The sequence below is a fragment of the Musa acuminata genome, chromosome BXJ3-7 (assembly GCF_036884655.1).
Source record: "Musa acuminata AAA Group cultivar baxijiao chromosome BXJ3-7, Cavendish_Baxijiao_AAA, whole genome shotgun sequence".
NCBI lineage: Eukaryota > Viridiplantae > Streptophyta > Magnoliopsida > Zingiberales > Musaceae > Musa > Musa acuminata.
The window spans coordinates 29,912,565-29,984,653 of record NC_088355.1 but is presented as its reverse complement, the minus strand read 5'-3'; positions in this window follow the sequence as shown (position 1 = coordinate 29,984,653).

The window sequence follows — 72,089 nt, the reverse complement described above, 5'->3', positions numbered from 1 at the left end:
GACATGTGATGCATAAGTTTATGCATAAGTTCATGTTGACGTGTTGCAAGTATTCATGATGAATATTGCAATGACTTGAATTCAGTTTGAATTCAAGGTTCTATCAATATGGCATATTGATAAGGGGAGTTTGTTTAAACTCCGGGAGTTAAGGTTAACTCCGTCATCAAGTAGTTGTCATCATCAAAAAGGGGGAGATTGTTGAATCTCGTATTTTGATGATGAAACTACTTGATATATGTTTATGATTTAATCTGCGTTTTGAGTGACGCAGGATGCTTCGATCAGGATGAGACAATTAAAGCAGGAAAATCATGTTGTGCCGAAGGAACATGTCAGAAGATTGGACGTCGGGCCAGTGGATCGGTCGACGTATCGACAGAAGGCTTCGGGCCGTGGACTCGGGCATCGGGCCAAGAAGAGCGGGTATTGTGCCAAGGATATCGGAGTTGCGGAGTCAACTGGCCGATTGGGCAATAGGCTGCACGAGAGGACGATGCGCCGAAGAATCGGATGAAGCGTCGAGGGACCAATGACATGTCGGACAACTTGGTTAATTGCTTAGGATTAATTGTCTCGATTGAAGTTTTATTTTGTTGTGCAGGATTAACTACGATGAGAGTAAGACAAGCAGCAGGAGTTGCGCCGGAGTCAAGATCATGATCACGTTGGGAGTTCGAGAGTTCGACGGAAGTTCGGACGGTCGTCGGAGGTTCAGAGAGAACAGATCCGAGAAGTCCAGAAGCTTGCCAAGCGAAGCTCGTCGGAACTCACCAAGTGGATCGTCGCAAAGTCCAGGAGTATGCCGGATGTCCGCAGAAGGATCACCGAAGGTTATCGGTTGATCGACGGAAGTTGGCCGGAAACTCGCCGGAAGAAGCGATTGACGCATCGGAGCAAAGCTGCAGAAGTTGTCTTAGAGATATTCGTAGTTAGCACGATGATTAAGCATGAAAATGGGAGGTGATCCCATTAGCTTAATCTTGGGGCAATTGGGCCCCTGAAAAGATTCAAAGTGGGTCGAATGGAGTGAACCATTCGGACCCTGATTGCACCAGGAGGTGCAACCGCCCCAACCAGGAGGTGCAACCGCCTGGGCTGTGGGGTTGAGAGGTGCAACCGCCCCAGCCAGGAGGTGCAACCGCCAGGGTTGCAAGGCTGGGAGGTGCAACCGCTCCAGCCAAGAGGTTGCACCGCCAGAGCTCAAGTTCCGAGCTCTGCCAGGCGATGCAACCACCGAGCTCAGTCTTCGAGCTCTGGCAGAGTGGTGCATCAGCCTGAGCTCAGTCTCGAGCTTTGCCAGGTGATGCATTCACCAAGCTCAGTCTTCGAGCTCTGGCAGAATGGTGCATCAGCTTGAGCTCAGTTTGGAGCTCTGCCAAGTGATGCAACCACCAAGCTCAGATTTCGAGCTCTGCCAGGTGATGCAACCACCAAGCTCAGTCTTCGAGCTCTGCCAGGTGATGCAACCATCGAGCTCAGTCTTCGAGCTCTGGCAGAGAGAAGCAATCGGCAGAGCTCAGTCTTCGAGCTCTGCCAGGCGGTGCCACCTCTCCAGTCGAGAGGTACAACCGCCTGATCCCAGAATTCTGGGATTTGAACGATTTGATCGTTTTGAGCTCGAATTTTGAATTGGGTTGGGGCCTATAAATACCCCACCCATTCAGCACTGAAAAGATAACAGATCCACACCGAATTCTTGATCTTTTCAGTGATTCTAAGAGCTCAAATTTGTGTAAAGTCCTAAAGTTCTTCTCCTTATGTTCTTCAAGTTTTGAGTTGTAAAGAGAGGAGAGAAAGGATCTGTAAAGGTTGTCTCCTAAGCCTGTCAAAAGGAGAGAAATTGTAAGAGGGAAGTTTGGCCTTCGCCCATTGAAGGAAGGCACCTAGTTGTCGTCGGCAACCTCATCGGTGGAGGAAGCCAAAAGTGGAGTAGGTCAAGGCTGACCGAACCACTCTAAATCTCTGGTTTGCGTTTATTTTCGAGCACTTTATCATTACTGCAAACCTCCCTCATCACTACTGCTCTCTGCGCTTTCACGAACAAGTTCTAAGTACTGTTCTTCCAAATCTGCATTCAGACATAAATTCGTATTTTCATACATTACAGTTTACGTTTACGTTTGATTCTGCAGAACTGTTTTCCGCGCTTTTACGAACGAGCTTCCTTGCAGTTTACGCTTACATTTTAATCCTATTAATAACTGCAATCTGTCCTCTACGATTTTACGAACGAGTTTCAACATTTAGACGTAAAACTGCATTCAGACGTAAATCGGCTTTCCTCGCTCAATCATCAGATTTCAGTTCACGTTTACGTCTTGATTTCAACTGCATACTGCCTTCTGCGAGTATACAAACGAGTTTCAAAGTTTAGACGTAAATCTGCGTCTAGACGTAAAACTGCGTTTAGACGTAAATCTGCGTTTAGACGTAAAACTACGTTTAGACGTAAAACTGCGTTTAGACGTAAATCTGCGTTTAGACGTAAATCTGCATTTAGACGTAAATCTGAGTTTAGACGCAAAACTGCGCTTAGACGCAAAACTGCGCTTAGACGCAAAACTGCGCTTAAACGCAATCTGCGCTTAGACGCAAACTGCACTTAGATACAAACTGAGAATTTGCTTTTGCATCATAATAGTTTTTGAACGAACGCAACTTTTGGTTTTTAAATTATTATAAGATTTCCGCTGCACTAATTCACCCCCCCCCCTCTTAGTGCTCTTGATCCTAACAATTGGTATCAGAGCGGGGTATTTCTCATTTCGGATTTACACCCGAGAGAAATGACTTTTCAAGAGGGCTGTTCGGTCTTTCGTCCACCGTTCTTTAACGGATTGGACTACACTTATTGGAAAACTCGAATGAGAGTTTTCTTAATTTCTCTAAATCTGGATTTATGGAATATCATTGAAAACGGTTTTCAACTTCCCTCCAAACCGATGAACGAATGGTCGGTTTTGGAGAAGAAGAATTTTTCTTTAAACGCAAAGGCTATGAATGCCTTATTTTGCGCATTGGACAAAAATGAGTTCAATCGGATTTCTACGTGTGAAACGGCTTTCGATATTTGGCGCACTCTTGAAATCACGCACGAGGGAACTAGTAGAGTCAAAGACTCGAAAGTTAATATTCTACTGCTTGATTTCGAGCTTTTTCATATGAAACCAAGCGAAACCGTTATTGACATGTACACCCGTTTTACGGATGTCGTCAATGGTTTAAAATCACTTGGTAAAAGCTTTTCGGATTTTGAACTCGTTAACAAAGTTTTGCGCTCACTTTCTAAAACTTGGGATTCAAAAGTAACTGCTATTCAAGAATCGAAAAACTTGAACCATTTTCCACTTGAAGAACTAATTGGTTCATTGATCACATATGAAATGACGTGCAATGCACGTGAAGAACTTGAGAACCACCTTCCAAAGAACAGGAAGGATTTGGAACTCTGGACAAATGAATGCCACTTGAGCGATGACTCAAGTGATGAGGACAATGATGAACAAACCAACCTTCCAAAGAACAGGAAGGATTTGGGACATAGAACATTTGAAGACCACTCGAGCATAAGCTCAAGTGATGGTGAACTTAAAATGAAACGAAAATTAAAAAGCAAAAAGAATGGAACTACTTGCTTTAAACGCAAGAAGAAGAACAAAAATTGGGATGAATCGAGCTCCTCCGAAGAAGAGAAAGTCAACAAAAGCAAGGCGGCAAACTACGCCTTAACAGCCTACAATGATGAGGTAATCGAAATCCCCCTAATTTACTTCGAAATTACATGATGCTTTTCATGATGCACTTTTCTTTTTCTTTAAATTTTGTTGAAAATTATATTTTTAATAATTTAACAATGAAAATGCAAAAATATGATCATGCTTGTAATCTTGAAAATGATAATGAAAATTGCATGTCTTATGTTAATGCAAGATAGAAATCTAATGATTTTACACCTAGTGAGATTAATCTTATAGAAGCAAGAATGTATATTTTGATGATTTTCATATTGCTTTTCAATGACTATACATGGCTTTTGTCTGGAAGGCTTGATATTTTTCATTGTCTTTGTTTATTAAATATAATGTATGGTTTTGACATAAAAATAAAGATTTGAGCATGCTATTATAAAGTCAATCATAAATTAAAACTAAAGAAGTTTTAGGCATTTATAAGAATCATTCAAAATTATGTTCAATGAAACCTTGCTTAATGTTGCAATGAAAATATTAAAGTTATACTTGATGATTTCAGATTTGACAAATGCTACACTTTAAATATGAATCATTCTTCAATCAGATTAAATGCTTCAATCATTTTCTATCTCTAAGAGTTCTCGATTTTGGTGAAATACAAGTGATAAATTCATTTATAATATCTTGTAAATCACTTGAATTATGAATGAGTTTTTTCTTTTTTATGATGTGTTAAAAGAATCACTTAAAAAGAAAATGTTTTTCCCATTTTATCGAGATTAATGATTTCATGATATTATGTGAATCTCGAAACTGATTTTGATGAAATAGTAATAACGTTATTCATGTTATGAATCTTAAAAATGATAATATGCTTCATGTGATAATATGAATACATGAAACACTTATGATATTCTGTGTATTCATAAAATATTTATCTCATCATCCAATAACTCTTCTTGATATTCCTTATGAGATGAAATGAAATAATGCATGAAATACAAATGAGGAGTTCATGATCATGCATAATAGGATGTAATGAATTCTAGATACCATCGTTTGAATATCTATGATTATGCTGCCAAAATGATATATCACGAATGCTTGAATATCATGTTTGATATGCTCATGATGATGATTGATTTTTCGGTATCATGCATAAATTTTTTGAAATGTAATGTTAATGAATTTGTGCATTGAAACTATAATGATGCACAAATAAGAATGATTACTTACCTTTGTCATGATTTAGAAATTGATGTAAAGGGTTTTTCCCTTGTTGACAATGACAAAGGGGGAGATAGCTAGCTTGTACAAGTCAAGAAGATGAAAAAACTTGATTGCTAGCTTGCCTATCTCAAGAAGCAAAAATGCTAACTTGCACATCTAGCAAAACTTAAAAATTTGCTTATATCGTTCTCCGTTTTGTTGATGACAAAGGGGGAGAAATATATGAATTGATGCTATGAACACTGATGCTAGGCTTGCATCATCAAGAGATATATGAATTAATATGATTGCCATATTTGCAATGCTTGCATCATTAAGAGATATATGAATTGATGCTATGATTGCCAAACTTGTATTATGCCATGTTTTCATCATGCGTTAAGATATCAAGAACTTGTATCGTAATTTTACGCGTTGATATCCTACCATGTGATGAAATGCTATAATTGATAAACACTTGAAATGTTTGCATTATGATATCAAAAGCTTACATCGTAATTTTTCATGTTGGTATTTGATATTAGCAAACTTGCATGATGATAAAACTTGATATTATGATTTTCATGCAATGAGTTGAACCAATATCACACACACTTGATTGTAGTACTTCTCCTTTTTGTTGATGACAAAGGGGGAGAAGTATGTTGATGACATGACATGTGATGCATAAGTTTATGCATAAGTTCATGTTGACGTGTTGCAAGTATTCATGATGAATATTGCAATGACTTGAATTCAGTTTGAATTCAAGGTTCTATCAATATGGCATATTGATAAGGGGAGTTTGTTTAAACTCCGGGAGTTAAGGTTAACTCCGTCATCAAGTAGTTGTCATCATCAAAAAGGGGGAGATTGTTGAATCTCGTATTTTGATGATGAAACTACTTGATATATGTTTATGATTTAATCTGCGTTTTGAGTGACGCAGGATGCTTCGATCAGGATGAGACAATTAAAGCAGGAAAATCATGTTGTGCCGAAGGAACATGTCAGAAGATTGGACGTCGGGCCAGTGGATCGGTCGACGTATCGACAGAAGGCTTCGGGCCGTGGACTCGGGCATCGGGCCAAGAAGAGCGGGTATTGTGCCAAGGATATCGGAGTTGCGGAGTCAACTGGCCGATTGGGCAATAGGCTGCACGAGAGGACGATGCGCCGAAGAATCGGATGAAGCGTCGAGGGACCAATGACATGTCGGACAACTTGGTTAATTGCTTAGGATTAATTGTCTCGATTGAAGTTTTGTTTTGTTGTGCAGGATTAACTACGATGAGAGTAAGACAAGCAGCAGGAGTTGCGCCGGAGTCAAGATCATGATCACGTTGGGAGTTCGAGAGTTCGACGGAAGTTCGGACGGTCGTCGGAGGTTCAGAGAGAACAGATCCGAGAAGTCCAGAAGCTTGCCAAGCGAAGCTCGTCGGAACTCGCCAAGTGGATCGTCGCAAAGTCCAGGAGTATGCCGGATGTCCGCAGAAGGATCACCGAAGGTTATCGGTTGATCGACGGAAGTTGGCCGGAAACTCGCCGGAAGAAGCGATTGACGCATCGGAGCAAAGCTGCAGAAGTTGTCTTAGAGATATTCGTAGTTAGCACGATGATTAAGCATGAAAATGGGAGGTGATCCCATTAGCTTAATCTTGGGGCAATTGGGCCCCTGAAAAGATTCAAAGTGGGTCGAATGGAGTGAACCATTCGGACCCTGATTGCACCAGGAGGTGCAACCGCCCCAGCCAGGAGGTGCAACCGCCTGGGCTGTGGGGTTGAGAGGTGCAACCGCCCCAGCCAGGAGGTGCAACCGCCAGGGTTGCAAGGCTGGGAGGTGCAACCGCTCCAGCCAAGAGGTTGCACCGCCAGAGCTCAAGTTCCGAGCTCTGCCAGGCGATGCAACCACCGAGCTCAGTCTTCGAGCTCTGGCAGAGTGGTGCATCAGCCTGAGCTCAGTCTCGAGCTTTGCCAGGTGATGCATTCACCAAGCTCAGTCTTCGAGCTCTGGCAGAATGGTGCATCAGCTTGAGCTCAGTTTGGAGCTCTGCCAAGTGATGCAACCACCAAGCTCAGATTTCGAGCTCTGCCAGGTGATGCAACCACCAAGCTCAGTCTTCGAGCTCTGCCAGGTGATGCAACCATCGAGCTCAGTCTTCGAGCTCTGGCAGAGAGAAGCAATCGGCAGAGCTCAGTCTTCGAGCTCTGCCAGGCGGTGCCACCTCTCCAGTCGAGAGGTACAACCGCCTGATCCCAGAATTCTGGGATTTGAACGATTTGATCGTTTTGAGCTCGAATTTTGAATTGGGTTGGGGCCTATAAATACCCCACCCATTCAGCACTGAAAAGATAACAGATCCACACCGAATTCTTGATCTTTTCAGTGATTCTAAGAGCTCAAATTTGTGTAAAGTCCTAAAGTTCTTCTCCTTCTGTTCTTCAAGTTTTGAGTTGTAAAGAGAGGAGAGAAAGGATCTGTAAAGGTTGTCTCCTAAGCCTGTCAAAAGGAGAGAAATTGTAAGAGGGAAGTTTGGCCTTCGCCCATTGAAGGAAGGCACCTAGTTGTCGTCGGCAACCTCATCGGTGGAGGAAGCCAAAAGTGGAGTAGGTCAAGGCTGACCGAACCACTCTAAATCTCTGGTTTGCGTTTATTTTCGAGCACTTTATCATTACTGCAAACCTCCCTCATCACTACTGCTCTCTGCGCTTTCACGAACAAGTTCTAAGTACTGTTCTTCCAAATCTGCATTCAGACGTAAATTCGTATTTTCATACATTACAGTTTACGTTTACGTTTGATTCTGCAGAACTGTTTTCCGCGCTTTTACGAACGAGCTTCCTTGCAGTTTACGCTTACATTTTAATCCTATTAATAACTGCAATCTGTCCTCTACGATTTTACGAACGAGTTTCAACATTTAGACGTAAAACTGCATTCAGACGTAAATCGGCTTTCCTCGCTCAATCATCAGATTTCAGTTCACGTTTACGTCTTAATTTCAACTGCATACTGCCTTCTGCGAGTATACAAACGAGTTTCAAAGTTTAGACGTAAATCTGCGTCTAGACGTAAAACTGCGTTTAGACGTAAATCTGCGTTTAGACGTAAAACTGCGTTTAGACGTAAATCTGCGTTTAGACGTAAAACTACGCTTAGACGTAAAACTGCGTTTAGACGTAAATCTGCGTTTAGACGTAAATCTGCATTTAGACGTAAATCTGAGTTTAGACGCAAAACTGCGCTTAGACGCAAAACTGCGCTTAGACGCAAAACTGCGCTTAAACGCAATCTGCGCTTAGACGCAAACTGCACTTAGATACAAACTGAGAATTTGCTTTTGCATCATAATAGTTTTTGAACGAACGCAACTTTTGGTTTTTAAATTATTATAAGATTTCCGCTGCACTAATTCACCCCCCCCCCCCTCTTAGTGCTCTTGATCCTAACAAAAACATGGTTTCAAAATGTTTAATATTTTCATTACATCATTATGCAATGATTTCATTGAACATAATTTTGAATGATTCTTATAGATAACTAAAACTTGTTTAGTTTTAATTTATGTGATTGACTTTATATTAGCATGCTCAAGTTTTGTTCTTATGTCAAAAACATACATCATGTTTGAAAACCAAAGACAAGGTTTAAAAAAATCATCAAGCCTTCCATATAAAAACCATGCATCATCATTGAAGGTTAATATGGAAATCATCAAAATACACATTCTTGCTTCTCAAGCATGTTGAATCTCGTATTTTGATGATGAAACCAATTGATAATTATGTTTATGTTTAACTGCATTTTGAGTGATGCAGGTCTACTCGATCAGGATTAGACAATCAAGGCAGGAGGAATTGACGTTGCGCCGGAGGAGATCACGTTAGGATATTGGATGGCAGAAGGCTTCGGACGTCGGGCATCGGGCCAAGAGCGGAATTGCGCCAAGGATATCGGCGTTGCAGAGGTCAATCGCCGATTGGGCAACAAGCCGCAAGAGAGGACGATGCGCCGAAGAATCGGACGAAGCGCCAACCAATGACGTGCCGGGCAACAAAATGTCAATTCGCTTTATAATAATTGTCTAGATCGGAGTAGAGTTTTTGCTTGTGTGTGCAGGATTAACTACGATAACGACGAAGACATAAAGCAAAACAAAGTGTCGGAGTCAAGCACGAAGGATTCATTGCGAGTTCGAGAGTTCGACGAAAGTCCAAAGGTTCATCAGGAATGCTGCCGGAACTGGCCAAGAATGAGTAGGGAGCTTGCCGAAGGGTTTTTCGGAAGCTCGCCGGAAGGTTCGTTGGAAGTTCGCGGAGCTCACTGAGAAAGATCGGAGCTTACTGAAGAAGCTCGTTGGAACTCGCCAAGATTAAATCGTGAAGTCTAGGAGCTTGCCGGGAGTCCGCAGAATGGTTTCCGAGAGTTTATCGGAAGACCGTCGGAAGTTCGTCGGAAGCTCGCTGGAAGAAGTCTTGACTTACGGACTTTATAATAGCTTAGAAAATGTCTTTAAATTGGTAGTTAGCATGTTAATTAGGGTTAGGATTAGGTGTTAATCCTATAACCCAAGTAGGGGCCAATTGGGCCCGAGTTCGGACTGATTTAGGCCAAGTTTGGAGCCCAACCAGTGAGCTGAATTGGCTTAGGCGGTGGCACCGCTTGGGCTGGGCGGTGACACCTCCTGGGCAGGGCGGTTGCAATACCCAGCACCCGAGCGCTGGGCGGTGGCACCGCCAGCATCGGGAACATAAGAGAATTCAAATTTTTGGAGCCCAAATTTGAATCCTCTTGAGGCCTATAAATACCCCTCAAGTCTCAGCTGAGAATACAACTTTTTTAGCAGCAATTGATTGAGAGAAAGGTCTTAGAAAAGTCTTAGAAAGTCTTGTTTTCAATTTGCTAGTGTTCACCTCCTTCCTTCTCGAAAATCTATAAGAGAGTAAACCGCTTGTAAACAGTTGTAAGAGGGGTATTTACCCTTCCCTTGTTAGGATCGAGAGCACTAAGAGGGGGGGTGAATTAGTGCAGCGGAAATCTTTCAGCGATTAAAAACGAAAGCTGCGTTTGTTCGATAAAAACTATTTTGATGCAAAAGCCGATTCTAAGATTACTTATGATTATGTGCACTTTACGTTTAAACGCAGTTAGCGTCTAAACGCAGTTTACGCCTAAATGCAGATTGCATCTAAACTCATATTGCATCTAAGCGCAGTTTGAGCAGAAGTATAAAGACAATGTGCTGCTATTGTACAGCTCAAAAAGTAATCTGCAAAAAGCAGATTTACGTCTAAACGCAGATTTATGTCTAAACGCAGATTTACGTCTTAAACGCAGATTTACGTCTGAACTTTGAAACTCGTTTGTATACTCGCAGAAGGTAGTATGCAGTTGAAATCAAGACGTAAAGGTAAACTGAAATCTGATGATTGTGCGAGGAAAGCCGATTTACGTCTAAATGCAGTTTTACGTCTAAATGTTGAAACTCGTTCGTAAAATTGCAGAAGACAGTTTGCAGTTATAAATAGAATCAAAATGTAAATGTAAACTACAAAGAAACTCGTTCGTAAAAGTGCATAAGACAGTTCGCAGTTATAAACAGATTCAAGACGTAAATGTAAGCTGCAATGTAAAGATCGTACAAAAACACCTTTTGACGTCTGAATGCAGATTCGGAAAGATTAGAACTTAGAAACTTGTTCATAAAAGCGCAGAGAGCAGTAGCTATGTAGGAGGTTTGCAGTAATGATAAAGTGCTCAAAATAAACGCAAACCAGAGATTTAGAGTGGTTCGGTCAGTCTTGACCTACTCCACTTTTGGCTTCCTCCACCGGCGAGGTCACCGACGTCAACTAGGGGCCTTCCTTCAATAGGCGAAGGCCAACTGCCCTTTTACAGTTTCTCTCCTTTTGACGGGCTCAGGAGACAACCCTTACAGATCCTTTCTCTCCTCTCTTTACAACTCAAGACTTGAAGAACAGAAAAGAGGAGAACTTTTAGACTTTACACAAATTTGAGCTCTTAGAATCACTGAAAAGATCAAGAATTCGGTGTGGATCTGTATCCCTTCAGTGCTGAATGGGTGGGGTATTTATAGGCCCCAACCCAATTCAAATTTGGAGCTCAAAACGATCAAATCCCGGAATTTCGGGATCAGGCGGTTGCACCTCTTGACTGGAGAGGTTGCACCGTTTGGTAGAGCTCGAAGACCGAGCTCAGGCGGTGCCACCTCTCTGTCAGGGAGGTTACACCGCCTAGTATTGCTCGAAGACTGAGCTCAGGCGGTGCCACCTCTCTGTCAGGGAGGTTGCACCGCCCAGTCTAGCTCGAAGACTGAGCTCAGGCGGTGCCACCTCTCTGTCAGGGATGTTGCACCGCCCAGTCTAGCTCGAAGACTGAGCTCAAGCGGTGCCACCTCCTGGCTGGGGAGGTTGCACCGCCCAATCTCGCTGGGAGGCTTAGCCCAGGCGGTGCCACCTCTTGGCCTAGGCGGTTGCACCTCCTGGTGCAATCAGGGTCCGAATGGTTAGCTCCATTCGGCCCAATTTCAATCTTTTCAGGGGCCCAATTGCCCCAAGATTAAGCTAATGGGATCATCTCCCATTTTCCAACTTAATCAACGTGCTAACTACGATTAAATCTAAGACAATTTCTGCAGCTTTGCTCCGATGCGTCAATCGCTTCTTCCGGCGAACTTCCGTCGCTCATCCGATGATCCCTCGGTGATTCTTCTGCGGACTTCCGGCAAACTCCTGGACTTTGCGACGATCCACTTGGCGAGTTCCGACGAGCTTCGCTTGGCAAGCTTCTGGACTTCTCGGATCTGTTCTCGCAGAACCTCCGACGACCGTCCGAACTTCCGTCGAACTCTCGAACTCCCAACGTGATCATGAACTTGACTCCAGCGCAACTCCTGCTGCTTGTCTAACTTTCATCGTAGTTAATCCTGCACACTTATCTCAACACATAGATTAGACAACAAATGACAATTGACTTCATCATCAAAATCCGAGATTCAACAATCTCCCTCTTTTTGATGATGACAATCAATTGATAATGGAGTTATCCTTAACTCCCCCTGTCTATATGCCATAGTTGAGATAAGTCAACCTTGAATTCAAGACCTAAGAATTCAAGTGACGTATTGATAAGATAGATCAGTTAAACTTATCAATACTCCCATCATGATACTCATCATGATGTATCTCTTCAAAGATGATGTCAAGGCTTGACATACATCATCAAGTTTGTATGATTGTGTTTGTAACTATTCATTATGTAGTTTGAACATTATCATATAAAGCTGTGAAGCGCTATTACATGATACACATATTTGAAATATTCTAGCAAGTTTTGCATTTTCTTCACATGATAAGATATCAACTCAGGGCATAATGCAAACTATAGCACACGTTCATATATCTCTTGGTGATGCAAGGATGGCATAATCATAACATTGTTTATAGCATCACTCAAGTATTTTGCAAGTATGACATGATCATGGCAGTTTTTATCAATTTATATGTTTCTCCCCCTTTGTCATCAACAAAAAGCATGGTACAGATTTTCAAAAATAATCATGGAAACATGGTAATCAAGTGATTTGATCATTCAATATAGTCCGAAAAATAATTTTAACAAGTTTATCTATTCGGACACATCAACATTCCTAATTCGCTTCTTATTGAAATCAAATTGTTCTTCACTTAGAGGTTTTGTAAAGATGTCAGCTAGTTGATGTTTCGTATCAATGAATTCTATGATTACATCATGATTCGTAACATGATCTCGTATAAAGTGATGTCTGATATCAATATGTTTTGTTCTCGAGTGTTGTATAGGGTTTTTTGTTAGGCATATTGCACTTGTGTTATCACATTTAATGGGAATGTTTTTGAGATGAACTTTATAATCTTCTAAGGTATTTTTCATCCAAACAACTTGTGCACAGCATGCACTTGCTACAATATATTCAGCTTCGGTTGTTGATAGTGCAACCGAGTTTTGTTTCTTAGATGTCCAGGAAACAAGGGCATGTCCTAAGAATTGACATGTTCCTGATATGCTTTTTCTATCTTAGGGTTTGATTGAAATCTAGCACAAAGTCCTACACTAAACATTATGTCTGGTCTAGTTGCAGTGAGGTAAAGTAAACTTCCTATCATACCCCTATAGGTTTTTTGATCGAAGCTTTCTCCACTTTCATCAATTTCTAACTTAGTGGAGGTGCTCATAGGAGTGTTAATAGCTTTTGAGTTATTCATATTAAACTTCTTTAGTAAACTCATAACATATTTAGTTTGGCTAATAAAGATGTCATTGCTTAGTTGTTTGATTTGTAGACCTAAGAAGAATGTTAATTCTCCCATTAGACTCATTTCGAATTCACGACTCATAGTTTTAGCAAAGGACTCACAAAGAGATTCATTCGTAGAACCAAAGATAATATCATCAACATAAATTTGAACAATGAGAAAATTATTTTCAAAGTCTTTGATGAATAATGTAGTATCAACCTTGCCTTTTATGAAATTATTTTCAATAAGAAAGGAACTAAGTCTCTCATACCACGCCCTTGGAGCTTGTTTTAAACCATAGAGAGCTTTAGTCAATCTAAACACATGATTAGGGAGACTATTATTTTCAAAGCCAGGAGGTTGTTCAACATAAACTTCTTCGGAAATAAAGCCATTTAGAAAAGCACTTTTAACATCCATTTGAAATAACTTAAAATTATTACAACTAGCATAGGCAAGGAGCATCCTTATGGCTTCCAATCGAGCCACAGGTGCGAAGGTTTCTTCGTAATCGATACCTTCTTCTTGGTTGAAACCTTTGGCCACTAATCTAGCCTTGTTTCTAACCACGATACCATTTTCATCTTGCTTGTTTCTAAAGACCCATTTAGTACCAATAACTAAATGGTCATTTGGCCTAGGAACAAGCGTCCACACCTCATTTCTCTCAAATTGATTCAATTCATCTTGCATTGCGATAATCCATGAATCATCTTTCATGGCTTCATCAACACATTTGGGTTCAATTTGCGAGAGAAAGGCGGTGTTGCCACAAAAATTCTTAAAAGAGGATCGTGTTTGAACCCCCTTTGATGTGTCTCCTAAGATTAGCTCCTTAGGATGAGCATCTACATACTTCCAATCCTTGGGTAAGGAAGTGGATGCATCCAAGTTGCTAGTTGGAGACGGGGTTTCGTTTAAATTCAAAGAATCAAAGTTAACATCATCATCAAGATCATTCTTCTTAATTTCGGAAATCTCATTGAAAACAACATGGATGGATTCTTCAATAATTAAGGTTCTTTTATTGAAAATACGAAAAGCTTTAGAAATCGAAGAATAACCAAGAAAGATTCCTTCATCAGATTTAGCATCGAATTTTCCTAAGTTATCCTTTTCATTCAAGATAAAACACTTACACCCAAAGACTTTAAAATATGAGACATTGGGTTTTTTGTTATTCCATAACTCATAAGGAGTTTTGGAGAGTAAGGGTCTTACTAGAACTCTATTCAAAATATAGCATGCAGTGTTTACAGCTTCGGCCCAAAAATATTTGGGTAGGCCATGTTCATTCAACATGGTTCTTGCCATTTCTTGTAAATTTCGATTTTTTCTTTCTACTACCCCATTTTGTTGAGGATTTCTTGGAGTAGAGAAATTATGGTTGTATCCATTGAGTTCACAGAATTCTTTGAAATCATGGTTTTGAAATTCTCCACCATGATCACTTCTAATTGACAAAATCATAGATTCCTTCTCATTTTGAACAAGTTTACAAAACTTGGTAAAATATCTAAAGCATTCATTTTTCTGTTTTAAGAAGTAGGTCCATGTATATCTGCTGTAGTCATCGACAATGATAAAGGCGTATTTGCTACCTCCTAGACTCGATGTAGAGATTGGTCCGAACAAGTCCATATGGATCAATTGTAAGGGCTTAGAGGTGCTTATTTGATTCTTAACTTTGAAACTACCCTTAATTTGTTTACCTAATTGGCAAGCATCACATACATTGTCTTTGATGAACTTGATATGAGGAATTCCTCTTACAAGTTCTCTAGATGATACTTGAGTGATTAGTTTCATGCTAGCATGACCTAATCTTCTATGCCATAGCCAAGCATCCTCATTCATAACCGCAAAACACATTTCATCACATAAGTCATTGATGTCAATAGTGTATACGTTATTTTGTTTTAATGCAATCGTAGACATATTTTTATGTGGTTTTTCAATGATGCAAGCATTAGATTCGAATTTGACAATATATCCTTTATCACATAATTGACTAATACTCAAGAGGTTATGTTTTAAACCATCAACTAACACAACATCTTCAATAAAAAGGTTGGATTTGTTACCTATGGTTCCTTTGCCAATGATTTTACCCTTGTTGTTGTCTCCGAAGGTGACATAGCCTTCGTCTATGCTAGTGAGCTTAGAGAAATGAGATGGATCTCCGGTCATATGCCTTGAGCATCCACTATCAAGGTACCATCTCTTGCTCCTAGCTTGCGATGGTGTGGGTTTCTACAAGAAAGGATGATTTTTAGGTACCCATTTGCTTTTGGGTGCCTCAAAGATAGATCTGCATTGTTTATCATGTTGCATGGAGTTTATCATGGTTCCTTTAGGAACCCAAATCAATTTGTTTGGACTTATTTTCTTGAATGGACAGCAATGTGTCTTGTGTCCAAATTTACAACAGAAGTTACATTTGTCTAAATGTCGAATATGTAGGATGGAGCCTTTTATGAAGGTGGTTGGATTTTGGTGAGGACTTCTCACGAATCCAATTCCACTTCTTTTGGGAACGTGACCCTTGTTTGTAAGGATCATGTTCAATGACTTGCTACCAACCTCGAATTTCTTCAAGGTGTCCTTAAGTAGCAAGTTTTCTTTTTGGAGAGTTTCTAGATCATGGCATTTTATGCATGGGCTTAAACTATCATGATGTTCAGCATTTAACTTATCGAAATTACAAATAAGACTATCATGCTCCTTTTTTAGCAATTTGTATTTACTACTGATAGTCTTACACTCATCAAACAATTCATGGAAAGCATTTAATAATTCATCGAATGATAAATCTGCATCTATTGAATTTGTTACCTCATCTTCGATGGCCATTAAGGCGTAATGAGCAACTTGCTCGGTGTTGGACTCCTCTTCTTCGGATGCGCTCGAGTCATCCCATGTTGCTTGAAGCGCCTTTTTCTTTGACGTTCTCCTTTTGACTTGGGGACAATCACTCTTGTAGTGTCCCGGCTTTTTGCATTCATAGCAGATTACTTGGTCCTTCTTGGGTTCAAGTTTATTTTTTTCATCATTCTTAAACTTGTTTCTTTTAAAGAACTTTTTAAACTTTCTTGTTAGAAGTGCCAAGTCATCATCACAGTCCTCATCACTTGAGTTTTCTCTCAAGTGGCATTCAGAAGTTTTGAGTGACATATCCTTCCTGTTCTTTGGAAGGATGTATTCTTGCTCTTCATGAGCTTTACAAGTCATTTCATAGGTCATTAATGACCCGATTAGTTCTTCAAGAGGGAAATTTCGCAAATCTTTTGCCTCTTGAATAGCAGTGACTTTAGGATCCCAACTCTTAGGAAGGGATCTTAGTATCTTATTAACAAGCTCAAAATCCGAAAAGCTCTTTCCGAGTCCTTTTAGACCGTTGACGACATCCGTGAAACGGGTAAACATGTCGCCAATGGTTTCACTCGGTTTCATCCGAAAAAGTTCGAAAGAATGTAACAGCAAATTGATTTTTGACTCTTTTACTCTACTTGTGCCCTCATGGGTCACTTCGAGTGTGTGCCAAATATCAAATGCAGTTTCACAAGTTGAAACACGGTTAAACTCGTTTTTATCAAGTGCACAAAATAAGGCATTCATAGCCTTTGCATTAAGAGCGAAAGCCTTCTTCTCCAAATCATTCCAATCGATCATTGGAAGAGAAGACTTCGAAAATCTGTTTTCGACAAGATTCCACTGTTCAAAATCCATAGAAATAAGAAAGATCCTCATTCGGGTCTTCCAGTAGGTGTAGTCCGTGCCACTGAACATGGGTGGACGCGTAATAGAATGCCCCTCTTGGTTTCCGGCGTATGCCATTTCTCTTTGGGTTTTAGTCCGTTAGAGAGTTAACCTTGCTCTGATACCAATTGCTAGGATCGAGAGCACTAAGAGGGGGGGTGAATTAGTGCAGTGGAAATCTTTCAGCAATTAAAAACGAAAGCTACGTTCATTCGATAAAAACTATTTTGATGCAAAAGCCGATTCTAAGATTACTTATGATTAAGTGCAGTTTACGTTTAAACACAGTTAGCGTCTAAACGCAGTTTGCGTCTAAATGCAGATTGCGTCTAAACTCATATTGCGTCTAAGCGCAGTTTGAGCAGAAGTATAAAGACAATGTGTTGCTATTGTACAGCTCAAAAAGTAATATGCAAAAAGCAGATTTACGTCTAAACGCAGATTTACGTCTAAACGCAGATTTACATCTTAAACGCAGATTTACGTCTGAACTTTGAAACTCGTTTGTATACTCGCAAAAAGCAGTATGTAGTTGAAATCAAGACGTAAACGTAAACTGAAATCTGATGATTGTGCGAGGAAAGCCGATTTACGTCTAAATGCAGTTTTACATCTAAATGTTGAAACTCGTTCGTAAAATTGCAGAAGATAGTTTGGAGTTATAAATAGAATCAAAATGTAAATGTAAACTGCAAAGAAACTCGTTCATAAAAGCGCAGAAGACAGTTCGCAGTTATAAACATATTCAAGACGTAAATGTATGCTGCAATGTAAAGATCGTACGAAAACACCTTTTGACGTCTGAATGCAGATTCGGAAAGATTAGAACATAGAAACTTGTTCGTAAAAGCGTAGAGAGCAGTAGCTATGTAGGAGGTTTGCAGTAATGATAAAGTGCTCAAAATAAACGCAAACCAGAGATTTAGAGTGGTTAGGTCAGTCTTGACCTACTCCACTTTTGGCTTCCTCCACCGGCGAGGTCACCGACGTCAACTAGGGGCCTTCCTTCAATAGGCGAAGGCCAACTGCCCTTTTACAGTTTCTCGCCTTTTGACAGGCTCAGGAGACAACCCTTACAGATCCTTTCTCTCCTCTCTTTGCAACTTAAGACTTGAAGAACAGAAAAGAGGAGAACTTTTGGACTTTACACAAATTTGAGCTCTTAGAATCACTGAAAAGATCAAGAATTTGGTGTGGATCTGTATCCCTTCAGTGCTGAATGGGTGGGGTATTTATAGGCCCCAACCCAATTCAAATTTGGAGCTCAAAACGATCAAATCCCGGAATTTCGGGATCAGGCGGTTGCACCACTTGACTGGAGAGGTTGCACCGCCTGGCAGAGCTCGAAGACCGAGCTCAGGCGGTGCCACCTCTCTGTCAGGGAGGTTGCACCGCCCAGTCTTGCTCGAAGACTGAGCTCAGGCGGTGCCACCTCTCTGTCAGGGAGGTTGCACCGCCCAGTCTAGCTCGAAGACTGAGCTCAGGCGGTGCCACCTCTCTGTCAGGGAGGTTGCACCGCCCAGTCTAGCTCGAAGACTGAGTTCAGGCGGTGCCACCTCCTGGCTGGGGAGGTTGCACCGCCTAGTCTCGCTAGGAGGCTTAGCCCAGGCGGTGCCACCTCTTGGCCTAGGCGGTTGCACCTCCTGGTGCAATCAGGGTCCGAATGGTTAGCTCCATTCGGCCCAATTTCAATCTTTTCAGGGGCCCAATTGCCCCAAGATTAAGCTAATGGGATCACCTCCCATTTTCCAACTTAATCAATGTGCTAACTACGATTAAATCTAAGACAATTTCTGCAGTTTTGCTCCGATGCGTTAATCGCTTCTTCCGGCGAGTTTCCGGCGAACTTCCGTCGATCACCCGATGAACCCTCGGTGATTCTTCTGCGGACTTCCGGCAAACTCCTGGACTTTGCGACGATCCACTTGGCGAGTTCCGACGAGCTTCGCTTGGCAAGCTTCTGGACTTCTCGGATCTGTTCTCGTAGAACCTCCGACGACTGTCCGAACTTCCGTCGAACTTTCGAACTCCCAACGTGATCATGAACTTGACTCCGGCGCAACTCCTGCTGCTTGTCTAACTTTCATCGTAGTTAATCCTGCACACTTATCTCAACACAAAGATTAGACAACAAATGACAATTGACTTCATCATCAAAATCCGAGATTCAACATCCCTTTCAAGAGATTTGCTAGTGGAAGGTGGGAGCCTCATCGAAGAGGGGCCTTGCAAGTGGATGTAGGTCATTTGACAGAACCACTCTAAAATTGGAGTAATCTCTGGTTTGCGTTAACTTATCGCAATTTATCTTACTGCTTTGTCTCCGTCTTACTTAACTCTTCAAGTTAAAACACAATCGAAACGGTTTTAAATGAAACATTATTTTTATCATACGAAAGATTTTCTAAAACCGAAATTTTAATCCGCTGCACTAATTCACCCCCCCCCCCCCTCTTAGTGCCGCTCTGATCCTAACAATTGGTATCAGAGCCACGTTTTTCTACCTCTGTTTAACACCCAAATAGAAATGGCTCTTTACAGCTTTCAAGATAGTCACTCTCTCATTTGTCCTCCCTTTTTCAATGGGACAGACTACACTTATTGGAAAACTCGAATGAGAGTTTTCTTACTTTCTTTGGATTTGAATTTATGGCACATAGTCGAAAATGGATTTGAAATGTCTTCTCTTCCAATGAACCAATGGAATGATTTGGAGAAGAAGATGTTTTCTTTAAACGCAAAGGCTATGAATGCCTTATTTTGCGCTTTGGACAAAAATGAGTTCAATCGGGTTTCTTTATGCGAAACGGCTTTCGACATATGGCACACTCTTGAAATCACACACGAAGGCACTTCTAGAGTTAAAGATTCGAAATCAACATTTTAATGCATGATTTTGAGCTTTTTAAAATGAAGCCGAGCGAAACCATTGTTGACATGTACACCCGTTTCACGGATGTCGTCAATGGTTTACAAGCTCTTGGCAAATGTTTCTCGAATTTTGAACTTGTTAGTAAAGTTTAACGATCACTTTCTAAAGCTTGGGAATCAAAAGTAACGGCAATACAAAAAACAAAAGATTTAAATATTTTTCCACTTGAAGAACTTATCGGCTCATTAATGACAATAGAAATGGTGCACAATGCACATGATGAACATAATGAACACTTGAACCACCTTCCAAAGAACAGGAAGGATTTGGAACCTCGGACAAATGAATACCACTTGAGCGATGACTCAAGTGATGAGGACAATGATGAACTTGAACTTCGAACACCAACTCTTAATAAGTTCATTAAACAAAAATCTAAAATAAACAATGAACTTGAATGGAGGAAGAGGCCAAAGAAAAGGAAGGTACCCAAGGATGAATCAAGAACTTCCAAAGGTGAAACGACGAATTGGGCTTTGACGGGCTTCGACTACAAGGTAAGTAACTCAACTCTCTTGAATTATTTGGAAATTACTTGAAGTTTTTCATGAGTTATTAATTTAGATAGTAGGAATAGGAAATAAAAAAAATTATTTTTCAAAAATTATATCATTTTTTTCTTTTTTAGCATCTTTGAAAAAATTAAAAATTTGATCAATGAAAAGTATATTGCTAAGGTTTCATGCATGTTATGTTTTGAAATGTTGAATGATGTATGCAACATTATGGATTATAGTTATATGATATGTGATAATGCTTAGGATTAATCCATGCATGTGTACTTTGATGATTTTATGTCATACATGAGTTTTTGAAGTGAATATTGATTTGATACTCTCATTTTGGATTAACATGTTTTTGGTTTAATCATTTTTATGATGAATTAAGATGACATTCTCATGACATATTAAGATGACAAAGTGTATGTACATCTATGTATGAATTTCTTGATAGTCTTTTGATGATAGATGTGATATCATGATGTTTTATTTTTGATGTGTTTCGTCTTGACGGCTTTATGACAAAACTTATATTTTGACTTTAAATGATTATACAATATTTTCACAAAAAGACTTGAACACCCTCACATGAAATCAATTGTATGAAATGGAAATAAATTTTATATCCTATTGAGATTAATGAATTTATTTTACCAATCTTGTGAATCTCATGAAAATAAGCATGATGAATAGTTTGAAAATAAATGAGTGTATCATGCATTTGGTCTTAATGATTTCTCTTGAACATACTTTTTGAAATCATACTTGATAATGAATATCAAGATATTAAAAGGATGTTATCATGGAATCATGCTTGATAATTTATTTTACGAAATTTACCTTTCTATCTTGAATGTTGACATTTTTTTTTAAAGCAAAGGCATGCTCATAAGAAGCAAATCACATGAATAGATATTTATAAAAATGAAATATAATCCTCCATCTTATTGATTTTTTAATAAATCTATGCTTTTCATATATAAATTTATTGAATGTAATTTTGAGGATGATTTCAGGTTTGACAAATGCTTGATTCGTATTTACGACACAAGATACATTTTAAATATGAATCATGCTTCAATCATGTTAAATGATTCAATCATTTTCTATCTCTAGAGTTCTCGATTTTGAGGAAATACAAGTGATAAATTCATTTATGATATCTTGTAAATCACTTGAATTATAAATAAGTTTTTTTTTTTTTTTGATGTGTTAAAAGAATCACTTAAAATGAAAATGCTTTTCCCATCTTATCAAGATTAATGATTTCATGATATCGTGTGAATATCGAAATTGAGTTTGTTGAAATAGTAATAACGTTATTCATGTTATGAATCTCAAAAATGATGATTTGATTATGATTTTTTTTAATTAACTTGAATGAAATTTTGTTTTAACCGAATCATGAACTTTCCCTTGACTTCTTGACTTAAGAATTTTGAAGAAACATGATGATTACTTGATATTTGATTCTTGAAATTTCTTGTAAAATGTGATCTTGATAAGAATGTTTCAATTTGCTCTTTGTGCTATATCTTTTCAAATGAATCATGAGCCTTGATATCATGATATAGAAATTACAAGATTTCTTTGCCTTGTATGTCTTGTGTGATGATTGTACATCAATTTGCTTTATTATGAATTATATGAATCTTGATCGTGAACTTGTTAAGAAGAATTTTAATGAACCATGAATCATATCTTTGGTATTCGCGAATTGATCCTTATTGATATCTTTCATGAATTCTTTGCATATTTGGCTTGTTGAATGGTTGAAATTTTTAGCCATTGAGTTCTCCCTTCTTTTCGATAATGATAAAAGGGGAGTTAGTTTACTAGCCTGCATATTTCAAAGGAAGAAAAATTTGCTAGGTCGATTATTTCATTGAAAGAACTTGCTATCATAAACACTACCAATGAATTACAAATCCTGCAATATAAAGAGAAGCAAAGAATTGCTATTTCGAAAGAAGCATAAAAAAAAAAATTGCAAAACTTAGAAAACTTGCAATATAATTGCTCTTGCCATGCTTTGTATCAAAAATAGGTTGATATCCTTAAAAGCATCGCATTAAAGTTTTTAGTGTATCGCAATGTATCACATGTATCACAAATTGAAAATTTTGAGACTATTATCATATCATGTTTAACAATTGAAAATTATGCGATATATCATGAGATTATTTCTTTGCATTGTTGTATGCTTCATGTGATAATATGAATACATGAAACACTTATGATATGATTTTTATACAATTCTGTGTATTCAAAAAATATTTATCTCATTACCCAATAACTCTTCTTGATATTCCTTAAGATGAAATAAAATAATGCATGAAATACAAATGAGAAGTTAATGATCATGCATGATAGGATGTAATGAATTTTGACATTTAAATAGCTATGATCATGTTGCCAAAATGATATATCATGAATGCTTGAATATTATGTTTGATATGCTCATAATGTTGATCGATTTATTCAATATCGTGCATGAATGAATATAAGGTTTTTAAAAATGTGCATATTTTAATTTGAAAATATGATGATGCACAAATAAGATTATTACTCACCTTTATTATGATTTAGAAATTGACATAAAGGGTCTTCCCTTCTTTAAAAAGGGTCTTCCCTTCTTTTCGACAATGACTAAGGGGGAGATAGCTAGCTTGCACAATTCAAGAATAAAGCAAAAATTGCACTTCTCAAAAGAGAAGAAATTGCTATCTTGAACATCACTGAAAATTACTAGCTTGAAACATCAAGAAAATGCAAAAATGTGCTATCGTATCTCGCTCAAGATGGAAAATTTGAAAACTTGCACATTGCAAAAGAAGCAAAACTTGCAACTTGCACATTGCAATAGGAAGCAAGAATCATGAGCTTACACAAGAAAGCTATCTTGTATTTGCTTTCGTAATTTTTTTGCTAGCTTGTATGTAGTAAAACTTGCATATTGTAAAAATTGCTAGCTTTATAGTCTAAAGAGAAGCAAATAGTTGCTATCTCAAAATGCAAAATATGCTAACTTGCTACAGAAGCAAAATTGCTAGCTCAAACATTGCAAAGGAAGCAAAAATTTGCTAGCTTGCAACTTGCATATCGTGAAAACTGCTAACTAGTAGTCTAAAGAGAAGCAATCAATAGCTATCTCAAGAAGACCAAACATGTTAAACTTACACATCTTTGATTGTTAGATTGCATGATGATAAAACTTGATATTATGTTTTTCATGCAATAAGTTGAATCCATATAACAAACACTTGATTGTGGTACTTCTCCTTTTTGTTGATGACAAAGGGGGAGAAGAATGTTGATGACATGACATGTGAAGCATAAGTTTTATGCATATGTTCATGATGATGTGTTGCAAGTATTCATGATGAATATTGCAACGACTTGAATTCAGTTTGAATTCAAGGTTCTATCAATATTGCATATTGATAGGGGGGGTTTGTATAAACTCCGGGAGTCAAGTTTAACTCCATCATCAATTGGTTGTCATCATCAAAAAGGGGGAGATTGTTGAATCTTGTATTTTGATGATGAAACCAATTGATAATTATGTTTATGTTTAACTACATTTTGAGTGATGCAGGTCTACTCGATCAGGATTAGATAATTAAGGCAGGAGGAATTGACGTTGCGCCGGAGGAGATCACGTTAGGATATTGGATGGCAGAAGGCTTCGGAAGTCGGGCACCGGGCCAAGAGCGGAATTGTGCCAAGGATATCGGCGTTGCAGAGGTCAACCGCCGATTGGGCAACAAGCTGCAAGAGAGGACGATGCGCCGAAGAATCGGACGAAGCGCCAACCAATGACGTGCCGGGCAACAGAATGTCAATTCGCTTTATAATAATTGTCTAGATCGGAGTAGAGTTTTTGCTTGTGTGTGCAGGATTAACTACGATTACGACGAAGACATAAAGCAAAACAAAGTGTCGGAGTCAAGCATGAAGGATTCATTGCGAGTTCGAGGGTTCGACGAAAGTCCAAAGGTTCGTCGGGAATGCTGCCGGAACTAGCCAAGAATGAGTAGGGAGCTTGCCGAAGGGTTTTTCGGAAGCTCGCCGGAAGGTTCGTTGGAAGTTCGCGGAGCTCACCGAGAAATATCGGAGCTTACCGAAGAAGCTCGTTGGAACTCGCCAAGATCAAATCGTGAAGTCTAGGAGCTTGCCGGGAGTCCGCAGAATGGTTTCCGAGAGTTTATCGGAAGACCGTCGGAAGTTCGTCGGAAGCTCACCGGAAGAAGTCTTGACTTACGGACTTTGTAATAGCTTGGAAAATGTCTTTAAATTGGTAGTTAGCATGTTAATTAGGGTTAGCATTAGGTGTTAATCCTATAACCCAAGTAGGGGCCAATTGGGCCCGAGTTCGGACTGGTTTGTGCCAAGTTTGGAACCCAACCAGTGAGATGAATTGGCCTAGGCGGTAGCACCGCCTGGGCTGGGCGGTGACACCTCCTTGGCTGGGCGGTGGCACCGCTTGGCTGGGCGGTGGCAACGCCAGCATCGGGAACATAAGAGAATTCAAATTTTTGGAGCCCAAATTTGAATCCTCTTGAGGCCTATAAATACCCCTCAAGTCTCAGCTGAGAATACAACTTTTTGAGCAGCAATTGATTGAGAGAAAGGTCTTAGAAAAGTCTTAGAAAGTCTTGTTTTCAATTTGCTAGTGTTCACCTCCTTCCTTCTCGAAAATATGTAAGAGAGTGAACCGCTTGTAAAGAGTTGTAAGAGGGGTATTTACCCTTCCCTTTCAAGAGATTTGCTAGTAGAAGGTGGGAGTCTCATCGAAGAGGGGCCTCGCAAGTGGATCTAGGTCATTTGACCGAACCACTCTAAAATTGGAGTAATCTTTGGTTTGCGTTTACTTATCGCAATTTATCTTACTGCTTTGTCTCCGTCTTACTTATCACTTCAAGTTAAAACACAATCGAAACGGTTTTAATCGAAACATTATTTTTATCGTACGAAAGATTTTCTAAAACCGAAGTTTTAATCCGCTGCACTAATTCACCCCCCCCCTCTTAGTGCCGCTCCGATCCTAACAAAGCACATATATATGATTATTTAAATCTAACATTTTATTCTATTAACATAAAACATACAATTTTCAAGAAAAATAATTATTCAAAAGAAAAGAGAAAATGCATCATGGAAAACATCAAGTAATTTCAATATAATTCAAGAGAGTTAAGTTACTTACCTTGTAGTCGAAGCCCATCAAAGCCCAATTCGTCGTTTCACCTTTGGAAGTTTTTGATTCGTCCTTCCTCTTCTTTGGCCTCTTCCTCCATTCAAGTTCATTGTTTATTTTAAATTTTTGTTTAATAAACTTATTAAGATTTAGTGTTCGAAGTTCAAGTTCAACATTGTCCTCATCACTTGAGTCATCGTTCAAGTGGTATTCATTTGTCCGGAGTTTCAAATCCTTCCTGTTCTTTGGAAGGTGATTTTGTTCATCATGTTCATCATGTGTATTATGAACCATTTCATATGTCATCAATGAACTAATTAGTTCTTCAAGTGGAAAAATATTTAAATCTTTTGTTTCTTGTATTGCGGTTATTTTAGGATCTCACCTTTTTGGAAGGGATCTTAAGATCTTACTCACGAGATCAAAATTCGAAAAAGATTTACCAAAAACACTTAGATTATTGACGACATCCGTGAAACGGGTGTACATGTCGCCTATAGTCTCGCTTGGTTGCATTCGAAAAAGCTCAAAATCATGCAATAAAATGTTAACTTTCGTGTCTTTGACTTTACTAGTTCCCTTGTGCGTGATTTCAAGTGTTCGCCAAATATCAAAAGTCGTTTCGCACGTAGAAATCCGATTGAACTCATTTTTGTCTAAAGCGCAAAATAAGGCATTCATAGCCTTTGTGTTTAAAGAAAAATACTTCTTCTTCAAATCCGACCATTCGTTCATCGGTTTAGAGGGAAGTTGAAAACCATTTTCAACAATATTCCATAAATCCAAATTCATAGAAATCAAGAAAACTCTCATTCGAGTTTTCCAATAAGTGTAGTCCAATCCGTTAAACAACGGTGGACGAAAAATCGATAAGCTCTCTTGAAAGCCATAAAGAGCCATTTCTCTCGGGTGTAAATCCGAAATGAAAAATATCGGGCTCTGATACCAATTGTTAGGATCGGAGCGGCACTAAGAGGGGGGGTGAATTAGTGCAGCGGATTAAAACTTTCGTTTCGACAAATCTTTCGTACGATAAAAATAATGTTTCTTTTGAAACCATTTCAATTGCGTTGAAAGCGTACGTAATAAGATGAGGGCAGTGAACTTAGCAAAGTAAAGGTTTGCAGAAAGATAAATACATAAACATAAATGCAAACTGGAGATTACGCCGATTTTAAAGTGGTTCGGTCAAATGACCTACATCCACTTGCGAGGCCCGTCTTTGATGAGGCTCCCACCTTCCACTAGCAAATCTCTTGAAAGGGAAGGGTAAATACCCCTCGTACAACTCTTTACAAGCGGTTCACTCTCTTACAAATTTTCAGCAAGAAAGAAGGAGGTGAACACTAGCAAAATGAAAACAAGATTAGCTAGGACTTTTCTAAGACCTTTCTCTCAAACACTTGCTTCTCAAAAAGTTGTAATCTCAACTGAGATTTGAGGGGTATTTATAGGCCTTAAGAGGATTCAAATTTGGGCTCCAAAAATTTGAATTCTCTTATGTTCCCGATGCTGGCGGTGCCACCGCCCAGCCAAGCGGTGCCACCGCTCAGCGCTCGGGTGCTGGGCGGTGCAACCGCCCAGCCTAGGAGGTGTCACCGCCCAGCCTAGGCGGTGCCACCGCCTAGGCCAATTCAGCTCACTGGTTGGGCTCCAAACTTGGCCCAAACCAGTCCGAACTCGGGCCCAATTGGCCCCTACTTGGGTTATAGGAATAACACCTAATCCTAACCCTAATTAACGTGCTAACTACGAATTAAAAGACATTTTCTAAGCTATTACAAAGTCCGTAAGTCAAGACTTCTTCCGGCGAGCTTCCGACGAACTTCCGACGGTCTTCCGATAAACTCTCGGAAACCATTTTGCGGACTCCCGGCAAGCTCCTAGACTTCACGATTTGATCTTGGCGAGTTCCAACAAGCTTCTTCGGTAAGCTCCGATCTTTCTCGGTGAGCTCCACGAACTTCCAACGAACCTTCCGGTGAGCTTCCGAAAAACCCTTCGGCAAGCTCCCTACTCATTCTCGGCTAGTTCCGGCAGCATTCTCGACGAACCTTCGGACTTCCGTCGAACTCTCGAACTCCCAACGAATCCTTCTCGCTTGACTCCAGCACTTTGTTTTGCTTTATGTCTTCATCGTTATCGTAGTTAATCCTGCACACACAAACCAAAACTCAACTCCGATCTAGACAATTATTACAACGCGAATTGACATTCTATTGCTCGGCACGTCATTGGTTGGCGCTTCGTCCGATTCTTTAGTGCATCGTCCTCTCTTGCGGCTTGTTGCCCAATCGGCGGTTGACCTCCGCAACCCCAATATCCTTGGCGCAATTCCGCTCTTGGCCCGATGCCCGACGTCCGAAGCCTTTTGCCATCCAATATCCTAACATGATCTCTTCCGGCGCAACGTCAATTCCTCCTATGTGAATTCTCTAATCCTGATCGAGTATACCTGCATCACTCAAAATGTAATTTAAATCATAAACATATATCAAGTGGTTTCATCATCAAAATACGAGATTCAACAGGAGCATCCTTATGACTTCTAATCGAGCCACAAGAGCGAAGGTCTCTTCATAATCGATACCTTCTTCTTAGTTGAAACCTTTAGCCAATAATCTCGCCTTGTTTATAACCATGATATCAAATTCATCTTGCTTGTTTCTAAAGACTCATTTAGTACCAATAACTAAATGGTCATTTAGCCTAGGAACATGCTTCCACACTCATTTCTCTCTAATTGATTTAACTCATCTTGCATTGCAATGAGCCATGAATCATCTTTCAAGGCCTCGTCAATGCATTTTTATTCAATTTGGGAGAGAAAAGCGATGTTGGCACAAAAATTCTTAAGAGAAGAACAAGTTTGAATCCCTTTAGATGTGTCTCCTATGATTAGCTCCTTAGGATGAGCATCTACATACTTTCAATCCTTGAGTAAGGATGTTTTGGAAGTAGATACATCCAAGTTGCTAGATGTAAAAAGGGTTTCATTTAAATTCAAAGCATTAAAATTAACATCATCATTAAAATCATTTTTCTTAACTTCGAAAACTTCATTAAAAACAACATGAATAGATTCATCTATGAGCAAGGTTCTTTTATTAAATATACAAAATGCTTTAGAAATATAAGAACAGCCAAGAAAAATTTCTTCATCGAATTTAGCATCAAATTTTCCTAAGGCATCTTTTTTATTCAAGATAAAACACTTATACCCAAAAACTTTAAAATATGAAACATTAGGTTTTTTGTTGTTCCACAACTCATAAGGAGTTTTAGTGAGTAAAGGTCTTACTAGAACTCTATTCATGACATAGCATGTCGTGTTTACGGCTTTGGTCCAAAAATATTTGGTTAGGCTATGTTCATTCAACATGGTTCTTGCCATTTCTTGTAAATTTCTATTCTTTCTTTCTACTACTCCATTTTGTTGAGGATTTCTTAGAGTAGAGAAGTTGTGGTTGTATCCATTAGATTCACAAAATTCTTGAAAATCACGGTTTTGAAATTCACCACCATGATCACTTCGAATTGACGAAATCATAAAACCCTTTTCATTTTGAACAAGTTTACAAAACTTGGAGAAATACCTAAAGCATTCACTTTTGTGTGTTAAGAAATAAGTCTATGTGTATCTACTATAATCATCCACGATGATAAATGCGTATTTGCTACCTCATAGGCTTGATGTAGAAATTAGTCTGAACAAGTCCATTTTGATTAATTACAAAGGTCTAGAGGTGCTTATTTGATTCTTACGTTTGAAGCTACCTTTTATTTGTTTTCCTAGTTGACATACATCACACACATTATCTTTGATTAACTTAATATGAGGAATTCTTCTTACAAGTTCTTTAGATGAAATTTAAGAAATTAGTTTCATACTAGCATAACCTAATCTCCTATGTCAAATCCAAGCATCGTAATTTAAAACCGAAAAACACATTTCATTATAAAGATCATTAATGTCGATAATGTATACATTATTTTATTTTAGAGCAATCATAGATGTGTTTTTGTGTGGTTTTTCTATAATACAAGCATTAGATTCAAATCTAACAATATATCATTTATCACACAATTGACTAATGCTCAAAAGGTTATGCTTTAAGCCATCAAGCAATAACACATCTTCAATAAAAAAGTTGGATGTGTTACCTATAGTTCCTTTGCCAATGATTTTACCCTTGTTATTATCTCCGAAGGTGACATATCCTTTGTCTAGGCTAGTGAGCTTAGAGAATTGAGATGGATCTCCGGTCATATGCCTTAAGCATCCACTATCAAAGTATCATCTCTTGCTCCTAGCTTGTGATAGTATATGTTTCTACAAAAGAGGATGATTTTTAGGTACCCATTTGACCTTGGGTGCCTCAAAAACCAATCGGCTTAACTTATCATTTTGTATGGTGTTCTTTACAGTTTCTTTAGGAACCCAAATCAATTTGTATGGACTACACTTTTTAAATGGACAATGATAAGCTATATATCCAAGTTTGCAACAAAAGTTACATTTATTTTGGGGTGAAATATGCAAGATAGGGCCTTTAACAAAGGTGGTTGGATTTTGGTGAGAGCTACTCACAAATTCGATTCCACTTCTTTTATGAACATAACCCTTATTGGCAAAGATCATGTTCAATGACTTACTACCAACCTCAAATTTTTCTAAGGTATCTTTGAGTAGCAAGTTTTCCTTTCTAAGTGTTTCTTCTGGCATTTCGTACATGGAACTAAACTATCATCATACTTAATTTTTAATTTATCGAAATTACTAATAAGAGAATCATGTTCCTTTTTTAATAATTTATATTTTTTATTAATTAATTTATATTAATCAAATAAATCATGAAAATCATTTAATAGTTCATCAAATGATAAATCTACATCAATTGAATTTGTTACCTCATCTCTAATGGCCATTAGTGCATAGTGAGCAACTTGCTTGGTGTTGGTTGGCTCCTCTTCTTCGGATTCACTGAAGTCATCCTATGTAGCTTTAAGCGCCTTCTTCTTTGGTTGCTTCCTCTTTGCTTAGGGACATTCACTCTTGAAGTGTCTTGGCTTCTTGCATTCATAGCATATTACTTGTTCTTTCTTTGGTTCAAATTTATTTTTAGTATCATTTTTGAATTTATTTTTTATAAATTTTTTGAATTTTCTTGTTAATAGTGTCAAGTCTTCATCAAAGTCCTCATCACTTGAGTTTTCTTTCAAGTTGTCTTCTTGTGTTCTCAGTGCTATATCCTTCCTGTTCTTTGAAACGGTGTTCTTAAGCTCTTCATGAGCTTTGCATGTCATTTTATAGGTCATTAGTAACCCAATTAGTTCTTCAAGAGGAAAATTATTTAGATCTTTGGCCTCTTGAATGGCCATTACTTTAGAGTCCCAACTCTTTGGAATGGATCTTAAAATTTTGTTAACAAGTTCAAAATCCGAGAAACCTTTACCAAGTCCTTTTAGAACATTGACGACATCCGTAAATCAGGTGTACATGTCTCCAATGGTCTCACTCGGTTTCATTCGAAACAACTCATAAGAATGCACTAAAAGATTAATTTTTGACTCCTTCACTCTACTAGTGCCTTCATGAGTCACTTTGAGTGTGTGCCAAATATAATGTTAAAAGTTGTTTCACAAATCGATACTCGATTAAACTCGTTTCTATCTAATGTACAAAATAAGGTATTTATAGGCTTTGCGTTTAAAGAAAAAGTCTTCTTATCCAACTCATTCCAATCGTTCATTAAAATATAAGACTTTTAAAAACCATTTTCGATAACGTTCCAAAGCTTAAAATTCATTGAAATTAGGAAGATCCACATTCTAGTCTTCCAATATGTGTAATCTATCCCATTGAATATGGGCGGACGTGTAATTGAATAGCCCTCTAGGTTACTGACAAATGTCATATCTCTTAGGTTTTAAAATAAACGAGAGTGAACCTTGCTCTGATACCAATTATTAGGATCAAGAGCGGCACTAAGAGGGGGGGGGGGTGAATTAGTGCGGTAAAAAACTTTCGTTATTTCAAAAAACTTGTTTTGATTAAAATCGATTCCGACGAGAATGGTTTCGATTCAATCCGTTTTGAAAAGAATTTGAACTTGAAAGCTTTCGTGAAACTGCAAGAGAAGACTAAGGTGATTTGTAGTAATGTAAATTGCATAAATGAAAAGCGTCAATTTTGTAAAGTCTTCATACGATTAAAGCCAATCTCCGAAGGTGTTTACTTGAAAGCATATGTAAACGTAGTTAAAGCATAGTAAGGAGGAGAGGCAGTTTGCTATAAAAGAAAGTTGCTCAAAGTGAATGCAAACCGAGTTTTAGAGTGGTTCGATCAATGTGACCTACATCCACTTTCGGATTCCTCCTTCGATGAGGTCATCGGCGTCCACTAAAGGCCTTCCTTCAATAGGCGAAGGCCAACCACCTTTTATAGGTTTTCTCCTTTTGTCGGGTTTAGGAGACAACCCTTACAAGTTTTACTCCTCTATCTTTGATGGTTACAAGGCTAAGAGATGAAAGAGGAGAACTGTGCACTTTTATAATAGTTGAAGGCTCATGAACTTAAGATTATGTCAATAGGTTTCGTGCACTTTCATGTAGGAAAGGGTGGGGTTTTTATAGGCCCCAATGGCTTCAAAAATGGAGCGAAAAAGTGCCTAATCCCAGATTTTTGGGGTCCTGGCGGTACCACCACCATTACTGGGAGGTACCAGTACTTGAAACCTGACACTAGGCAGTACTTCCGCTCTGTCTAGGCGGTACAACCACTTGACAAAGCTCAGAGACTGAGTTTTAGCAGTACCACCGCTTGACAAGAGTGGTACCACCGCTGGCAGCAATAACTATCGACGGTGCCACCGCCTAACAGGGGTGGTACCACCACCCAGAATTCCTGGGAGACCGTGTCTCCCAACCGGTGCCATTGTTGGCCAGGAATTTAGGGTCCTATTGGGCCTTGAATCTGGCCCAAACCAGCCCAACTTAGGGCCTAGTTGGCCCCTAATTAAGTTAGTGGGATAACCTCCCAATCCTAATTTAATTTACACTCTAACTACAATAATTAAGACATGATTACTGCACTTCATGTTCCGGTGCGTCAATTACTCTTTCGACGAGCTTCCAACGTACTTCCGATGAACATCCGACAAACTCTCGGCAATGCTCCGGTGGATTCCTGGCAAGCTCCCGGACTTTATGATGATCTTCTTGGTGAGCTCCTGGACTTCTTGGTTGGTTCCCGCAGAACTTCTGACGAATGTCCGGACTTCCGTCGAACTCTCGAACTCCCAATGAGATCTCGATCTTGACTCCAGCACAAGGCATACTTTATGACTTACTACCATCATAGTTAATCCTGCACACTTTTCTTAACATATAGATTAGATCAAACAAATTACAATTGACTTCATCATCAAAATTCGAGATTCAACACTATTGAGTGTTGATAGAGGATCATCCACTCTCGATGTCATGAGAGAAATGTCTCATGTGTTCCTGTTCAGATAAATCCCTAGCTAGGGTCATTCGGATTGAGAGAGAAAGAGTTCTCCGGGAGAGTCCAATTAGAGCGAGACTTGAGTAGAACTCGTATAGGTTTGACAACACCATGCCTGGTATACGATCTCTAGGATATTAGATGGATGAGGGACTATAGGTACATGGTAACTGAGGACAGACAGGTTCAATGGATTGGATTCCCCTGTATCGTTTAGGGACTGCGGCGTAGTGGCCTAGTACGTCCGTAGTCGATAAGTCGAGTAAATTATTATGGAGATAATAATTCACTAAGCCAGAAGGAGTTCTGACAGGTATGACTCACAGTCAGCTCGATATTGGGCCTAGAGGGTCACATACATATGGTAGGCATTGCGATAAGTAGAGGTTCGGATTTGAGATATCCGCAGGAGCCCCTATCTTATTGGATTTCCAATAAGCCTTTGAATTATTGGATCCTATGGATAAGATCCAATAAGAGCCCATGAAAGATTATTGGATAAAGATTCACTAATTTATGAGGCTTGGGTAGTTGGATGGAGATCCAATACCCAATAGGGGAGGATCCATTAGGGTTAAGCTGATAGGGGACCTCTATAAATAGGAGGGATTCAGTGGTGTTGAATCACGTATTTTGATGATGAAACCACTTGATATATGTTTATGATTTAATCTGCATTTAGAGTGACGCAGGATGCTTCGATCAGGATGAGACAATTAAAGATGAAAAACCATGTTGTGCCGGAGGAACATGTCAGAAGATTGGACGTCGGGCCAGTGGATCGGTCGACGTATCGACAAAAGGCTTCGGGCCATGGACTCGGGCATCGGGCCAAGAAGAGTGGGTATTGTGCTAAGGATATCGGAGTTGTGGAGTCAACTAGCCGATTGGGAAATAGGCTACAGGAGAGGACGATGCGTCGAAGAATCGGACGAAGCGTCGAGGGACCAATGACATGCCGGACAACTTGGTTAATTGCTTAGGATTAATTGTCTCGATCAAAGTTTTGTTTTAAGTCTGCAGGATTAACTACGATGGAAGAAAGACATGCAGTAGGAGTTGCACCGGAGTCAAGACAATGATCACGTTGGGAGTTCGAGAGTTCGACGGAAGTTCGGAAAGTCGTCGGAGGTTCTGCGGGAACAAATCCGAGAAGTCCATAAGCTTGCCAAAGAAGCTCATCGGAACTCGCCAAGTGAATCGTCGCAAGTCCAGGAGTTAGCTGGAAGTCCGCAGGAGCATCACCGAGGGTTCATCGGATGATCGACAGAAATTCGCAGGAAGCTCGCCGGAAGAAGCGATTGACGCACCGGAGCAAGTTGTAGTAAATGTCTTAGGAAAAATCATATTTAGCGCAATGATTAAGTTAGAAATGGGAGGTGATCCCATTAACTTAATCTTGGGGTAATTGGGCCCCTAAAAAACCCAAATTGGGCCGAATGGATCAACCCATTCGGACCCTGATTTCTGTCAGGCGGTTGAACCGCCCAAGGCAGGAGGTTGCACCGCCTGGGCTTAGTCTCCGAGCGAGACTGAGAGGTGCAACCACTCCAGCCAGGCGGTGGCACCGCCTAGGGCTCAGTCTCCGAGCGAGACTGGGCGGTGCAACCTCCCCTGACAGGAGGTGGCACCGCTTGAGCTCGATCTTCGAGCTCTGCCAAGCGGTGCATCCGCCTCAGTCACGAGGTGCAACCGCCTGAGCTCAGTCTTCGAGCTCTGTCAGGAGGTGCAACCGCCCCTGATAGGAGGTAGCACCGCCGAGAGGCTCAGTCTTCGAGCTCTGCCAGGCAGTGCAACCGCTCCAGTCAGGAGGTGCAACCGCCTGATCCCGGAATTTCGGGAATTGATAGTTTTGAGCTCCAAATTTGAACTGGGTTGGGGCCTATAAATACCCCACCCATTCAGCACTGAAAGAGCATGAACATACACCGAAATCTTGATCTTTTTCTGTGATTCTTAGAGCTCAAAATTGTTGTAAAGGCCAAAAGTTCTTCTTCCTCTGTTCTTCCAAGTTCTGAGTTGTAAAGAGAGGAGAGAAAATTCTGTAAGGGTTGTCTCCTAAGCCCGTCAAAAGGGGTGAAACTGTAAAAGGGTGGTTGGCCTTCGCCTATTGAAGGAAGACCTCTAGTTGACGTCGGTGACCTCGTCGGTGGAGGAAGCCAAAAGTGGAGTAGGTCAAGATTGACCGAACCACTCTAAATTTCGGTTTGCATTTACTTTGAGCATATTATCTTTATTGCAAACCTTCTCTAAAGCTTACTGCTTTCTGTGCATATACGATCGGGTTTCAAGCTTTGCACTTTCCGAATCAGCGTTTAGACGTAAATCTATTTTTTCATACGATCATCATATTTCAGTTTGCGTTTATATTTTGATTTCAGTCATAACTGCAAACTGCCTTTATATCCTTGCTTAAATTGCATCTCGCCTAATCAAGTGATTTACGAATCAGCATTTAGACGTAAATCAGCTTCTTCATACGAACGTCGTATTTCAGTTTACGCTTATATTCTGGTTTTCATCATAACTGCAAACTGCCTTCATAGATTGATTTTAACGTCATCTTGCTTGATCTTAAGTTAAAGTAATCTTAGAATTGGCTTTCACACCGAAATCGTTTTTATCATTCGAACGTGTTTTATCGTTAAAAGATTTCCGCTGCACTAATTCACCCCCCCTCCCCCTCTTAGTGCTCTTGATCCTAACAATTGGTATCAGAGCGGGGTTAACTCTCTAACAGATTAAAACCCAAGAGAGATGGCATACGCCGGAAACCAAGATGGCTTATCGGTTGTTCGTCCACCGTTGTTTAACGGATTGGACTACACTTATTGGAAAACGCGAATGAGAGTTTTCTTGATTTCTATGAATTTGGATTTGTGGAATATTATTGAAAATGGTTTTCAACTTCCCTCTAAACCGATGAACGAATGATCGGATTTGGAGAAGAAGTATTTTTCTTTAAACGCACAAGCTATGAATGCCTTATTTTGCACTTTGGACAAAAATAAGTTCAATCGGATTTCTACGTGCGAAACGGCTTCTGACATTTTGTCACAGACAAACTTCAAAACAGGATATTTGATGTAATGCTTATGTATGTCCGTGTCTTTTGGCATGTTCATGCCTTGTACAGCATGTAGAGGGACGGCTGAAGGCTTAATAGTCCCATTTTAGTTTGGTTGGTAGCCTCTTTAGGCTTGTAAATAAAGGTTGTGTCATGTGGACACGTGCGAGAGATTCTCGGTCTATAATGGACCATTTTACCCTTTGTTGTGCAACTGTTCAGAGCTTGTAAAGTCTGTTTGTAATTTGCATTGTCTATGAAGTGATTTTCGGAGATGTTTGCTTGTGGATCCCGATTTAGGCATTCTCTCTAACCCATTCTCTCTTTTGTTGGTCCTAAGGGACAATGGGAGGCTTCGGGGAGGCTGACCTTTACGGACGGACATGCAAGGGTGCCGCACGACTTAGGAAAAACCAGCTAAGTCCGTGACAGATGGTATCAGAGCGGGACAAGCACTAATAGAAACACTTAGGATGCAAACGTGGGGGACCTAGCGGGGCTGCGTTGAGGGCAGTCAGCACATGCGCGACCGTTTGGGGGAAAACGGGCATGGAGATGTAGGGAAAAGGAGTCGCTCGGAGGAGCGGGCATCTGACATTGGCATTCAGAGGAATGGCCAACCCTTCGCGCAGGAGGCACCACGAGAACAGACAAGCTTGGAAGAATGCGGAGCGCATAAAGGTTGGGATGGCTGAGTTTGAGCTACGGCTCAACGTTGACAACCATACTTGATGGTGCTCAAGGCAAGCGAGGCGCTTGGTAAAGAATGAGACCATGCAAGGTGGAATGAGTTGCTCAGCGATCGAAAGAGTTATGCAAAGCTCACAGAGATTAGGGGAATTGCTAACTCAAAGAAGTCGGTACTCATGCATGGGCTTGTATGCGGATGACGGAATATTCGCAGCCATGCCAAAGGCGACCGAAACTCGGCGCCATGGAGCATTGAAACTTTCTCTTCGGCATGTGAAGGATACGTCCATAGGAGGCTGAAGTGTGCAACGAGTTCAGCAGGTTGCTAGGCCTTGAGTGGCGCAGCGGGGGCTGTATTGACGTGGAGTCGCAATCTAGCAAGTGCGTTTGCAGGAGGCAGAACAATGCACAGTTTGTTCAGCAGATCGAAGTAGTCCAAGGGGATGGTGGTCTCCGAACCAAAGAGAGATGTTGCTCCAATGGGACAGTTATCCAGGAGGGATAAGTCCCGGCTCTCCAGAGGGAGAATCATGTGAGACGGACCTCACATGTTGAGGAGGAGTACCTCAACAAACAACAACTCCACGAAGCTCGATGGACTAAGCAAGCGGCGAGGAGTCATCGCATGATCTCGCTTGATAGAATGCATTGGTGGATGCATTGCGAGATCAAGTGGGGGAGCGACCCAAAAGCAACTTAAATGAAGGCACACTTGGAGTCGATGTGGAGATCGGACTCAAGGGAGGGTTGACCCGTGGAATGGTGGGCACGAGGGCCACCATCAACTCAATGTAAAAACGAGGAGCGGAACAACTTGGGTGTAACTTGGCGAAGTACTCAAGCCGCATGAAGGGAGCCAGCATAGAAGTTGGAACATGGAGTAGAGGCACAGTGCTTTCCTTAGACAGAGGTCAAGGACATGAACTCTTGCAGAGGCAAGAGTAGGATCATGTTGTTCCATGGGTCCTTCATTCTGACGGAGCGGACTCATCTTGCATGGTGCCAAAGACGAAGGGAGCTTCGGGGCACATGCACCTTATCTCGGAGAAGTATTTGATGGAGGAACTAGGGTGACTCAATTTACGGAGGCGAAGTTGGGTTCAGAAGGCCTTAGCACGGGGCAAGAGGACGTAGAGGCGGGTACTCTTGAAGAATATGCCATAGTGTTGCCATTCGAGTTGCTATGAAGGAAGCGGTGCGCAGTAGAGATTGTGCTGGTAGGGGCAGAGGACCAGGATCCAGACAATGTTGCATAAATTACAGTGAAGTCGGTGGACTTCGGGAGCTACTAGGCGACGGACTGTCCTAGAGCGGTGCTTCATCTAGGTGTGACCCAAGAGTGGGTGGATGAAGGTCGATTGCCAAAGGAACGAACAAAATCGAAGGTGGAAGAGACCCTGCGATGTATTGGCAGAGGCCACACATGGAGGGTTCACAATTTGAGTTTATTCCACAAGGATCAGAATGCAATGGAGATGTCACCAGGAGGCGACATGGTGCAGCGGATCATGGTGGAACAGTTCGTGGCAATGCGATACACACAACCTAGTCCCGTGAGGGACTAGATCATACGGAGGTATGATTGGGAGCTCCACTTCGGTGAATAACACGACGGTAAGAAGGGCTATGGATTCAAGGAGTGAAGGCCATGGTACCGTAGAGGCGGGTCTTCTGAGCGTGCATCGAATTTTGCATCGGATGAAAACCTTGGTCATCAGCATATGGGGGTTGTGTTCCACCAAGGGAAAAGTTTGAATGCAAGTACCAGTGAGTCCCATGGGAGGGACTTGATCATACAAAGGTATGATCGAAGCAGCTGGAGAGTTGGACTGCTCCAGAGCTCATATTCGCTTAAGGGAGCCCGGCAAGTCAGAGGACAAGGTCGAGTAAGCGAACGTTGCTACCAAGGAAGCTAGGGAGAACAGAATCGGTGCAAATCCTACAACATGATGGCAGAGGCCATGCATGGGAGTTACAGTCTGTCTTTCCATCGACCAAAGGTAGCTACTTGGAGAACACAGAGGTGTTGAAGTAGGGGGGTCGAAAGGGGCGAGGTAGCGACGACGAGTCCAGAGGGACTTAGCTACCCAAAATCAAGCATTAGTTAGAATGTAGGTGGACTCAGAGGAGTGCCACGGAGACATATCTACTGATCGTGAAGAAAAGGGATACAGATGCGAGGCGACGGATAGTAGGGCCATGGGCATGGCAGTGCTATGGTACCGTAGAGGCGGGACTTCCGTGAAAGTCATTGGTCCCTTGCTCTCATGGAGGGAGAGCGCTTGGTCGTGAAAGGGGCCGAGGAGGTGGAGCATGCAGAGGCAATCTCCAAGTACCGAGACAAGGCTGAAGGGCAGAGGCCGAGGAACTTCGTAAGACCGGTGTCAATGAGCTTCTCATCAAGTTAGCCAAAAGTGAAGGACTTCGAGTCATGCAAGAGTGCATAACCAAGGAACGAAGCAGGCAGTACGCGGTGCTATACCTTTGCTACTCAGTGGAGTAGGCGGCAGGGTTGATGGAGAAGATGGTACAATCCTAGAGGCAACCAAACCTATGAGAGAATTACTCCAAGTTGGGGTGAAAACTTCCCACATTCAAGAAGTTCGATGGCATTGAGAAGGTGAATCACAGTAGCTAACTCAACGCAAGGAGTGCAAACACTTCAAGTGCTTCAGAAGTGTGAGCAAAGAGCAGGCGAAGGCCAGTAACCAGCTTGATGCATGAAGTACAACCTCGAGGAGGCGGGCGAAGTCAAGTAACCTTTGCCTTCTCAACTCTCAAGAGAATGGGCGAAACCGAGTACCCCAATTCTCTTATCTATCCAACAGAGGAGCTCTGCAGATGTTCAAAGACCCTTCAAAGATAATGGAAGACAATAGTTGTCAAATCCTTACCAACGATGATTAGTGCTACTAAGAGTAGATTGTCCGCTTCATTTCCCAACGAAATGCCAATCCAAAGTGGAAGTGATGCGAACCTACTTGGATGTGACAACTAAGTGAAAGAAGAGTCAATGAGCAAATTTTGTGGAGGAAGGACCCAAAACTTCAGAAGTTTGTGAGACGATGCTCGTTAAAGCTCTAATAAGCATCCACCCAGTTCAAGCAGCATGAGGAATTTGAGAGACTGGCGCAGTAAGGATGGTCTTTTCCTTCATCTGGGGGATCCGCAGGAATCAACAAAGATCAACACAACTCAACCAACCCCACACCAGAGTCAGAGTCATTGGTGAGTTGAAGCAGCATGGCGGATCAAAGGTTCGACTACTCAAAAATAGCAGCGGAGAGCAGCTGGGAGTCAAGAGGTGTATTGTAGCTAGAGCAGAAGATTGTAGACTCAGCAAAGGCGAGGAGTTGCAGTGTCGATAAAGGCTTCAACGAGAACGTCGAAGGAATAAGTGGGGGAGAATGTCACGGACAAACTTCAAAACAGGATGTTTGATGTAATGCTTATGTATGTCCGTGTCTTTTGGCATGTTTATGCCTTGTACAGCATGTAGAGGGGCGGTCGAAGGCTTAATAGTCTCATTTTAGTTGGGTTGGTGGCCTCTTTAGGCTTGTAAATAAAGGTTGTGTCATGTGGACACGTGCGAGAGATTCTCGGTCTGTAATATACCATTTTACCCTTTGTTGTGCAACTGTTCAGAGCTTGTAAAGTCTATTTGTAATTTGCATTGTCTATGAAGTGGTTTTCGGAGATGTTTGCTTGTGGATCCCGATTGAGGCATTCTCTCTAACACGTTCTCTCTTTTGTTGGTCCTAAGGGATAATGGGAGGCTTCGGGGAGGCTGACCTTTGCAGACGGACACGCAAGGGTGCCGCACGACTTAGGCAAAACCAGCTAAGTCCGTGACAATTTGGCGAACACTTGAAATCACGCACGAGGGAACTAGTAGAGTCAAAGACTCGAAAGTTAACATTTTATTGCATGATTTTGAGCTTTTTCGAATGCAACCAAGCGAGACTATTGGCGACATGTACACCCGTTTCACGGATGTCGTCAGTAGTGTAAGAGCTCTTGGAAAATGTTTTTTGGATTTTGAACTCGTAAACAAGATTTTGCATTCTCTTTCTAAGAAGTAGGATTCAAAAGTAACTGCAATACAAGAAGCTAAAAACCTAAACAACCTACCACTTGAAGAACTAATTGGTTCATTGATGACATATGAAATGGTGCACAATACACATGATGAACAAAATTACCTTCCAAAGAACAGGAAGGATTTGGAACTCCAGACAAATGAATATCACTTGAGCGATGACTCAAGTGATGAGGACAATGATGAACTTGAACTTCGAACACTAAATCTTAATAAGTTTATTAAACAAAAATCTAAAATAAACAATAAACTTAAATGAAGGAAGAGGCCAAAGAAGAAGAACACAAAGTGGGATGAATCGAGCTCCTCTGAATACAAGGAGAAAATCAAGAAAGGCAAGGTGGCAAACTACGCCTTAACCACTTTCAATGATGAGGTAATCGAAATCCCCTTAATTTATTTTGAAATTATTTGATGCTTTCATGATGTATTTTCTTTTTTAGTTTAGAATTAATGTTTAAAAAAATATTATGATCATGCTAGTAAATGATAATATTGCATATTTTATGATAAACAAACAAAATGATTTTGATTGAAAATATGAAATAATAATCATGTTGATGTCCATTGTTATTTCTCGATTTTGAGTATATTAAATCATGTTTAATTTGAAGTTATGATTAATAAGTATGTATTTTTGAAATTATGTATGATGATTCTTGATAATTCTGGATTATCGATTTTCATGATAATAACAGTGGCTTTAAAAATTGATGCATGTTTTGATTTGACATAAATGAAAAGGCATGCTAACATGAAATCGATCACTTAAGATGAAACACTTAAAAAAGGGGAAAAAATATATTATCAATGAAATCATGAATCTATTTATGTTATAAATTTTGTGAGCCATAAAAATGATTTTGATGATTTAAAATTGAAATGAGTTTTATCAAAATCATGATCATAATTTGTCAAATTGAATGAATTGAAAATGAATGATGATTTTTCTCTTGAATGATTGTGACCTGTATTCCTTGTATTCATGATATGATTTTTATGCAATTCTTAGTATTCATGAAAGGTTTATCTCATCACCCAATTATTTTCTTCTTGATATTCCTTATGTGATGATATGAATACATGAAATATTCATTAATTTATTTTGATGTATACAAATAAAAAGTTATGATCATGCATGGTAGGATATAATTTAACAAAATTGATACCATCATGATATGAAACATTTATGATTTGCAATGATGCACGCAATACTTTAGCTTTTTAATTATGATGTGATGTATTGCATATGATATGAATCATGATTTAAAATGCTATGAGTTGTTGCTAAAATGAAGTATTATAAATATTGATTTAATGTCATGAATGCTCTAAATGATGAATGTTTGGTATCATGATCAAAATGAAGTGATAAATACTTAAAAAATATTGATTTAATGTTCGGTATCATGAACACTTTATTATCATATATGAAAATAGTGATAAATACTTTGAAAATAAATGTTTGTATCATGTTAGATGGTTTGACATATTGTGCATGATAAGCTATAAAAGATGATTGAAACAATGATTGAAATAATAGGAATGATGATTTGGAATCATATAATAATGAGTTTATATGTTTTAAAAATATATATGATGATAATGATGCATGCAATGATGAAAAATTCATAATAAAATAATTGTTTTGACATTCAAGACTTGAATTTTCATCAATACTATTTACCTTTGTCATAATTTAGAAATTAATGTAAAGGGTCTTCCCTTCTTTTTGATAATGACAAAGGGGGAGCAAAACATGCTTGAAAGCTAATTTGCTAGCTCATATAATTCAAAAAAAAAGAGAAAGAAATTAATTACACTTCTCAAAAGAAAAGGAATTGCTTTCTTGAACATCTCAAAATTACTAGCTTGCGTGTCTTAAAATTGTAAACTTGCCATCGTACTACCATGATGATGAGCATGCCTTACCTTCATGATTGTAATTGAATATCTATAGCAAAACCTTGTCCGAATGCATGAAAGTGTTAATTTCATTTTCGGATTCTTGGTATCTATGAAAGTGTTAACTATCGGTATCCTAACAATTGGATTTTCGAATTATCCTCTTCCAGACTTAATAAGCATATGTCATATCAAGTTTAATTCATATCATTGATTTTTAACATATGGAATCAACTAGCAAATACATCTCTCATACACTTATTATGTGAACAATATTTTGTTTTGAGAAATGATTTGATGAAATGATTCATGCTTATAAATTCCTTCTTGAAAAAGGAAGTCATTTTTACACACAAGGATTTAATTCACATACATATCTTAATACTTGTAAAAATGAAGTGTGCTTTAATATCTTATCAATTTTAACTTCATTCGAGTAAGCTCAAAAATAGCTTTCCTCCTTCATGTAAAAAGAAAATAACAAATAAAATGAAAGAAGTTTTCAAAGCTATCTCCATGTCATGTTTTCCTTGAGATGTTTAAATATTTGGTATCTTATCACTCTTTGTTGAAAAATGACATGAACCTGCTTATGGCATCGCACTTATATTTAAAATTTGCTTATATCGTTCTCCTTTTTGTTGATGACAAAGGGAGAGAAATATATGAATTGATGCTATGAACACGGATGCTATGATTATGCCATGTTTGCATCATGCGATAAGATATCAAGAACTTGTATCGTAATTTTATGCGTTGATATCTTACCATGTGATGAAATGCTACAATTGATAAACACTTGAAATGTTTGCATTATGATATCAAAAGCTTACATCGCAATTTTACATGTTGATATTTGATAATAGCAAACTTGCATGATGATAAAACTTGATATTATGTTTTTCATGCAATGAGTTGAACCAATATCACAAACACTTGATTGTGGTACTTCTCCTTTTTGTTGATGACAAAGGGGGAGAAGTATGTTGATGACATGACATGTTATGCATAAGTTCATGATGATGTATTGCAAGTATTCATGATGAATATTGCAATGACTTGAATTCAGTTTGAATTCAAGATTCTATCAATATGGCATATTGATAGGGGGAGTTTGTTTAAACTCCAGGAGTTAAGGTTAACTCCGTCATCAAGTAGTTGTCATCATCAAAAAGGGGGAGATTGTTGAATCTCGTATTTTGATGATGAAACCACTTGATATATGTTTATGATTTAATCTATGTTTTGAGTGACGCGGGATGCTTCGATCAAGATGAGATAATTAAAGTTGAAAAACCATGTTGTGCCGGAGGAACATGTCAGAAGATTGGACGTCGGGCCAGTGGATCGGTCGACGTATCGACAGAAGGCTTCGGGCCGTGGACTCGGGCATCAGGCCAAGAAGAGCGGGTATTGTGCCAAGGATATCGGAGTTGCGGAGTCAACTGGCCGATTGGGCAATAGGCTGCAGGAGAGGATGATGCGCCGAAGAATCGGACGAAGCGTCGAGGGACCAATGACATGCCAGACAACTTGGTTAATTGCTTATGATTAATTGTCTCGATCGAAGTTTTGTTTTAAATGTGTAGGATTAACTACGATGGAAGAAAGACATGCAGTAGGAGTTACGCCGGAGTCAAGACAATGATCACGTTGGGAGTTCGAGAGTTCGACGGAAGTTCGGATAGTCATCGGAGGTTCTGCGGGAACAAATCCGAGAAGTCCATAAGCTTGCCAAAGAAGCTCATCGGAACTCGCCAAGTGAATCGTTGCAAGTCCAGGAGTTTGCCGGAAGTCCGCAGGAGCATCACCGAGGGTTCATCGGATGATCGACGGAAGTTCGCCGGAATCTCGCCGGAAGAAGCGATTGACGCACCGGAGCAAGTTGCAGTAAATGTCTTAGGAAAAATCATAGTTAGCGCAATGATTAAGTTGGAAATGGGAGGTGATCCCATTAACTTAATCTTGGGGCAATTGAGCCCCTGAAAAACCCAAATTGGGCCGAATGGATCAACCCATTCGGACCCTGATTTCTGTCAGGCGGTTAAACCGCCCAAGGCAGGAGGTTGCACCGCCTGGGCTCAGTCTCCGAGCGAGACTGAGAGGTGCAACCACTCCAGCCAGGCGGTGGCACCGCCTGGGGCTCAGTCTCCGAGCGAGACTGGGCAGTGCAACCTCCCCTGACAGGAGGTGGCACCGCTTGAGCTCGGTCTTCGAGCTCTGCCAAGCGGTGCAACCGCCTCAGTCAGGAGGTGCAACCGCCTGAGCTCGGTCTTCGAGCTCTGTCAGGAGGTGCAACCGTCCCTGACAGGAGGTAGCACTACCCAGAGGCTCAGTCTTCGAGCTCTGCTAGGCGGTGCAACCGCTCCAGTCAGGAGGTGCAACTGTCTGATCCCGGAATTCTGGGAATTGATAGTTTTGAGCTCCAAATTTGAACTGGGTTGGGGCCTATAAATACCTCACCCATTCAGCACTGAAAGAGCATGAACTTACACTGAAATCTTGATCTTTTTCTGTGATTCTTAGAGCTCAAAATTGTTGTAGAGGCCAAAAGTTCTTCTCCCTCTGTTCTTCCAAGTTCTGAGTTGTAAAGAGAGGAGAGAAAATTCTGTAAGGGTTGTCTCCTAAGCCCGTCAAAAGGAGTGAAACTGTAAAAGGGTGGTTGGCCTTCGCCTATTGAAGGAAGGCCTCTAGTTGATGTCGGTGACCTCGTCGGTGGAGGAAGCCAAAAGTGGAGTAGGTCAAGATTGACCGAACCACTCTAAATCTCGGTTTGCATTTACTTTGAGCATATTATCTTTACTGCAAACCTCCTCTAAAGCTTACTGCTTTCTGCGCATATATGATCGGGTTTCAAGCTTTGCACTTTCCGAATCAGCGTTTAGACGTAAATCTATTTTTTCGTACGATCATCATATTTCAGTTTACGTTTACATTTTGATTTCAATCATAACTGCAAACTGCCTTTATATCCTTGCTTAAACTGTATCTCGCCTAATCAAGTGATTTACGAATCAGCATTTAGATGTAAATCAGCTTCTTCATATGAACGTCGTATTTCAGTTTGCGCTTATATTCTAGTTTTCGTCATAACTACAAACTGCCTTCATAGATTGATTTTAACGTCATCTCGCTTGATCTTAAGTTAAAGTAATCTTAGAATCGGCTTTCACATCAAAATCATTTTTATCATTCGAACGTGTTTTATCGTTGAAAGATTTCCGCTGCACTAATTCACTCCCCCCCCCCCCCCCCCCCCTCTTAGTGCTCTTGATCCTAACAAGTGGTTCCTAGGCTAGAGCTTTTTGCTTCCTCTCCTATTCTCCTCCCCCTCTCCACCTCAGAGTAGGCCTCGAGTTTTGAGGAGCATCATCGTAGCCTTGTTGTATGGATCACTACTAGAGAGGAGGGCGCTTGACCTCCTTCACCCTCTCCTAGCGATCTACAGGAATTCAGGGATATACTATCTCCCTAGGTAACACAATCTATCTCACACATGGTTTTCTACTTCGTGGATTTTTTCGCACCAATCTTCGCACGACGAAGAATATATCTTTGGGAATTGGAGATTTTGTTTTCTATTCTTCTGTTGTACATGTGATGTCGCCCCCAAGTTTTCCCAACAGTTGTTGCATAAACACATCTTCAGTTAGAGTCCCTTTTACAAAGGCATTATTAACATCCAATTGTCGTAATTGCCAACCTTTATATTGAATATCGGATTTTGATGATGAAATCAATTAGTAAATTGTTTGACCTAATCTATGTGTTGAGATAAGTGTGCAGGATTAACTACGATAGCGGTAAGGCGTAAAGCAGATGATGGGTTGGATTCGAAGATTCGGACAATATATCGAGAGCTCACCGAGAGCTCGTCTGAAGATTGCTGAGAGTTCGTTGGAAGATCGTCGAGAGTTCATCGCCAAAAGCTCATTAGAATATCGCCGAGAGTTCATCGGGAGTTCGCTGAAAGTGGTATCAGAGCTCGGTCACTCTCATTTGGTTTAAAACCCAAGAGAGATAGCATTTGCCGGTAACCAAGAGGGGCACTCAATTACACATCCGCCCATGTTCAATAGAATGGATTACATATACTGGAAGACTAGAATGAGGATTCTTTTGATTTCTATGGATTTTGAGCTATGAAACATTGTCAAAAATGGTTTTTCAAAAGTCTTCTCTTCCAATGAACGATTGGAATGAGTTGGAGAAAAAGACTTTCACTTTAAATGTCAAGGCTATGAATGCCTTGTTTTGTGCTTTAGATAAAAACGAGTTCAGTCATGTGCCTATTTGTGAAATGACTTTCGATATTTGGCACACACTTGAAGTGACTCACGAAGGCACGAGTAGAGTAAAAGAGTCAAAAATTAATCTTTTAGTCCATATTTATGAGTTGTTTCGGATGAAACCGAGTGAGACCATTGGAGACATATACACCTGATTTACGAAAGTCATCAATGGTCTAAAAGGACTTGGTAAAAGTTTCTCATATTTTGAAATTAGTAATAAAATCTTAAGATCCCTTCTAAAGAGTTGGGATCCTAAAGTAATAGTCATTCAAGAGGCCAAGGATTTAAATAACTTTCCTCTCGAAGAACTAATTGGGTCACTAATGACCTATGAGATGACTTGTAATGCTCATGAAAAGCTTGAGAATAATCTTCCAAAGAATAGGAAGGATATGGCACTAAGAACTCAAGAAGACCACTTAAAAGAAAATTCAAGTGATTAGGACTACGATGATAAGTTGGCACTCTTGATAAGAAAGTTTAAAAAATTTATAAAAAGAAATAAATTTAGAAATAATACTAAAAATAAATTTAAACCCAAGAAAGAACAAGTCATATGCTATGAATGCAAGAAGCCAGGACATTTCAAAAGCGAATGTCCCCAAGCAAAGAAGAAGAAGGCTCTTAAAGCAATGTGGGACGACTCCAGTGCATCCGGAGAAGAGGAACAAACCAACATCGAGTAAGTTGCTCACTATGCGCTAATAGCTATTAGAGATGAGGTAAGTAGTTCATTAGATGCAAGTTTATCTTTTGATGAATTACTAACATGATTTATTTGATGAATGTAATTAGTTAGTAAAAAAATAAATTATTAAAAAAGGATCATGCTTCTCTTGTTAGTGATTTTGATAGACTAAAAATTAAGCATGATAGTCTAGCTTCTTGTACAAAATGCGATGAATTAAAAACACTTAAAAAAAAAATTCACATCTACATGAAACCTTAGAAAAATTTAAAATATGTAGCAAATCCTAAAACATGATTCTTGCAAACAAAAGTCATGTTCATAGAAGAGATGGAATCGGATTTGTGAGTAACACTCATAAAAATCCAACCATCTTTGTTAAAGGTCTAACCTTGCATGTTTTACCCCGAAACAAATGTAACTTTTGTTACAAATTTGGACATATTGCTTATCAATGTTCATTTAAAAAATGTAATCCATACAATTTGATTTGGGTTCCTAAAGGAACCATAAAGAACTCCATGCAAAATGATAAGTTAAGCCGATCGATTTTTGAGGCACCCAATGTCAAATTTGTACCTAAATATCATCCTTTTTTATATAAACATTTACCATCACAAGCTAGGAGCAAGAGATAGTACCTTGATAGTAGATGCTCAAGGCATATGATCGTAGATTCATCTCAATTCTCTAAGTTCACTAGCCTAGACAAAGGATATATCACCTTCGGAGATAACAACAAGGGTAAAATCATTAGCAAAGGAATCATAGGTAACAAATCTAACTTTTTTGTTGAATATGTGTTATTGGTTGATGGTTTAAAGCATAACCTTTTGAGCATTAGTTAATTGTGTGATAAAGGATATATCATTAGATTTGAATCTAATGCTTGCATTATTGAAAAACCACACAAAAATACATCTATGATTGCTCTAAAACAAAATAATGTATACACCATTGACATTGATGATCTCTGTAATGAATTATATTTTTCGATTTTAAATGATGATGCTTGGATTTGGCATAGGAGATTAGGTTATGCTAGCATGAAACTAATCTCTCAAATCTCATCTAAAGAACTTGTAAGAGGAATTCCTCATATTAAGTTCATTAAAGATAATGTGTGTGATGTATGTCAACTAGAAAAACAAATAAAAAATAGTTTCAAACCAAAGAATCAAATAAGCACTTCTAGACCATTACAATTAATCTATATGGACTTGTTCGGACCAATTGCTATATTAAGCATAGGAGGTAGCAAATACACCTTTATCATCATGGACGACTATAGTAGATACACTTGGACTTACTTCTTGGCACACAAATGTGATTGCTTTAGGTATTTTTCTAAGTTTTGTAAACTTGTTCAAAATGAAAAGGGTTTTATGATTTCATCAATTCGAAGTGATCACGGTGGTGAATTTCAAAACTGTAATTTCTAAAAATTTTATGAATCTAATGGATACGACCATAATTTCTCTACTCCAATAAATCCTCAACAAAATGGAGTAGTGGAAAGAAAAAATAGAAACTTACAAGAAATGGCTAGAACCATGTTAAATGAATATAGTCTACCCAAATATTTTTGGGTCGAAGCTATAAATACGATATGCTATGTCATGGATAGAGTTCTAGTAAGGCCATTACTCTCCAAAACTCTTTATGAGTTATGGAACAATAAAAAACCCAATGTTTCATATTTTACAGTTTTCGGGTGTAAATGTTTTTGTTGAATCATGTATTTTATTGATGAAACCAATTGATAAGTATTTATAATTTGATCAGCATTTTAAGTGATGTAGGATGCTTCGATCATGGAGAGACATTTAAAGCACAAAAAATCATATCGGGCCGAAGAAACATGTCAGAAGATTGGACGTCGCACCGAAGAATCGATCGATGTATCGATAGAAGGCTTAGGGCCATGGTTTCAAGCATTGGGCTAAGAAGAGCGGATATTATGCTAAGGATATCGGAGTTGCGAGGGTCCACTAGTCAATTGGGCAATAGGCCACAAGAAAGGACGATGCGCCGAAGAATCGGACGAAGCGTCGATGGACCAATGACATGCCGGACAATATAATTCATGCTTAGTAATATTTGTCTAATTCGAAGTGTGTTTTATGTGTGCAGGATTAACTACGATAGCAAGACATAAAGCAAAATGAAGTCCCGGAGTCAAGAACGTAATTTCGTTGGGAGTTCGAGAGTTCGTCAGAAGTCCGGACGTTCATCGAAATTTCTGCCAGAATTAACTGAGAAGTCCTGGAGATTGCCAAAGAAGCCTGTTGGAACTCGCTAAGAAGATCGTCATGAAATCCAAGAGCTTGCCAGGAGTCCTCCTGAATATTATCGAGAGTTCATCAGAAGTTCGCCGGAAGATCGTCAGAAGCTCATCGAAAGAAACCGAACTTATTTTACTTAGAATATGTCTTAGGAATTATACTTAGCACATAATTGGAGTTGGGATTGGGAGGTAATCTCATCAACTCTGTTAGGGGCCAATTCGGCCTGAAGTTAGGTTGGTTTGGGTCGGATTCAAGGCCCAACCAAGATAATGAAAGCCTAGCCGGCGGTGGCACCACTTGAGGAATAGCACCCCAGGAATTCTGGGCAGTGGTACCACCCAGTGGCAAGGTGCCAGGCGGTGGCACTACCCCTATCAGGCAATGGTGTCGCCTAGTACAGTGTTAGTGTCAGACTGACATGGACAGTGGTGCCTCCCATACCCAAGAAACCCGAGATGGGATATTTTTAGGCTTCAAGTTTGAATCAACTTGAGCCCTATAAATACCCCTCTCATCCCTAGTTAAGATACACAAGCACAGAGAGTTTTAAAGTGAGAAAATACTATTGCAATCACTTGAGAAATCTCCTTCTCTAGTCTAAGTTTAGAATTCTCTTTAGGAGGAGTGAGTGCTTGTAAAGGTTGTCTCCTAAACCTGTAAAAAGGAGAAGAGAGGTATAAGGAGGTTAATCTTTGCCTATTAAAGGAAGATCGATAGTGGATGCTGGTGGCCTTGACGGAAGAGGAATCGACGGAGTGCATGTAGGTCACGATGACCAAACCACTATAAAAATCTGGTTTACTTTTTCTTTTGTGCAATTTATCTTACTGTAAACCTCCTTACCTTCTTATTGTACTTTTACTACCCCTATACTCGTATATGCTTTCAAGTTTCCGAAATCAATTTTTATCGTATGAAACGAAGAGATTTATAAAACCGATATGATTTTTACCGTTGCACTAATTTACCACCCCCCCCCCCCCCAGTGTCGACTCATTCCTAACAGTTTGTATCAGAGCCTCATTTTTCATATTTGGTTTAATACCCAAATAGAAATGGCTCTTTTCAGCTTTCAAGAGGGTCACTCTCTCATTCGTCCTCTCTTATTCAATAGGACGGACTATATATATTGAAAAACTCAAATAAGAGTTTTCTTGCTTTCCTTATATTTAAATTTATGGAATATTGTTGAAAATGGTTTTTGAAGGTCTTCTCTTCCATTGAACCATTGGAATGATTTGGAGAAGAAGACTTTTTCTCTAAATGCAAAGGCTATGAATGCCCTATTTTGTACCTTAAATAAAACTGAGTTTAATCGGGTTTCTACTTGCTAAACCGCTTTCGATATTTAGCATACTCATGAAATCACACACGAAGGCACTACCAAAGTTAAATATTCAAAAATTAACTTTTTAATGCACGATTTTGAACTATTTAGAATAAAGTCGTGCGAAACCATTGTTAACATGTACACTCGTTTTACGGAAGTCATCAATGGTTTAAAAGCTCTTAGTAAAACTTTTTTGAATTTTAAACTTATTAGTAAAGTTATACGATCACTTTCTAAAAATTGAAATTTGAAAGTAATGGCTATTCAGGAATCAAAAAATTTGAATACTTTTTTGATCGAAGAACTTATTGGGTTTTTAATGACCTACGAAATGACCAATGTGGCACAAAATGAACTTAAGGACAACCTTCCAAAGAATAGGAAGGATTTCGGACTTGGAACAATTGAAGACCACTCGAGCATAAGTTCAAGTGATGGTGAACTTGAACTCCTTATTATGAAATTTAAAAAGCTCATAAAACAAAAATTAAAGAATAAAAAGAACGAAACTACTTGCTATGAAGAGCTCCTCCGAAGACGAGGAGAAAATCAACAAAAGCAAGGTAGCAAACTATGTCTTAACGGCTTTCGACGATGAGGTAATCAAAATGCCCTTAGTTTACTTTAAAATTACATAATACTTTTCATGAGTTATTATTAATTTAGTTTAGAAAAATTATTTTTATTAAAAATTACATATTTAATAATGTAATGAAAATGCTAAAAAAAATTGGGTTCATGCTAATAATTTTGAAAATAATAATAATAATTAATTGTTTTATGATAAAGGAGTAAAATATTAGATTTAAATGTAATGATAATCCTATATATATTTTTAAGAAGAAATAATATGTATCTTGATGTCTTAATAAAAATGTTAAAAGGTTTGATATCATGCTTAATATGAAATTGTGCATGTTATACCTTGAAAACTTGAAACCATGTTTTGATGCCATTCCCAAAGTAATGATGATTTGAGATCATGCTTAATAAGTTTATCTTTTGAAATTATGTATAATAATTTTTATAATTTATCGATTATCGATTTTTACTGTAATAAAAGTGATTTTTTTTGTTTTAAAAATGATGCATATTTTTGTTTGGTATAAATGACAAAGGCATGTTCGTATGAAATAAATCACATGAATTGAAACAACTATAAAGAGAAAAACATTTTTCTCGAAATTTTTTTCTATCTTATTGAGTTTTGAATAAGAGATTGATAAATCTATTTATATTATTTTGAATCTCTTGAACTATGAAAGTGATTTTAATGATTTGATGATTTAAATTTGAATAAATTTTTATCTAAATTATGATATTGATTCTTTGATAATTACAAATTAAGATTTATTATGAATCGAGATCGTTTATATTCTCTCATGACTTTATTTGCTATAGGAAAATCTTTATCTATATCATTGATTTTGATTTCTCATAATTATAACTTGAAAATTCTTTTTATAAATTAAGATTGTCTATTATGATTCTTTCGTTTTGCTATTTGAGTTATCCAAAATGAATCATAATATGTCTCTTGATATTCACAATTTGTCTTCATGATTTGTAAATCTCATCACCAAAATTCTCTTGATATTTTTCTTGTGATGATATGAAATTATGTATGAAATACTCATGAATTTATATTGATGCAAACAAATGAGAAGTTATGATCATGCATGATAGGATGTAATATAATTTGACATTTAAATACCATCATGATTTGAAATGCTATGATTTGTTACCAAAATGATGTATCATGAATGCTTGAATATCATGTATGATATGCCCATAGTGATTGATTTATTTATGTCATGCATGAAGTAAGGATACAAATGTAAGGTTTTAAAAGTGTACATGTTTTAATTTGAAAATATAATGATACACAAATAAGATTGATACTTTACTTTTGTCATGATTTGAAAATTGCTGTAAAGGGAAAAGAATTACAAAATTATATTCTTCTCTTCTTTTTTACAATGACAAAAGGGGAGATAAAATATTGCTAGCTCAAACATTACAAAGGAAGCAAAAAATTGCTAACTTGCTAGATAGCTTGCATACATCAAAAAATATATATATATTAGTTTGCACATCTAAAGAGAAGCAAAAATTGCAAACATGCATATCGCAAAGAGAGGCAAAACTTATTAGTTTGCTCATCTCAAAAGCAAGAAATGATGTCTTGTAATCTTAAACAAAAGTGCTATCTTGCCTATCTCAAGAAGCAAACCTTGCAACTTGCATATTGCAGAAGGAAGCAAGAATCGCTAGCTTGCACACTTCAACAAGAATGCTATCTTGCATTTGTTTTTGAAAATTTGCTAGCTAGCACACTATTAAATGATATAAAATCTACTAGCTTACATGTTCCAATATGATGTAACACTTGCTAAATTTGCTAGCTTACAAATTGCAATGATGATAGAACTTGATATTATGTTTATTATGTAATGATTTGAACTTATATGTCCAAACACTTGAAAGTTACACTTCTCCTTTTTGTTGATGACAAAGGGGGAGAAGTATGAACATGTTATGCATGATAAAATGTTGCAAATATTCATGATAAAATTTGCAATGACTTGAATTTAGCTTCAATTCAAGATTCTATCAATATGGCATATTGATAGGGGGAGTTAAGGTTAACTCTGTCATCAATTGGTTGTCATCATCAAAAAGAGGAGATTGTTGAATCTCGTATTATGATGATGAAACCAATTGATAAGTTTTTATGATTTGATATACATTTTAAGTGACGCAGGATGCTTCGATCGGGGAGAGACATTTAAAACAAGAAAAATCATAAACACTTATCAATTGGTTTCATTATCAAAATACGAGATTCAACAATCTCTCCCTCTTTTATAATGACAACCAATTGATGATAGAGTTAACCTTAACTCCCCCTATCAATATGCCATATTGATAGAACCTTGAATTCAAGCTGAATTCAAGTCATTGTAAATTTCATTATGAATATTTTCAACACGTCATCATGCATAACATAATCATACTTGATAAGTGTTTATGATTTGATCTGCATTTTAAGTGACACAGGATGCTTCGATCAGGGAGAGACATTTAAAGCAGAAAAAATCATGTTGTGTTGGAGAAACATGTCAGAAGATTGGACGTCTCATCGAAGGATCGGTCGACGTATCGACAGAAGGCTTCAGGCCATGGTTTCGGGCATCGGGCCAAGAAGAGTGGATATTGTTCCAAAGATATCGGAGTTGCAGAGGTCAACTGGCCGATTGGACAATAGGCCACAAGAAAGGATAATGCGTCGAAGAATCGGACAAAGCATTGATGGACCAATGACATGCCGAACAATATGATTCATGCTTAGTAATATTTGTCTAGATCGAAGTGTGTTTTATGTGTGCAAGATTAACTATGATAGCAAGGCATAAAGCAAAATAAAGTCCCGGAGTCAAGAATATGATTTCGTTGGGAGTTCGAGGGTTCGTCAAAAGTCCGAACGTTCATTAGAAGTTCTATCGGAATTGACCGAGAAGTCTTAGAGCTTGCTAAAGAAACTCAACCAAACTCGCCAAGAAGATCATCGTGAAGTCCAAGAGCTTGACAAGAGTCCGCCGGAACATTACCGAGAGATCATCAGAAGTTCGCCGAAAGATCGTTGGAAGCTCGCCGGAAGAAACCGGACTTATTTTGCTTAGAATATGTCTTAAAAATCATATTTAGCACATAATTAGAGTTGGGATTGGGAGGTAATCCCATCAACTCAGTTAGAGGCCAATTGGGCCCGAAGTTGGGCTAGTTTAGGCCGGATTTAAGGCCTAACCAAGATGCTGAAAGCCTGGCTGGTGGTGGCACCGCCTGGGGAACAGCACCCCAAGAATTATGGGCGGTGGTACCGCCCAATGGTAGGGTGCCAAGCGGTGGCATCGCCCCTATCAGGTGGTGGCACCGCCTAGTGTAGTGTCAATGTCAGACTGACACTGGCGGTGGTACCACCCGTAACTAGGAAACCCGGGATGGGATATTTTTAGGCTCCAAGTTTGAATCGACTTAAGGCTTATAAATACATCTCTCATCCCTAGTTAAGATACACAAGCACAGAGAGTTTTAAAGTGAGAAAATGATGTTGCAATCACTTGAGAAATCCCCACCTCTAGTCTAAGTTTAGAATTCTGTTTAGGAGGAGTGAGTGCTTATAAAGGTTGTCTCCTACTTGTGAAAAGGAGAAGAGGGGTGTAAGAAGGAGGTTGATCTTCACCTATTAAAGGAAGATCGATAGTGGATGCTGATGGCCTCGAGGGAAGAGGAATCAGCGGAGTGGATGTAGGTCACGACTCGACGGAAGAGGAATCAGCGGAGTGGATGTAGGTCACAATGACCAAACCACTATAAAAATTTGATTTACCTTTTCTTTTGTGAAATTTATATTACTACAAACCTCCTTACCTTCTTATTGTGCTTTTACTACACCTACACTCGCATATGCTTTCAAGTTTTCGAAATTGATTTTTATCATACGAAATGAAGAGATTTTCATAACCGATGTGATTTTTACCGCTACACTAATTCACACACCCCACATCCCCCCCCCCCCCCCCCCCCTCTAGTTTTATCTTGAATGAAAAAGATGCCTTAAGAAAGTTTGATGTAAAATCAGATGAAGATATTTTTCTTGGCTATTCTTATATTTCTAAGGCCTTTCGTATCTTTAACAAAAGAACTTTGGTTATAGAAGAATCTATTCATATTATTTTTAATGAATTTTTTAAAGTTAAGAAAAATAATTTTGATGATGATCTTAATTTTGAAGCTTTGAATTTAAATGAAACCCTTGTTAGGATCAAGAGCAGCAATAAGAGGGGGGTGAATTAGTACAGCGAAAAATTCTTCGATTTTTGTATAAAATATTTCGTACGTTCGATGAAAACCGAATCGGAAGATAACAACTTGAAACGTATGAGAGCGTAAGCAAGATAAGGAGGAGAAACAGTTTGCTATGAAATAATTTGCAGTTAAAGTAAATTGCACTTATGAAAAGTAAACTAGAATTTAGAGTGGTTCGGTCAACGTGACCTATATCCACTTTCGGATTCCTCCGTCGACGAGGTCTTCGGCGTCCACTAAAGGCCTTCCTTCAATAGGTGAAGACCAACCACTTTTTACAGCACTTTCTCCTTTTCACGGGCTTAGGAGAGAACCCTTACAAGTCTCAAACCTCTCTTGAATGATCTTAAAACTTAGAAAGAGAAGAGGAGAACTCTAGCACTTGCTTACAGCACTTTTACACCCCAATAACTCAAGAATATCTCAATGCTTTCATGTCCTTTCATGCAGGAAAGGGTAGGGTTTTTATAGGCCCCAATGGCTTCAAAAATGGAGCCAAAAAGTATCTAATCTAGGATTTCTGGAGTACTGGTGGTACCATTGCCATTCTGAGCGGTACCACTGCCTGACACTTGACACTGGGCGGTACCACCGCCTGATAGAGCTCGAAAATTAAGCTATGATGGTACCACCGCTTGACAGGGTGGGTACCACCGCTGGCAGCAATAAATGCCAGTGGTACCACCGCCCAGACCACTTGGGAGACTGGGTCTTCTTGGTAGTGCCACCGCCAGCCATATTTTCAGGGGCTGATTAGGCTATTCAATCCGGCCCAAATCAGCCCTATTAAGGGCCCAATTGGTCCCTAATTAAGTTAGTGGGATTACCGTCCAATCTTAACTTATTTTATGCTATAACTACAATAATTAAGACATGATCATAGCTCTTCTTGTTCCGGTGTGTCAATTGCTCTTTCGATGTACTTCTGACGAACTCTCGGCAATGCTCTAGCAGACTCCTAGCAAGCTCCTGGACTTTCTGACGATCTTCTTGGCAAGTTTCAACGAGCTTCTTTGGCAAGCTCCTGGACTTCTCGGTTGGTTCCAACAGAACTTCCGACGAACGTCCGGACTTCCAACGAACTCTTAAACTCCCAATTTGATCTCGATCTTGACTCCAGCATAACACCTACTTTATATCTTACTGCTCTCGTAGTTAATCCTGTACACTTTTCTCAACATATAGATTAGATCAAACAAATTACAATTGACTTCATCATCAAAATCCGAGATTCAACAATCTCTCCCTTTTTTATGATGACAATCAATTGATGATGGAGTTAACTTTAACTCCCCTACCTATATGTCATACTTGAGAATAGATACTCTTGAATTCAAAGCCTTTGAATTCAAGTATCAAACTGATAAGTTAGATTCATTTAAACTTATCAACATGCATATTATAATTACTATCATGATCTAACATTCTCAAAATGATGTCAAGGCATGACATCCATTTTCAAGTATGATATTTCAAATATGAAAGATGACAAAGATAGCAATTCATCATTGTATGACAAGATATCAATTATAAAATAGCAAGTTAAGCTCTATATATCTTATCATAATGAAGAAAATTTATTAAGCAAACATTTCAATTATATATGATGAAATATATTGCATACATTTGTCATCAATTTACCATATTTTGGTATTATTTCTCCCCCTTTGTCATCAACAAAAAGGAGAACGATTCAATAATGCAAGTGTGGTAAAAATTCATGCCACATTTTAATTTCTATACCAATCATATTTCAAGCATTCATGACATGGTATCATTCAAAAGTTCTCACATTTAAAAGTTAAAGATATAGCTTCCATCAACTTCTCCCTTTTGAATCAAGTCAAAAATAATAAAAGAGTTTCATTAAATCATGCTTCAATTTTCACAAGGATCAAGATATTCATGTGAAATCAAATCCTCACTCTTGCAAGTGTTCATCTCATACTAAAAAATTCATAAAAATTCTTCCTTCATTAAGAAAGAATTCATGTGAAAGAATCATCATATGAAGGATAAAAGGAATTCCAATAAAAGAAATTCCATGAATGATCACATCAAATTGATTTCTCATTAAAATTTACAAGAGATAAACCCGTGAGAGATGCATTTGTCAATAAAATCCATGAAGTGATCAAAAATCATTAAGTGATGGAGCAAAGGTATGAAGTGAACTTGATATGGCATAAACTCATGAAAGCTCCATTCAAGAAGATAGTCCGAAAAAAAAATATAACAACTCATGCATTCAAACAAATTAACATTCCTAATTCTCTTCTAATAAAATCATATTTTTCTTCACTTAAAGGTTTTGTAAAGATATAGGCCAATTGATGTTTCGTATCAATAAACACTAAAATTACATCATGATTTGTGACATGATCTCATATAAAGTGATGTCTAATATCAATATGTTTTGTTCTAGAGTGTTGAATGAGATTCTTTGTTAAACATATTATACTTGTGTTATCACATTTTATGGGGATATTTTTTAGATGAATCTTATACTCTTCTAAAGTATTTTTCATCCACAAAACTTGTGCACAACATGCACTAGCTGCAATATATTCAACTTCGGATGTGCTAAAAATAGTGTAACCAAGTTTTGTTTCTTGGAAGACCAAGAAACAAATGTGTGTCCTAAAAATTAATATTCCGGATGTGCTTTTTCTATCTAATCTACATCCAGCAAAATTCGCATCAGTATATGCAATTAGTTCAAAGTTCTCAGATTTTGGATACCATAATCCCAGATTAGTGGTACTTCTAAGATATCTAAGAATTCTCTTAACTACTTTAAGATGATATATCTTAGGATTAGATTGAAACCTAGCACAAAGACCTATACTAAACATGATATCGGGTTTAGTTGCGGTGAGATATAGTAGACTTCCTATCATACCCCTATAAGCTTTTTGATCAAAGCTTTCTCCACTTTCATCAATGTCTAACTTAGTTGAGGTATTCATGGGAGTATTGATAGCTTTTGAGCTATCCATATTAAATATTTTTAGTAAATCTAAAGCATATTTTGTTTGACTAAGAAAGATGGCATTACTTAGTTGTTTGATTTGTAATCCTAAAAAAAAGGTTAATTCTCCTATCATACTCATTTCAAATTCAAGACTCATACTTTTAGCAAATAATCCACAAAGAGATTCATTCATGGAATCAAAAATAATATCATCAACATAAATTTGAACAATAAGAAAATTATTTTTAAATTTTTTTATAAACAATGTATTATCGACCTTGCCTTTAGAGAAATTATTTTCAATAAGAAATGAACTAAGTCTCTCATACCAAGCCCTTGAGGCTTGTTTTAAACCATATAGAGTTTTAGTCAATTTAAACATATGATTAGGGAGACTATCATTCTTAATTTTGGGAGGTTGTTCAACATAAACTTCTTCGGAAATAAAGCCATTAAGAAAAATACTTTTAACATCCATTAGAAATAACTTAAAATTATTACTGCTAGCATAGGCAAGGAGCATCCTTATGGCTTCTAATCAAGCCACAAGAGCGAAGGTTTTTTTATAATCGATACCTTCTTCTTGGTTGAAACCTTTGGCCATTAATCTAGCCTTGTTTCGAACTACGATACCAAATTTATCTTGCTTATTTCTAAAGACCCATTTAGAACCAAAAACTAAATGGTCATTTGGTCTAGGAACAAGCTTCCACACCTCATTTTTCTCAAATTGATTTAACTATTCTTGCATTGTAATGACCTATGAATCATCTTTCATGGCCTTGTCAATGCATTTAGGTTCAATTTGGGAGAGAAAAACGACGTTGGCACAAAAATTTTTAAGAGAAGAACGAGTTTGAACCCATTTCGATGTTTCTCCTAAAATTAGCTCCTTAGGATGAGCATCTACATGCTTCCATTCTTTCGGTAAAGAATGTTCGGAAGAAGATGCATCCGAATTGCTATTTGGAGAAGAGGTTTCATTTAAATTCAAAGCATCAAACTCAATATCATCGTCAAGTCCATTTTTCTTAACTTCGAAAATTTTATTAAATACAACATGAATGGATTCTTCTATAATCAAAGTTCTTTTGTTAAAGATATAAAATGCTTTAGAAACAAAGGAATAGCTAAGAAAAATTCCTTCATCGGATTTTACATCAAATTTATCTAAGGCATCTTTTTCATTCAAAATAAAGCATTTACATCCGAAAACTTTAAAGTATGAAACGTTTGGTATTTTATTGTTCCATAACTTATAAGGAGTCTTAAAAAGTAGTGGTCTTACTAGAACCCTATTCATAACATAGCATGTCGTATTTACATCTTCGACCCAAAAATATTTGGGTAGGCTATGTTCGTTAAACATGGTTCTTGCCATTTCTTGTAAGTTTCTATTCTTTCTTTCTACTACTCCATTTTGTTGAGGATTTCTTGGAGTATAAAAGTTGTGGTTGTATCTATTAGATTCACAAAATTCTTAGAAATTACGGTTTTGAAATTCACCACCGTGATCACTTCGAATTGACAAAATCATAAAACCCTTTTCATTTTGAACAAGTTTACAGAACTTAAAAAAATACCTAAAGCATTCACTTTTGTGTGCCAAAAAATAAGTCCATGTGTATCTACTATATCCACGATAATAAATGCGTATTTGCTATCTCCTAGGCTTGATGTAGCAATTGGTCTGAACAAGTCCATATGGATCAATTGTAAAGGTCTAGAGGTGCTTATTTGGTTCTTAGGTTTGAAGCTACCTTTTATTTGTTTTCCTAGTTGACATACATCACATACATTATCTTTGATAAACTTGATATGAGGAATTCCTCTTACAAGTTCTTTAGATGAAATTTGAGAGATTAGTTTCATGCTAGCATGACCTAATCTCCTATGCCAAAGCCAAGCATCGTTATTTAAAATCGAAAAACACATTTTATTACAAAGATCATTAATATTTATAGTGTATATATTATTTTATTTTTAAGCAATCATAGATGTGTTTTTGTGTGGTTTTTCTATAATACAAACATTAGATTCAAATCTAACAATATTGTTAGGATCAGGGTCGGCACTAAAAGGGGGGGGGGGGGGGGGGGGGTGAATTAGTGCAGCGGTAAGATAATAACGGTTTAAAAACTTTCATACGATAAAACCATTTCCGATGTAAAATCATCTTCGGAAACTTAACTTGGAAGCGAGTTCATAAAAGTATTGAAGGTAGTAAGCACTTAAATAGATTTGTAGTAAAGATAAGATGCTCAAAGTAAATGCAAACCGAGATTTTAGATTGGTTCAGTCAATCGTGACCTACATCTACTTTCGGCTTCCTCCTTTGACAAGGTCACCGGCATCCATTGGAGGCCTTTATTCAATAAGAGAAGGCCAATCACCTTGTACACTCCTCTTCTCATTTTACCGGGTTTAGGAGATAACCCTTACAAGCACTCACACTCCTCTCTTACAGAAATCTAACACTTAGAGTAGAGGAGGGAATTCTAAAGAGATTGCAGTAGCGTTTCTTTGCTTTTAGACTCTCTGTGCTTGTGTCCTTTAACTAAGGATGAGAGGGGTATTTATAGGCTTCAAGTTGATTGAAACTTAGAGCTTAAAAAAATCTCATCCCGGGTTCCCCGGGCACGGGCGATACCACCGCCTACGTTGGGTGGTACCATCGCCTAGTGTCTGTTTGACTGACACTGTCCTGGGTGGTACCACAGCCTAGGTCTAGCAGTACCACCGCTTGGGGACCAGTGCTGGGCGGTGCCACCACCCAAACCGATGGTACCACCACCTAACATAGTCTCGAAGACTGTGTCATAACGGTGAACTTCTTGGGGCACTATTTGGGCCTCTTATTAGGCCCAACATAGTTCTTACATGGGCGTAGCTGGCCCCTAATTGGGTTGGCTCAAATCCAAACCCAATTATATGCTAACTATAAAATCCTAATATATTTGCTAAGCTAAACAAGTCCCTATGTCTATTCTTCTAGCGAGCTTCCGGCGAACATCTGACGAACCCTCGGTAGACTCCCGGCAAGCTTCTGGACTTCATGACTTCTTGGCGAGTTCCAACGAGCTTCTCTGGCAAGCTCCGAGACTTCTCGGCTGGTTCATCCAGAACTTTCGACGAATGTCCGAACTTCCGACGAACTCTCGAACTCCCAACGTGATCTGGATCTTAACTTCGAGACTTCATTTTGATTCATGCCTTGCTATCGTAGTTAATCCTGCACATATAAAACACACTTCGATCTAGACAATTAATCCTAAGCAATTAATTAAGTTGTCCGGCATGTCATTGGTCCCTCGATGCTTCGTCTGATTCTTCGGCGCATCGTCCTCTCCTGCGGCCTATTGCCCAATCGGTCAGTTGACTCCGCAACTCCGATGTCCTTGGCACAATGTCCGCTCTTCTTGGCCCTTTGCCCGAATCCATGGCTCGAAGTCTTCTGTCGATACGTCAACCGATCTACCGGCCCAACATCTAATCTTCTAACATGTTCCTCCGGCCCAACATAATTTTTCCTACTTTAATTGTCTCATCCTGATCAAAGCATCCTGCGTCACTCAAAATACAAATTAAAATATAAACACATATTGATTGGTTTCATCATCAAAATCCGAGATTCAACAATCTTCGCCTTTTTTATTATGACAACCAATCGACAATGGGGTTAACCTTAACTCCCGGAGTTCAAACAAACTCCCCCTATCAATATGTCATATTAATAGAACCTTGAATTCAAGCCGAATTCAAGTCATTGCATATATTCATCATGAATATTTGCAACACGTTATCATGCATAACATGATTATACTTCTCCCCCTTTGTCATCAACAAAAAGAAGAAGTTCCACTATCATGTGTTTGGAAATACAAGTTCAACACATTGCATGAAAAACATGATATTCATTTTTATCATCATGCAATTTGAAGCTAGAAAATTTAGCGAGTATAACATCATGCTTAGAACATTCAACCTATCAAGTTATAGATATGCAAGGTAGTAAGATAGCATGTTCTACTTCATATAAGCTAGCAAATTTAAAGATATTCAAGAAAGCAACACTTGCTTCTTGAAATATGCAAGTTGCAAGCTAGCAATTTTTGCTTCCTTTGCAATGTTTAAGCTAACAATTTTACTTCCGTTGCAAAGTACAAGTTAGCATATTTTGCATCTCGAGATAGGCAAGATAGCACTTTTGGTATGCAAATTTATAGTATGCAAGCTATCAACTTTTAGACATAAAAAAAGTTAGTAAAATTTCATATCTTTTGAGATGTGCATGATGGACTATTTTGCCTCTTTTTGAAATGTATAACTTGGTAAACATTGCTTCTCTTGAGATTTGCAAGATAGCACTTCTTGGTTCCTTTTTTAGATTAGCAAGCTAGCAAGTTTGCTTTCTAGCAGGTTTTGCTCCCCTTTTGTCATTGTCAAAAAGAAGAGAAGACCCTTTCATACATTCAAATTATGACAAAGGTAAGGTAACAAAGATGAAAAAATCAAGATGTGAATATCAAAACAATTTTTCATCATGAATATTTTATCATTACATGCATCAAAATAATATCATGAGTGTTTCATGCATTCATATTATCATATGAAGAATATCAAAAAGAACTTGGTGATGAGATGTATTTCATACATTCAAAGAATTTTACATAATAAAATTCAAGTCATAAACCTTAAAAGATGTCATGAGAGAACACATAAACAATCTTGATTTATAAAATGAATACTCAAGTTATAATTCCAAAAAATCAAGATAAACCATGATTCATTTTAACAAATCTCCTCTTAAATAAATAACATAAAGAATTCTTAAGAGATCATGAAAAAGATAGAATTCATTCAATATTGTAAGAGAACAAGATATTAATTCATGCATATAAAATCTTGACTTAAGCATAGGAAATCTCAATTTATAAATTTTAAAAAATCAAGATAAAGCTCATTTAAATCATCAAATCAAGATCATTTTCAAGATATTCACAAAAGTGATACAAATAGATTCATTAATTTCCCTTTTTGAAAATCAATAAAGTCAGAAAAATAAATTTTTCAAGAAGAAACCTTTTTCACTTTTTAGTTGTTTTAATTCATGTGATTTATTTCATACATGCATGTTCTTTTCTTTTATGCGAAATAGAAACATGCATCAACACTTAGGATCGAAAAGTGAATTTGTCATAAAAACCATCAAGACCAATAAATCACAAAAATCATCATGTATAACTTTTAAAATCTCATGCATAAAATCGTCAATCGTGGTATCAAGACATTTACTATTTTCATTACATCATTATGTATTACTTCAAATCAAACATTATTTCATTTAATCAAAATCGAGAAATAATGATGGTACACATTATTATTTCTTAACCACATATAGCATGATTTCATAAGGCATTTTTAATCAAAATTATTTTTTTTAAACATGTAATTTTTATTATTATTTTCAAAATTACTAGCATTATAAGCATAATCCTAATTCGTTAGCATTTTCATTATATTATTTAAACATGTAATTTTTAAGAAAATTAATTCTATACTAAAAAAGAAAATGCATCATAGAAAGCATCGTGTAATTTCAAAATAAATTAAGAGGGTTTCGATTACCTCCTCGTCGAATGCCATTAAGGCATAGTTTGCCACCTCGCCTTTCTTGATTTTCTCCTCGTCTTCAGAGGAGCTCGATTCATCCCAATTTTTGTTCTTCTTCTTATATTCAAAGCAAGTAGTTGTGTTCTTTTTATTTTTAATTTTATTTCATAATTTTTATTGAAAGTTCAAGTTCACCATCACTTGAGCTTATGCTCGAGTGGTCTTCAAATGTTCTAAGTTCGAAATCCTTCCTATCCTTTGGAAGGTAGTTCTTAAGTTTTTTACGTGTATTGCATGTCATTTCATAGGTCATCAAAAACCTTATTAGTTCTTCGATTGGAAATTGGTTTAAGTTTTTCGATTCTTAAATAGCCATTATTTTTTAATCCCAACTCTTATTAAGAGAACACAAAATCTTGTTTATAAGTTCAAAATCCGAAAAACATTTGCCAAGAGCTTTTAAACCATTGACGACATCCATAAAACGGGTGTACATGTCAACAATGGTTTCGCTTGGCTTCATTTGAAAAAGTTCAAAATCGTGCATTAAAAGATTGACCTTCGAAATCTGAACACTACTTGTGTCTTCATGTGTGATTTCAAGAGTGCACCAAATATCAAAAGTCATTTTGCAAGTAGAAACACGATTAAACTCATTTCTATTTAAGGTGCAAAATAAGGCATTCATAGCCTTTGCATTTAGAGAAAACGTCTTCTTCTCCAAATCATTCCAATGGTTTATTGGAAAAGAAGACACTTCAAATCCGTTTTCGACTATGTGCCATAAATCGAGATTCAATGAAAGCAAGAAAACTATCATTCGAGTTTTTCAATAAGTGTAGTCCGTGCCATTGAAAAAGGGAGGACGAATGAGAGAATGACCCTCTTGAAAGCCGAAAAGAGTCATTTCTATTTGGGTGCTAAACCAAAGTAGAAAACTGTGGCTCTGATACCAATTGTTATGATCAAGGTCGGCACTAAAAGGGTGCGGGTGAATTAGTGCAGTGGTAAGATAACGACGGTTTAAAAACTTTCGTACGATAAAACCGTTTCTGACATAATACCATTTTTGGAAACTTAACTTGAAAGCGAGTTCTTAAAAGTATTAAAGGCAGTAAGCACTTAAAGAGATTTGCAGTAAAGATAAGATGCTCAAAGTAAATGCAAAACGAGATTTTAGAGAGGTTCGGTCAATCGTGACCTACATCCACTTTCGGCTTCCTCCTCCAACGAGGTCACCGGCGTCCACTAGAGGCCTTCCTTCAATAGGCGAAGGCCAATCACCTTTTACACTCATCTTCTCCTTTTACCGAGTTTGGGAGATAACCATTACAAGCACTCACACTCCTCTCTAACAGAAATCTAACACTTAGAGTAGAGGAGGGAATTCTAAAGAGATTACAATAGTGTTTCTTTACTTTTAGACTCTCTATGCTTATGTCCTTTAACCAAGGATGAGAGGAGTATTTATAGGTTTCAAGTTGATTCAAACTTGGAGCCTAAAAATATCTCATCTCGGGTTTCTCGGGCATGGGCGGTACCATCGCCCAATGTTAGTTTGATTGACACTGTCCTGGGCGGTACCACCGCCCAAGTCTAGCGGTACCACTATCTAGGGACCAGTGCTGGGTGGTACCATCACCTAGACTAGTGGTATCACTGCTTGGCACCCTGATAGGGGTGGTACAACCACCCAGACTGGCGATACCATCGCCTGACATAGTCTCGAAGATTATGCCACGACGGTGAGACTTCTTGGGGCATTGTTTAAGCCTCTTATTGGGCCCAATATAGTTCTTCATGGGGCTAGCTGGCCCCTAATTAGGTTAGCCCAAATCCAAGCCTAATTATGTGCTAACTACGAAATCCTAAGACATTTGCTAAGCTGAACAAGTCCCTATGTCTATTCTTTGGACGAGCTTCCGGCGAACTTCCAGCGAACATCCGACGAACCCTTGGCAATGCTCCAGCGGACTCCCAGCAAGCTCCTGGACTTCACAATGATCTTCTTGGCGAGTTCCGATGAGTTTCTCTGGCAAGCTCTGAGACTTCTCGGCTGGTTCCTCCAGAACTTTTGACGAACATCCGGACTTCCGACGAACTCTCAAACTCCCAACATGATCTTGATCTTGACTCCGGGACTTCATTTTGCTTCATGCCTTGCTATCATAGTTAATCCTGCACATGTAAAACACACTTCGATTAAGATAATTAATCCTAAGTAATTAATCAAATTGTCCGGCATGTCATTGGTCCCTCAATGCTCCGTCCGATTCTTCTACGCATCGTCCTCTCCTGCGGCCTATTGCCCAATCGGTCAGTTGACTCCGCAACTTTGATATCTTTGGTACAATGTCCGCTCTTCTTGGCCCGATGTCCGAATCCATGGCCCGAAGCCTTCTATCGATACGTCGATCGATCCACCGGCCCGATGTCCAATCTTCTTACATGTTCCTCCGGCCCAACATGATTTTTTCTACTTTAATTGTCTCATCCTGATCGAAGCATCCTGTGTCACTCAAAATGCAGATTAAAACATAAACACATATTGATTGGTTTTATCATCAAAATTTAAGATTTAACAAATATATCCTTTATTACACAATTGACTAATGCTCAAAAGGTTATGCTAAGCCATCAACTAATAACACATCTTCAATAAAAAAGTTGGATGTGTTACCTATAGTTCCTTTGCCAATGATTTTACCCTTGTTGTTTCTTCGAAGGTGACATATCCTTCGTCTAGGCTAGTGAGCTTAGAGAATTGAGATGGATCTCCGGTCATATGCCTTGAGCATCAACTTTCAAAAGTCATTTCACAAACTGATATTCGATTAAACTCATTTTTATCTAATGCACAAAATAAGACATTCATAGCCTTTGCATGTAAAGCGAAAGTCTTATTTTCCAATTCATTCTAATTGTTCATTGGAAGAGAAGACTTTTGAAAGCCATTTTCTACATTATTCCATAATTCAAAATCCATTGAAATTAGGAAGATCTTCATTCTAGTCTTCTAATATGTGTAATCCGTCCCATTGGACATGGGCGGACGTGAAATTGAATGGCCCTCTAGATTGCTAGTAAATGCGATCTCTCTTAGGTTTAAAACCAAATGAAAGTGAACCTTACTCTGATACCAATTGTTAGGATCAAGAGCGGCACTAAGAGGGGGAGTGAATTAGTGCAGCAAAAAATTCTTCGATTTTCATATAAAATATTTCGTACGTTCGATGAAAACCGAATCAGAAGATAGCAACTTAAAACGTATGAGAGCATAAGCAAGATGAGGAGGAGAAGCAGTTTGCTATTAAATTATTTGTAGTTAAAGTAAATTGCACTTATGAAAAGCAAACCAGAATTTAGACTAGTTTGGTCAACATGACCTACATCCATTTTCGGATTCCTCCTCCGACGAGGTCTCTAGCATCTACTAAAGGCCTTCCTTCGATCGGTGAAGACTAACCACCTTTTACAGCACTTTCTCCTTTTCACGGGTTTAGGAGAGAACCCTTACAAGTCTCACACCTCTCTTGAATGCTCTCAAAACTTAGAAAGGGAAGAGGAGAACTCTAGCACTTTCTTACAACACTTTTACACCCCAACAACTCAAGAATATCTCAATGCTTTTGTGCCCTTTCATGCAGGAATGGGTGGGGTTTTTATAGGCCCCAATGGCTTCAAAAATAGAGTTAAAAAGTGTCTAATTCTGGATTTTCAAGGTCCTGGCGATACCACCGCCATTACTAGGCAATATTATTGCTCAGTCTGGGCGATACCATCGCTTGACAAAGCTTGGAGACCGAGCTCTAGCGATACCACCACCTGATAGGGGCAGTACCACCGCTGGCAGCAATAATTGCTGATGGTACCATTGCCTAATCTGGGCGGTACCACCGCCCGGACCACTTGGGAGACTGGGTCTTCTGGGCGATTCCACCGCCGGTCATATTTTCAGGGGCTAATTAAGCTGTTTAATCTGACCCAAATCAGTCATGTTAAGGGTCCAGTTGGCCCCTAATTAAGTTAGTGGGATTACCTCCCAATCCTAACTTATTTTACACTCTAACTACGATAATTAAGACATGATCATAGCTCTTCTTGTTCCGATGCGTCAATTGCTCTTTCGACGAGCTTCCGACGTACTTCCGGTGAACATCCGACGTGTTGGGAAATCTTGGGGGCGACATCATATGCGCAGCGGAAGAACAAGAAAACAAAATCCCCGATTCCCAAAAAGATGTTCCTCGTCGTGCGAAGATTGGTACGCAAAATCCGCGAAAGTCAAAACTACGTATAAGGGAGATCGTATATCCCTGTTTCCTCGCAGATCCTTAGGAGAGGGTGAAGGAGGTCAAGCGTCCTCCTCTCTAGCGGTGATCCACACAGCAGGGTTGCGACGACGCTCCTCAAAACTCCAGGCCTGCTCTGAGGTGGAGAGGAAGAGGAGAATAGGAAAGGCAAGCAAAGACTCTAGCCTATGAGGCTATGAATCCCTCATATTTATAGAGGTCCCCTGTCAAACCCTAATGGGTCCTCCCCTAGTGGGTATTGGATCTGCATCCAATATGACAAGGGCTCCGTCGAATATCTCATATCCGAACCTCTACTCATCGCAATACCTTCCATATATGTGTGACCCTCTAGGCCCAATATCGAGCTGGCCGTGAGTCATACCTGTTAGAACTCCTTCTAACTCAGTGAATTATTATCTCTGTAATAATTCACTTGACTCATCGACTACGGAAGTACTAGGCCACTACGTCGTAGTCCCCAAACGATACAGGGGAATCTAATCCATTGGACCTGTCTGTCCTCAGTTACCGTGTACCTATAATCCCTCATCCATCTAATATCCCAGAGACCGTATATCGAGCATGGTGTTGTCAGACCCATACGGTTTCTACTCGAGTCTCGCTCTAATCGGATTCTCCCGGAGAACTCTTTCTCTCTCAACCCGAATGACCCTGGCCAGGGATTTGTCTGAGCAAGAACAAATGGGATATTCCTCTCATGACGTCGAGAGTAGATGATCCTCTATCGACACTCAATAGCCCTCGTAAGGTCGACTACCACTCCCAATGACCAGCTGTACTAGATCTGGGACTGCCAAACCTATAAGTCTGGTATCAAAGAGTGGAGCACTCATACAGGACATCCTTGGTGTCTCAAGTCTAAGGACCAGATACACCACTAGGACTACGGAATCGCTGTCTGACAATAAGGCATCATCAACCATCCAACATTCCATAAGCGAATCAATCAGTGAACTCATTCTCTAATGAGCACCTGTACTGTATCCCTAGTGTCCCAATACGAGCAGCTATGAGACCAGCTGCATCCATCATATGGACGGGTATACAACACACCAGTCTATCCGGTTATCATGATGTCCCTCTCGAGTATCCTATGACTGGGATTATTTAGGATATGTGTTTAAAGGTGAATCGATCTCATTATCGTGATCTCATCACGATCCGATTCTCATTGCACAAATCCAACGACATCACAATATATGTATGCATTTATACAATAGTTATAAAGTGATATACGCCAAAATATAATAAGCAAAAAGATTCTGTATCAAGTCACACGTGCCATCACTCACGTGATTGGCTTGCTGGGCACCTATGACTAACAATCTCCCACTTGACCTAAAGACAATCACCTATGTGTCTGATCCCCATCAGACCCCTGTGACGCTCAAAGACAAAATGAGACAACGGCTTTGTCAGTGGATCTGCAATGTTATCTTCGGATGGAACTCTTTCCACTTCTACATATCCTCGGGGTACGATCTCTCTGATAAGTTGGAACCTCCTCAGAACACTTCTGATGAGACCCGGGTTCCCTTATTCGAGTAATCGCCCCATAGTTGTCGCAATATAAGGAGATCGGCTCCTCGCTACCCGGCACGACTCCTAAATCTGTGATGAACTTCTTCACCCAGACTCCCTCCTTTGCTACATCTAATGCAACAATGTACTCCACCTCTATGGTCGAGTCAGCAGTGGTATCTTGCTTTGAACTCTTCCAGCACATTGCTCCTCCATTCAAGGTGTACACATACCCTGAATTCGACTTGCTATCATCGACATCAGACTGAAAACTTGAGTCAGTGTAGCCTTCAACCTTAAGGCTATTACCTCCATAGTAAAAGATCCTTAGTCCTTCTTAAGTACTTAAGGATACACTTTACTGCTTTCCAGTGCTCCAAGCATGGATCCGCCTGATACCTGCTCGTGACACTCAGAGTATGCGCTATATCAGGCGTAGTACATAGCATGGCATACATGATAGACCCTATTGCTGAGGCATAAGGTATCATATTCATGTTCGCCCTTTCTTTTGGAATATTCCATGCCAAAACTTTTGACAATGGTTTCTATGTACCTAGACTGGGACAAGCCAAGCATCCTCTTGGATCTATCTCTATAGATTCTAATCCCTAAGATATAGGATGCTTCCCCTAAGTCCTTCATGGAGAAATGTCTAGATAACCAAGCCTTTATTGTGGATAGCATTCCTACGTCATTCCCAATGATGAGGATGTCATCCACATATATCACCAAAAAGGTGATAGCGCTCCCACTTACCTTTCTGTATACACAAGGCTCATCTTCGTTCTTAACGAAGTCATAAGATCTGATTGCCTCATCAAATCTTATGTTCCAACTTCGGGAAGCTTGCTTTAGTCCATAAATGGATTTAAGCAACCTACACACCTTATTTGGGCTGTTCTTGGACATGAATCCCTCATGTTGCATCATATACACCTCCTCCTCGAGGTTCCCATTGAGGAATGCAGTTTTCACATTCATCTGCCAGATCTCATAATCATAGTATGCTGCAATAGCCAATAAAATTCTGATGGATTTTAGCATTGCTACGGGTGAGAAGGTTTCGTCATAGTCAACATCTTCCCTTTGACGATACCCCTTAGCCACTAGTCTTGCTTTATAGGTCTCTACCTTTCCATCTACTCCAATCTTTTTCTTAAAGATCCACTTGCAACCGATGGGTACAATACCTTCAGGTGCATTAACTAGATTCCAAACCTTATTGGAGTACATAGAATCCATCTCAGAATTTATGGCTTCTTGCCACTTCCCGGAGTCTATACTCATAATAGCCTCCTCGTAGGTCTGAGGATCAATATCCTCAACTTCCT